This window comes from Pleurodeles waltl, chromosome 4_2 (assembly GCF_031143425.1).
Source record: "Pleurodeles waltl isolate 20211129_DDA chromosome 4_2, aPleWal1.hap1.20221129, whole genome shotgun sequence".
Taxonomy (NCBI): Eukaryota; Metazoa; Chordata; class Amphibia; order Caudata; family Salamandridae; genus Pleurodeles; species Pleurodeles waltl.
Window position 1 is genome coordinate 291,848,815 of NC_090443.1, and position 72,089 is coordinate 291,920,903.

Sequence of the window (72,089 nt, forward strand, 5' to 3'; positions counted from 1 at the left end):
TATCTTTCAAAAGCTGAAATTTACCCGTTCTTCCTGCTTTTATCAGTACAAGTACTGGTCTTGATACAGTTACTGACTGGCCAGGCGCGTCGAATAGTGGTCAAGTAACAGCTTTGGCAGTTTTTTTAGGTCGAGCATAAGCATACGACCTCTTGTATACTTTTAAATATACTTCTTCTAGCGGCTTCCAGTTATTTCATTTGTTAGTTTCATTGTCATTTAAAATTCTTGCTTGCTAGTAGTCAGTCATGCTTCTTTGTCCCTCCTTCTTCTGTGTGGGAGCAGGGAACTATTGTATAATTACGCTATGACCTGTTTATCTGGTCTGTAGAGGACATTTTTTTTACTTTGTTTCCTGCTCCTGTCCAGGGACGCTTACCCCTTTCAATTGCAGAGCATTCTTGCTCTGAGTGTAAACAAGGCTATAAATCAGGCTGTTATCTTGGTCACATTTGGGCTCTCTGTTTCCTCTCTCAGCTGCCTGTCTCCTGCCCTACTGTCTGCCAAATCACCTCAGTTCTTCCAGTCAGTACACTCTGCTTCTCCAGTACTGGGACCTCGGGTGCAGCTCCATCAGTGTACCTCAGTTCACACACTCCAAGCCCTCAGCTGTGCCAGGGGGGCTAGGAACTCCACGCACGCTGTCTGCCAAAGCACCTTATTTCCTCCAGTTAGTACACTCTGCTGCTCCAGTACTGTGACCTCTGACGCAGCTCCATCAGTGCACCTCAGTTCTACCCCGGCGAGGTCACTTCCTTTCCCATACTGGGACCCCGCTCACATACAGTCTCCTTACAGCAGCTCAATTCTAATATTCAGTCTCACTGCCAAGCCAGTACTGGACCCAAAAGAGCAAAACACAGGTCACCTCAAGTCTAACATCCAACGCCACTGTTGATAGGACTCCGCCATAATCCATCAATTTTAACATTCAGTGCATATTTCTTCTCATTACTATGGCTCACACAGACGGCCTCCAGGACTCACCTCTTCTGTGGTTCAGAGGCAATGCCACTCCCAGGCTGGGCCCCACTCGCAGCTTCACCAGGGCACCTCCAGGCTAACACTCAGCAATGCAGGCACACCAATTCTAGGTTCCACACATAGCTCCATTAACATACCTCACTTCTGACTTTGTGTGCCCGTTACTATTTTAGTACTGCAGCCCACATACAACTCTGTCTGTGCAGTTCAACCCTAACCTGCAGCACCCTCTGATTCCAACACCAGGAACTACACGGCACTCCGTTTCTCATTCCACACCCACTGCCTTTCTGTTAGTTCAGCACTGGGCTGGGACACAGCTCTGTCTATACTGCCAATCCTGATCTGAAGCACTCTAATAATGCTGTACTGGGGTTCGCATACAAGTCTTCTAATTTACCTCCTGCTGTTCTGCAGTGCCCCCTGCTGTTCCACACTCTGACTTCTGTTTGAGGACGTGGGGAGCCAATTAAATCTATTCTTAGCTGTCATCTTTATTTGGGAGGGTCCGTTTCTCCTATCTCACTCCGTTCTTTTCTTTACTCTGTTTACTCTCAATGTTTTCTTTCTCCCCCACTTTTTTCTTTCTAGCTCTTAAAATCCACACGTTAACAGTTTAGCTCTTTCTTTCAACTGTTTATTTCTACTCCTCTTCCTTTTTTTATTCCCCTCTTCCTCTTGCTACCCCCCTTTCAAAGTCGCAAAAACTTTGTTCTTCTTTCCTTGTTTCATTACTCTCTTATTTCTTTATCAGGCGTTCATTCTTTCACTATTTTTTCTCTTCCCTTCATTCTTTCTTTGTCTTTTTTATTTTATTTTTCCTTTGACTTGGTATGTGTCCTTTCTCTTTTTTTCAGATCTCTCTTCCTTCCTTTCTCTGGTGTTTTTCTTATCTTTATCTGTCAATTCACGTTTTAATATAAATCCCACTTTTTCCCATCAGTATGTGGAAGCCATAAGTTACTTGTCGAGACCCGAAGTGTCAAAGTGTTTTTTCCCATTCTCTGTCTGTGGAAAATGTGTCAGTACTTACATGCCTGGTTCTTTCGCTGCTTGTTTCTCTCACAATCCTTCTTTTTTTCTCTAATGTTCATTTTTCACACTTCTTTCATTATTTTTTCCTCTTTATCTTTAGTTCGCTAGCTTCCTTCCCTTTTTTCTTTTGTCTCACAAATTTGCTCTATTTTTAGTCTTAGTTGTGTTTTCATTTTCTCGCTCTTTCTTTCCCTTCTTTCTTTTATTTCTTTGCGACCCCTTCTTTTTCTTGCTTTTGTCTGTTGTATTGGTTTCGCTTCTCTTTTTATGGCTCATCTGCTTTCTCTCCTGAGACCCAGTTATCGATAGAGCAACAGGTGCAGTGTCAGTGGACGTATGGATCTCACTCAACTCTAATTACTGCTGTATTTTCCTACCGAAATTCCAGTCAGCCATTTTCTTTCTTACTCCAGGGCCCCTGATCCTGTTACTATGCCACTTATCCTCTCCATCGTTACTCCTGACTCCCTCTTTCCTTTCACCCTCCAGTGAGTCCCAAATTATATTTTTGTTATGGTGTTTTGAGCATTACACTCTAATGCCAAAGGTTTATTTCTAATAAAGGTTTATATGATAATTGTATATGTTGTAAGATAGAGGAAGAAGGTAAATGGAAGTGCTTTAGTTTAATGCTGATCTACTGGAATTATATGGCAGGAAAAGACAAAATTATGATGCAGGGCTGACCAATTATTGTGGCAAGAAAAGTCCAGTTATGAATTTACAATGCCAATAGCTCTAACTCAAGAAAATGCGAGACCTATTGCATTGCAAATGCTTGTTTTGTTTTAGGGGGTTGTTTTCACTTTCCTGACTGCCACACACAACACAGGCCTCTTTACAAGCTTCAGCAAACGTAAGGAAATATACCATAAAGACACCAGACCAGCGAGTGAATCATACGATCAGAGGGATATTTATTTCTGAGCACACACAAACTATTCTTCAGTTAGATAACACTGAGAGTAAATATAAGTGGAATATAACAGAGTACAATACACCAAGAAGCAGTGTCTTTGTTACAATCACCATCTCTGTAGGGGTTTTAAAGTGTCCTGAAGAGGATGGTAAACGGGGAGAGGAAGGAAAACCAGCAGAATGGCCGGCTGCCAGAGTACATGTTCTGCTGTGAAAGTCTGCCAAATGTCTGATTTCCACGGATGCTCCGCCCTTCCCTGGCTGCTCAGAGCGGTGGTGGACTCTCCATCACCTGCAAGCTCAGCCTTTTGCTGGTGCTGTTGCCAGCTGTGCTTTTCACAACTGCTTGAGAGGTGATGTAGACCTAAATTACAAGTGTGTTGGAATTGGGTGAGGGTAGATACCAATGCCAAGGGGTGTAATACTTACTGAGTATCAATGTCACGCGAGGTATTAACCGGGTGCAAAAAGTACCCCATATTCAAAGTTTCCTCTTAAAATGTAGGAATTGCATGCAGGTTTGCTGCTTTTCACACCGATTTCTCTATGTCTCAGAATTTACCAAGTATTTTTCCTTCAATAAATTATGGCAGGTTAATGTGCAGAAAGTAGAGGTCAGACTGGGCTCCAGAGGGAATAAGGTTAACTGACTAATATAGCTCCAATCCTTTTCTCAGTTCGGGGAGTCCTACTCTGGTAAAAACCTCCCATCACTGCACCCATCAAACTAGAACCATCATTTCCCTTTGCTTCGCCAACCTTCTGGCCGCCCCTCTTTCTCGGAGATCTAGTTTAGGAGCGAGAGTGTTCTCACTCCATGTCTCAAAAGTTGAATTAATCCTCTCCCCCCTCATTTAAGAGAGCTCCTGGAACGTGTTGTGCTTTTTTCATGAACCTTTAAACGTGTTTTTCTCTATTTATGCTTAATTTTCCGTCTCTCGCTTCTACGTTTTCACCACTCCAGCGAGCTGTCTTTAGCAGGGCTGTCACCTGGGGGTGGCTGAAGGGACGTTTTGCCCAGATCCCAGGATTTAGCAGGTATATAAAGCAAGCCTGACACTGCATTTATTGGCGACTACCACGCGCAGAATGCTGTAGCCGCCACGTTGTCTCTTTTCCTTGTGGCTTTTTTTTTATCACAGTCAGGTGTTTGTGCCACCTGGAAGAAACAGAAAATGTGAGGCCCCACGTGAAAGTTTTTGACCCGAACCCCACAAAAACCTCTGACAGGCCTGGTCTGTATGGAGTGGAGTAGTCATCACACTTGCCCATTGTGCTCCCAAGGAAGTTTTACCAGGCGAAGTGAGCACGTGATCTGAAGTGTATTTACAGAAGAGATTATCATCTCGGCAAAAAGGGAGCAGGTTTGTATCCGTGCGGTAAACGTCATTTTCTCTACCTTGAGAGGCATGAAGGGCTTCTAGGTGAATGGATGTCAACAACTGTGGTTGTTTGCCTTACTGCTGAAAGCAAAACTAATGACCTACAAGAATACAACCTGCAAGTTATTGACTTGCACTATATCAAGTTAAGCATAGTTAAGGGAGTGTAGATTTACTGCTCTGTTCATCTACATACCTTAATGATATTCTGCAAGTTAATATCTTGCTTTCAATATGACTGCTGGTCCATATTTAAAGGTGGATATTGTGGTATTGCACTACATCTGAGGGGCAAAATCAACGGCCACAAACCGCAGGCACAGTCTGCATCCTGATGGTGACACTTCTTCACATCACAGGGCGAGGAACCACTGCAAAGGACCAGAAGAGCATGCAGGTGCGTGTGAGGAAGGCAGCTGGAGCGATAAAACAAAAAGAGAAAGTGAGGGACAGGACAGAACTGTGAACAGAGATAAGGGATGAGGGGACAGTGGAGACGGAAGGAAGAAAAGAGAGTCATATCGAAGGAAGTTGGATAGAAAAGTTGGAGAGGGAGAAGACAGTGATGCCTTAGAAGGTAGGAGGAAGATGAAAGAGAAGACAATAGTTGGGGGAAATGACGGAGCTGAAGGAGTTTGGAGAGAAGCCAGATCACGATCAGTGGCTTTGAGATGGAAACAAACGTTTGGAATGTCTGCTTCTGATGAGCATGGGGTGGTGAGCTCTGAATCAGAAGGAGGCCCTATTCTGTGACCTGTCAAATGATAAAACATAAACTTCCATCCTGCAAACATCACTCACTGCTTGACTGCTGGTGCCATTTTTGAATTATGGACCCCAAGTGGAAGTTTTGAAGGCGCCCCAACATGGTAAAATCCTCTTCTGGCCTTCAGTGAGTCTTCTGGTGACTTACAACAGTTTTTGTCCCTTCACCCTTCGAAGAAGTCTCAGGCCTCAAAGTGGACACACTTGAAGATGCTCTTGGGCAGTCAGCAAGCGAGAAACAGGCGGGTGTATTCTTTAATCACTCTGTGGTGCCACTTTGATTGTGATGAAATATAATTTGTGGGTCCGCTGCTTGGAGGCCATACACATAACTCGTTTAGGTTATCAAAAATATGTGCAACTCAATGTCCAAATCTTGCAGAGGGTGGCAGAAAATGACAAGGTGCCATTTATGCATCCCCCCACCCTCCAATCCATAGTTATTGGAAGCCGATATCACAGGGACCCTGATGAAAACTTTCTGGACCTGGCAAACATCTGCTTGCAGCTACCTTGGAGTTCTGAGTCAGAAGAACACTCGAAATTGTGCAAGACCACAGCAACATTGTTTTTTATGATATCATGTAATCTTGCCAGTTGGTCAAAGTGACCACCAACATGCAAAATGCCATCGCTGAACCATCCACTTTAGAAGAAAGGATGGATTCAATTAATCTGTTTGTTTCTCTATAGTCAGGTTTAGCTCAATTAATGAATCAGTTTGGCTGCCACCAGAAATCAGGGTGACTGTGGCCAACATCTTTCACTGGACAGTACACTTCTCACGACCCCGCTCTTCCCCTAGCACCTTAGAACGGATGTACTTGAGATCGCTGTTGACGCTGGGTCGCCGAGCAGCTGGCGAGACCATACCATAGGCTTCTCCAGCCTCTTTGAGGCGGCGCCGCATGTGGAAGGGTTTCTGACGAAAGGCCTCACCACCATGCTGCAGGGAGAGCCGGCGATGGAGGGCTGGGCTCATCTCATGGGGCAACTTGGCCAGGCCAAGGAGTACCCGGAACATCTCATCCACATTGGTGTTCTTCTTAGCTGAAATCTCCAGGTATGCACCATTCTCATCGCCTGCCACAAGGTGCTCTGCCTCATCCAGTCGCACCTGGCGGCGGTGGCCTTCAGCCCGGTCACTCTTGTTGCCGCATATGACCATCGGGAATGCGCCTGGCTCCTTGGCCTTGTCTTTAACACATGACTTCACCTCCAGGATCTGGTTCCGCAGCCTCTTAACTTCCTCAAAGGATTCTCGGTTATCTAGACTAAAGACCAGAATGAAGACATCACCTGGGTGGTAAAGGAGAGATAAAAGAGTGCCTTAAAAACCAAACCTACAATAAAAATCAAAAATATTGACATTGGATACACTTCTCTTACAATTTCACTGGAAAATGGAACATAACCGAAATTCTACACAAAAGAAGAATACAAGAAACAATGATAGGAACACAGAGAAAATTGAACCAGAGATAAAGTTAAAAAACCTAAGGGTCTGATTTAGAGTTTGACGGAGGGGGTTACTCCATTACAAATGTGATGGATATCCCACCTGCCATATTACAATCCCATAATAGCCCATTGAGATCGTAATATGGCAGACGGGATATCGGTCACATGTGTGACGGAGTAACCCGCCTGCCAAACTCTAAATCAGGCCCAAAATATTTAACCAGAAAGACCAAAAAGCAAAAAAAAGAAGAACTGAAAATAAAAAGAGTCGCAAAAACCTGCACACTGATTTTAAGGCTATACCTAGTTAGGAATTGAATTTAAAGCTCATTGAAGAAACTAAAACCAAAACTAGAGTTCACTGTAATTAGGAATCAAAACAAACAATTACATTAGGGATTAAAACCACAATTAGTCGTTAAAACTAAAAATGAAATTAGGAACTGTAACTAGGAACTTAAACAGTAATTAGGAATTAAAACAGTCTAAAATTTTAAACTATGACTAAAACTGAAAGGAAACACAAATAGAATTGTAAATTACAAGTACATCTGAAGCATTAAATTAATAAGTGAGTAAAAATTAAAGGTTAAACTGGAATTAAGGAATAAAACTCAATTTAGTTCAAACTAAAATTGATAGTAGGTTCAAAATTGAAACCAGACTCTAGCATTAGGAATTATTGCTCACAAATAGAAGGGTTTATGAAAAGTGAAGCGGGGCCTTAAATAGAAATTCAAAAGTTATGGTGCATCCTGAAAAGCTATCTTCCCAAGAGGATGTTGCGCTGAAGGGGGGTGAACTAGTACATTGTGTGTCACCACCTATCTCCTATCCTGCTCTGACAATGAGAATGTAGGGATCCCAGTGTAAATTGGGAGATGTTGCAAAGCCTCCTGAAGAGTTAAGTACCCACAGCACATCATTTATCGTGGATTAGCTACTATTGAGTGGGTGCGAGTCTCCATCCCTGGGCGGTGTGATTTATCAACAGAATTACATGGGTCCTGTGATATGTCATTGGTACTGTGAACTGGAGAGGAATGGATTTTCAAGAGCTCCACCTCCACTATCATAAGAAGCTCATGTTGCAGTGTGAATGTGGGAGTAACCATCTACTTAGGCAATATTCGGTGGAAATACATATGTGTGCCAATCCATGTGTGCAGCACTTGATAAATGTCTCTTTCATGCCTATCCTGAACCAGTCTCTACGGCAATTTCTCCTCAGAGCAAGAAGGCGAGTGCCAGGCCTGCAATGCAGGGCCATCAAGAGATGGGGGGATAACTTTACTGAGGTGCCATACTGAGGTGGGGGGTGATTGTCAGCCACCTGCCACCAGAAGGCATTGGAAAGGGCCAGCACATGGGATATCCAGCTAGTGGCAGGTAAGCCAGAGACACCAGATGTACCCAAGATTGGGTTGTGCAGAAGTGGCCAGGGTGTCGTGTTTAGCGCCTGCATTAAAAGTGGCAGATTGGTGGTGCAGGTCATCCTGCCAGTTCACTCAGACAGATTCCAGCTGCTGGGTTTTCAGAGCGAGAGGAAGATATATTTCAACAAATGCACACCAATGGACTGCTCGATCTCCAGCTCATACTTTAAAATGCTCAGCTCCTTTATGGACTATGGATTACAAAAAGCACAACCGGAGGGACAGGGAGGAGCTGCACTACCTGGGTGACTGGCTCTTCGTGGGGCAGCCATGCTCTAAGGAGTGCAGTGAGTTGCTACAGGCTTTCCAGGCTTCTGCAGAGTTCCTTGCTATCCCTCTAGCAGGGAGAAAAACAGTAGACCAAGTCACCTAGTCATTGAGTTTTACTCTGTGGCTAGAGTTTGCTGGCTGCCACAAGACAAGAACCTCATCCATAGGATGGCAGCAGCAATGATGTTTGGGCATGAGAATGCAACCTTCAAAGAGATTTAGGGCCAGATGTAGCAAACGGTTTGCGAGTCGCAAACGGCGAAAATCGCCGTTTGCGAGTCGCAAACCTGAGTTTGCTATGCAGAAATGCATTTTGCGAGTCGGAACCGACTCGCAAAATGCATTTCAGAGTCGCAAATAGAAAGGGGTGTTCCCTTCCTATTTGCGAGTCGCAGTGGTATGCAACTCCATTTGAGTCGCAGTTACCATCCACTTGAAGTGGATGGTAACCCATTCGCAAACTGGAAGGGGTCCCCATGGGACTCCTTCCCCTTTGTGACTGGACCCCAAATTATTTTTTCAGGGCAGGTAGTGGTCCAAGGGACCACTACCTGCCCTGAAAAAATCCGAAACTAAAGTTTTTTTTTTTTTTTTTTAAGTGCAGCTCGTTTTCCTTTAAGGAAAACGGGCTACACTTGAGAAAAATAAAAACTGCTTTATTTAAAAGCAGTCACGGACATGGAGGTCTGCTGACTACAGCAGGCCTCCATACCCGTGAGTGCCCATAGTCGCTATGGGGCCGCAATTTGCGACCCACCTCATTAATATTAATGAGGTGGGTCTTTGCAATCCCATAGCGACTCGCAGACGGTGTCTGAGACACCGTTCTGCATTGCAAATTGCGAGTTGCGAGTTGCAATTTGCGTGTCGCTCGGACTCGCAAATTGCAAGTCGCAATTTGCAAAGTTGCTACATCTGGCCCTTAGTGCCTGGAAGGTCAGCTAAGCTTCACAGCCAAGATGAAACTTCAGTAGAGAGTTTTTGCACATCGATTGGCTGTGCTTTCCTACCATATTATGCTAGGGACTGGGGGAAAGCTGTCCTTAGAATGTGGGACATATTTTTGAGAGAGTTCAAATGATACTTAATTTTGGAGTAAATCCTGAGTGGACAGCTAATGCTATTCAGTACTGCACCATTTACATTTATTTACTTAGTGCTTACTACCACTTTGTGGGGCAAGGAAGTGTTTGCCTAGATGGGTAGAATGCTACACCATATAGAGAGTGCCGCTGGACGTATGTGGGAAGTGTTTTGATGTTGTGCATGATGTCCACCGAGGTGTGGTTATCATGATATGGAACGCAGCACATAGAAGCGTAGTGGATGATGAAGTATGAGAGACAGATCCACATTTTTATGGTGTTCAGTATGCTGGTAGCTTTGAAAAGCTCTGCAGGTCCCTCTATGGAATTCTTTTAGGTCGAGCAAAGCAGCACGAAAGTGCTGCTTTTAGACTTTTCATCTATTCTGTGGGCTTTAAACACACCCATCACTTTCATTCGTTCCTGGGCTTGCCTTTCAACAATCCCTTGAGGTCATTGCAAATTGCTTTACGTTTGTCCTGCCGTGAAGCTCTTTTGTTACGCTTTGCAGACTGACCCTATTACATGGATTATTGCACAATTGCCAATATACTTTTGAGAGGGTGAACTACTTTCTAGGCGAGAGCACAAGTGCTTTGACCTGTTGTTAGTATTGGGGGCTTTCATACACCTCACCCCCATCACTGTCCCTCATTTGTGGGTTTGCCTTTCAAAAATCCCTTGATGTCATTGGTGTGCTTTACGTTCGTACCGCCTTGAGGGTGCTTCATTACCGCCTTGGGGACCAACCCTGTTACATGGATAATTACACGATTTCTGATACACTTTACTTTGAGCAAACTCCTTTTTAATTTTGTCTCTGTCACACTCATGCACATGGGGACCATAGCGCTTTGAACCTCCATGCAGTGTGAACTTGATCGGCGGTCAACTCCACCCACCCACCCTCTCAAAACTAGAACATACACAAGTCAACATTCAGGCTAAAATGCGTTGCCCTTTAACTGGATTTTTCTCCTCTACATCACTGGTATCTGAAATCTGTGTAATTTCGTACTTGATTTTAAGGCTGCATACTTCCTGTGGGATGCTTTTTTCCCATAGTATCACATGATTTCTATTTTGGATGAGAATCAACCAGGAGGCAACAGGACAGCTGCACGCACCATTACGCTACAAAACACTGCTTGCGAAATACCAATATCATGCTGTTTTTTTTGCAGGTTGAGTCCCTGAAACGGACTTGTTTGTCTTCCACTTTGTCAGGCAATGCTCTCTCCATGCAATTTGTGGGAGGTCTACCACAAAATACTTAATTTTATTCTCACTGGTGGCATGTGCATTTACTGATTACAAATTATGCGGTAGAGTTGACCAATTTATTTGGCAAGAAAATTCCAGTTATGAATTTACAACACCAATAGCGCTAACCAAAGCAAATGCGTGACCCATTGCATTGCAAATGCTTTTTTCTTTTGTCTCTCCCCTCTGCTCTCCATGGCGACTATGGCACTTTGAGGGCGATCCGTGCAAACTCAACTGTGGCATAGGAGAGCTCGTCACATTGTTCACACTGTTACCTAATCAGTCATTTCAGTTTTGCTTTTGTCTCTCCCCTTCGTGCTTTCACAAAACCCTTGTAATTGGTAAATGCTTTACCTAAATAAAAACACAGAAATCATTGAAGCTTTATTCCCGGCACAGCAGGAGACCCAATACTACAATATTCACTGCACTCCGGGAAATTCACTCCCTAATGCTTTGCAAGGCATTCTTTTTACAAAACATTTGTGCTCATAACTCAGCCTGTAGTGCACCACAAAGTGCTCTTTCAGTCTAGTTCATCTCTAGGTCCCCACACTAGGTTAGTGGGGACCCCAAAATAAGAACCTAAATATTCCAGTAGGCCTACTAGCCCTTTAGTCATATATGCAGGGCCACTGAAATTATGTGGCAGAAAGAACCAAAATATGCAGCAGGGTTGACCAATTTATTTGGCAAACTAAGTCCAGTTATGCATTTACAATGCCAAGAGCTCCATCTCAAGTAAATGTGAGACCTATTGCATTGTAAATGCATGTTTATTACTATAGTCTGCTTAGTTGTTTACTGGACTGGGTTGTCCAATCTGAGATTGTGTGTATAGGTGTAGTCCTAAAATGGCATGGTTGAAGGGAGAGAGAAGTGGAGAGATCTGTAGAGATGGGCATTGTTACTATCATCCCATACCCGAGTGTCATTGTGAGATGTAAAGCAGATTCCCGAGTGTATAGATATTTGGGACTTGCATGCAGCAGTGGATTAAATTGAAGTCCTTCGACTATCCCAGTAGTGTGTGACAGATCTCTTCAGTTATTCCACACCTGTTCATTTGGTAATGTCTGCTTTTCTGGCTAAACAGTACTGATGGTGGACAGCGCTCATAGCAGATATGACTTATGTGAGTTACAAATTGCTGCATTTTATGGTTTTAGTATTGTTGTGGGCCTTAATAGTTATATAGGCAAGTACATATCTATGTAAAGCAGTGCCCAACCATAGTTAGCCCTTTTTAATGTACCTGCATATCGAAAACAATTTGCTGGTAAGGTTGTTTCTAATCTGAGGGTTGTAAATTGAGGATTGCGCTTGAGGACGCAACAGTTTTTTAAGCTATGTTGCCGGGATGTTGGGTGGTGCAGTTATTTAGGAAATAGACGTGTTTTCAGCTACCTTCAGAAGTATTTATGGATGAAGAATGAAATACAGAGGGACTGACCTGTTTTTATTGACAGAGGTTCAATGAGTTGGCACCGGAAGCAGATCAAGGCGATGAAACTATTAATGGAAGAGGGGGGCACTCGGTGGAATATCAGTGAGTTAGATGAGTCAGGCCACAGTCTACAAAAAAATAATTTAAGTGTCTGAATATTTTCATGTGGTGTCTAGTAATGGGAACTTAAATGTGGCAACTGAACTGATGGAAGTAGTTCATGCGTGCATGGGCGAGCCTATAGAACCAATAAGTTAAGGGCTCACTAGCGGAGGTGGTATATCTAGTCAAATTGGGGAGTTTTGAAGACTCAACAAAGGGACATTATTAGAAAGCAGTGATAAAAGGTTGGGCAGGTTCAAGGGACCACTTCATGATACCAGGCAGTCCACTAACTTTGGACTATAAGACTCAATTTTGGATGCATTGCCAGGCATGTACGCATTGGAGTTTGAGATGATACACTTCAGTGCAGCCTTTGCAATAGTTGGACATTCAGCGTAGAAAGGCTGAATCTAAAGAGTCTACCCTGGGGGTAGCTCTGCTGGGTGGGAGGAATGACACATTGAGGATGGCTTCATGGAAGTTAGGCTGAAAAACTCCAGGCTGCCAAAAGCCATACAACTGGGCAAGCTTACCTCAACAATGCTAAATGCTGGCCAGTCTGCCTCTTCAGCTTGTCCATGGACCAAAGGTTTACAAGGAGCCCTGTCTGTGCATGAGGTTATTTTCCCTTTAACCAGTTTCTAATTTCTGGTAGTTATGAGGACGGCCTTGGGTGGGCTAGGGCTGTAGCCACAGAAATTTGGAAACCATTCCTTCTTCTCTTTCTCTCATTGCAGTGCTAGCTGAAGTGTAACATGCATCCCTCACTGTCCTCTCTCTAGCCAAGTCTCACCCACGTCCACCAGTCTTACAGGTCACTCTGCTGCAAGGTGTCTCACTCACTGTCTCAATCTGCTGGTCCCTCTACCACCAGTGGCTCTTCACTGTGCCCTTGTTCTGTTTCTTAGTTGAGGTCGTCCATCAGGGCCACAACGGCCTCTTCCTGCAAGGCATGGCACAGCTATAGAGTCCGAGTGGCAGGGCACTCCGTTCCTCTCTTTACTCCTCAGAGGACGACTGACTCCCCACCCATGGGTGCTGCTGCAAGGATTCCTGGGGCAATTTTGGTTGTATTCTGCCCAAAAGCCAGTGGCTGGGAATTTTACCTGGTGGTAGGAGTGCCTCTTTCCACTCAGGCCAGCCTCTAACAAAACTATATGTAGGCACCTGCTGGAGGTAGCTATCAGGTTGGATTGACCATGTGACCACTGGGGCAAACGGCACTGAAGGGCCGCTGTTGCTTCTCAGTCCTTCTCACCGGCCTGGGCTTTCTTTCGGACACTAGGCAGGGGGTGGCCAACTCTGCTTGCTAGCACACGCCCCTACAGGAAATACTCTGCCTAGCTCATCCAGCTCCAGTGACGCCTAGGACAGACCTAGTGCACCTCATTTCTGGCCACTTGCAGATTGCTGCCTCATCACCTGCCCCTCTCATCAACAAGGCCACTTTTTTAAGGTCAGGGCACAACAAGGCAGCAGAGGTGTGTTAAGGCATAGGCAAAGTAGGCAACTGCGCAGGGCCCTCACCTTCCAAAGGGAGCCCCTGGAAAAGACACTTGGACTGTAAGAAGAATCTCTTGTTCTCTCTCTGAATACTTCTGGATCTGATCCTGTCTCTCTCTACCTAACCCCACCTAACTACTCAATTTTTCTGTCTAGTCTTTATCTAGGTCAGCTATCTCTTGCTCTCTCACCTCTCTTTCCCTACCTTGCTTACTCATCTTTACCTCTCTCTGCTCATACTTCCCCCTAATTTACTCTCCCCCACCCTGTCTATCTTGTCTCTCTTTCTACCTCATGTGGCCTATCCCAGATACTAACCACCCCTTGCATTGTGTCACTTCAAGGAGACCCGGATGCCCCGCTGCACACAGGTACCTCTGTACTGAGTAAACTGTGCATATAATATATTTTATTTTTGGTTCTAGTGGATGCAGAGAGGGATATGCCTGACACAGTGAGTAATATACAAACTGTAAATAAAGACTTTGTCGCCAAATAGCACGTGGGGAAAAGTGTGCTTGAAGGGACATGTAAAATAAACACGTTTTAGCAGTTTTATCTACTGTGTGCCTCCGTTGCTTAAAGGTTAATGTATAAATAAGTATTGTTTGAAATAATTTGGTATTGAATTAGCTGAAAATGGGCATAAAATATTAAGTTGGTCCGCACAAGGGCCCAAAATATGTCTTGCCCGGAGCCCTAAAAATCCTTAAGATGCTCTTGCAAGGCAGCGCCTGTCAAGAGATGTCTGGTGACTCCACCAGTGCCGGGTGGAGCACGGCCATGCTTCATTCCTGTATTTTTTGGCAAATTTTCTGTTTCTCCCCAATTTGATTTCACGATCCACCTTTGACGTGGGTGAAAGAGCGATTTGTGAACTGTAAATAAAGCAATCCCAATGACTAGGGTTCTGAAATGATGCCAGGGTAAAGCTTGAGACGAGCCTGCAGAGAAGAAGCTGGCAAAATGGCCTGACAATGTATCTGTATTTGTAGTTAAAATTTATAAAGCGCATTAGCCCAAAAAGGTATCAAAGCGCTAGGAGGAAGCATCATAAAATGGGCAGGGGAAACAACTTAGGTCCAAATTTAAGAGGGCCTAGCGCCACTGATTACCACAGTAGTGTCATTATTTTTTATGCTAACTTGGCAATAGTGTGGCAAAAACATCGTGCTATATTTACAAAGTGGCGAAATGCTTGCATTGCGACACTTTGTAAACCCTTGTACCACATTATGCCTGCGCCAGTCATATTGTGTGCAAGACGGGCTTTCCCCTGTTACGGGGACTGCAAGATGGCGCAGTGGAATCAAGAAGATTCCACTGCGCCATTTTTGCGGCATTTTTTAACGCCTGCACGGAGCAGGCTTTAAAAGGAGGTACACCATTATTAATAATAATGGGCCTTCATCTACTTTGCAGGATTAACACCAACATTTCTGGCGCTAATCCTGCAAAGTACAACAATAGTGTACAAAATGTTGATGTTTTTGTCCCTAACCTGCGCCATAGTGCACAGTATGTTTAATACGGCGCATACATAGTGGGGTTAGAGGGCGCTAAGAGGCGCAAGAAAAGTGGGGCTGCATATAATGCACCACCACTTTTCTTAAATTTGGCCCGTAATCAGCCAACAGTGAGGGAGTCCATCCCTACCAACTACTCTAATGTGAAAAGCCATGTTTTCACTTTTTTACAAAATTGTTGCTAAATACCTCTACATGTACTGAATTTTATTGCTTTCTCCTTGCATTGCCTAAAGCTCTTTCTGGGTGGTCAAGTAACAAACATGCAGGAACATGTGGTGCTGCGTTGGTGCGTTCTGAGAGAATAGAGGCTGGAAAATAAGGCCTGGTGCTTTGAAATGTTCAGAAACAGTATTTTCTGGATATCAGGGTTACAAAATCTCAATTGTCTGTGGAATCACTGAAACCTTCCTAAGCCATGGTGCCACGAACCCCAGCCCAATCACTGCTGCCCTTATGACATCTATATATAACCATTTAATGAAATGCAGAGATATATATTGGAACACTGGTTGTGAAGAACAGAACAGATAGAAAAATTGGGTACTGGCCCATCTGCCCACCCCAGACTCACCAGTGAGAATGGACAGCCGCCGAGTTGCTGGGAAGGGGTGATTGCCTGACGTGTCTAGGATATCTAGTTGGTAAACATCACCGCGGATGTGGTAGACCTTGCGGTGGAAGTCCTCGATGGTGGGTGTGTACTGCTCCTCAAAGCGGCCGTTTAGGAAGCGCCCCACAATGGCTGTCTTGCCCACACGTGAGGCACCCAGCACCACCATGCGGTAGGAGTTCTTGGCGGGAACGGCAAGTGCGCATGGTGTGCTGGGAGAAGTCTTCATCGCCGGGACCTATGTCAAAGGGCAAGAAAACGTGGCAGCCATGTGAGAAAGACGCAGAGTAACTAATACCTAGTTGTTCCTCAGAATGATTGAGTCTCTCGTTATAATTACTCATTGTCAAAAATGATGTCGCGCATAGCAATTTTTCAATTCCTCACAGCCACATTTTGTAATCACTCACAGGCATATATTAAAATCACTATGATTCATATGCTGTAAACTCTCACACATTCATATTATATGTAGTCACAGTCACATCTTATGGTCACTGACAGCCACACATTGCAAACTTACATACTCTTTCAGCCGCGAATTACAATCATTCAGTGCCATGTACTATGTTTAGGTTTACGATTTTATTGTATTTAATTTTTTACATTCTACCTGTATCTATACATACTTAGTCTTCCTTAATGTTATGGGTATTTGGCCATTTTATCCCGTCGGTGTAAGAATTAAGTTGCAATTAGTATACTTTCACATTTATTTAGATGACAACTGTACACTCATACTTTGATGTCCATAGGGTTTTAGTGTACTAAGTAGCTACGTACAACAAAACAATTGACTAACTAGAAACCTGAGCAATCTAGTACGAGCACATTACCATACAAGCAGTTATTCTGCCTTCATCAGGAAATCTTATAATGTTTTTAACTCCCTAGGCTGTCTACATGGACATCTATTGGAATGCCGGTCATGTTTAACAGCATTGAAATACACTCAATAGAAGAGCACATTTTTTTGTATATTAAAAAAAAACACAGATAAGGAAACAGGTTGTTTTCCATCTGTATACGCGTGTCAAAAAATCTGTAAAACTGTTTTGGAATTAGTGACGCTCTGTTAAGTATAATGGCATGATACTCGCAGGCGAGTGTTATTACCACTGTTAGGCGCATGGAAGTAACCCCCACAAACATGCGTCAGCCACTCCCAGCCATGTGTTATAGTCAGTCCTTGTTAAATGTTATCATCACTTTCAATTCCAGCTTAATATAGTGACCTAAAGTCATTTGTTATAATGGCTTTAAGCCACAGGATCTAATGACTCCCCATATTTTGCTGAAGTGGCACTGTGCTTCAGGTCACTAAGAGAGATTGAATCCACATTGGCTCGGCTTTAGAGCTACAGACCACTATAACTGCTCAGTGTAACAAGACAGCCCAAAGCCAACTGGCAGCATTAAGCATGGTGGACCTCATTCAATTGTTTGAAAGAACAGCTTGGGATCTCCTGCACTGCTGGCAATGGTTTAGTTTTCTATGCCGGATCTGAGTCAACAGATATGAATTGGTAACATCACCTCATAATCAAACCAGTCACTTATGGCGCCTGCAGGGGTCTGCCCATGCTCACAAATATAGGATCCAAGAAGATGGCACAAGCCACCATATCCAATTCCAAACATATGCTGATGACATTCAGATTTACAACAATGAGACAAGACCTCAGAACAAACACCCCGATGCTATATGAAGGACAAGCACTGGTGCCTAAGACCCATCTCTGGTTACTTTTCTATTTTATTGCCTCCGGGTTTGGGTACAACACCCGTTCAAACAAGAAAGATATAAACCTTTGCACCTGGTCAGACGCATACCTCTCTTTCTTTCTAAAGAATTCACCCAGTCCATACCACATCGATCTCAAATTAAATAATGCAGAGAAATGTCTTACTATTCCATCAGCCGAAGCACGGCATTGTGCTCATCTTGACCCTGGTTCTAGCCAGTCTAGGCTACTGCAACACGGCCTATGAAGGAATCGGTAAGAAGCAGAGATCCCATGGAAAATCTGACACCAGGCTGCCAGGCTAGGCTTCAATCTAATGAAACTGCATCACGTCACTTGTCAGGCTTTCTGAGCCACCAACACTCCAGTCAAACTACTGAACATAATCTATATAAAATTGAAGGGGAACAGCTCCATTGCCAGTCACCAAAAGGTAGTTATAGTTAGGACCTAGTTTCTATGGAAATAGCATTTTTTTGTTTTGCTAATAACTATGGCGCTCTTTGATGAATCTTCACGAAATTTTCCAAAAAAGCAACGGTGGTCACTTTAGCTGCTGTCTGGAAGTTTCGGGGTAATCCGTCAAGCAGGGGCCGAGAAAAAGGGGAGGTCCCAAAATGCATTTTACCCATTTATTTTTTAATAGGGATTTTGAACAGCGATAGTGCTGAAACCACTGGACAGGATTACACCAAATTTGGCAGAAGAGTAGCTCTTGGTCCAGCAAGAGGCCTTTTTGTTAATGAAAATTCAAATTTGTATAGATAGGGTCGCAAAGGATTTGCAACTCCTTCCGATCTCGTGCTGAGATGTGATTGGCTACCAACACTTCAACAAGGAAGTGTTGGTAGCCATGTTGGGTCTCGGCTTCAGCCAAGTCCCAGAAAAAAGTGTTAAAAAAACGAAAGTGGCCAGGATAGAGTCACCCTAACTCCTTAGCTCTGGTGCTAGGGTGCAGAGGAACGCCCCCCAGAGCAAAAAAAACATGTTTTTATTAATTTTGACTGCAATTTGTGGAGGATCCCCAGATCTCCTGTGCTTCGTCATTCTCAAGCCCCCGGGTGGGGCAAGACCCAGGGGCATGGTTAATTTTAATGCGGGGGCCGCTCAGTCACCCCGCAGCTCCAGGGACTGTCACCTCACCGGGGCTAAAGACATTATGGCCCTCATTACGACTTTGGCGGTCTTTTCAACAGACCGCCAAAGTCACGGGTGCCAGATGACTGCCAGTGTGACTTAATTCTGCCTGGCCGACGGCAGAAGAGAGGCGTTTTCCACCCCCAGCACCACCAACCCAAAAGGACTCCGCATTCCGTATTATGATACGTAATACGGTGCTGCGGTTTCCTGAATGGCAGTAGGGTGCAGGCCCAAGACAGGTAGGTGGACCGTCCGAAAGCGGGGGAGGAGGTGGGGTGTTGTGAGTATGTGTGTGATGTGTGCGTGTACGTGTATATGTAGTGGTATGGGTGTGCGTGAGTGCGTGTGTGTATGTATGTGTGCGCAGAGAGTGTGTGTGTCTGAATGGAAGCGGAGGGAAGGTGGGGTGTCAGGGTGCGAATGAGTAGGCATGTGTATTGTAGGGGTGTTTGTATGGGTGCATGCAAGCGAGTGGGGGTGTATGTCAGGGAGTGTGTTGATGAGTGGGGGTGTGTGTCTGTGTGCAAGTGACTGGGGGTGTCCGGATGTATGCGTGCAGTTGGAGGTGCATGTCTGCACGGGCGGAGTATGTGTCTGCAAGTGTGTGAATGGGCGGGGGTGTTTGCAGGTGAGTGGACATGTGGAAGGGGTATGTGCCAGTGTCAGGAATGGGGATTCCTGTCACCAGGTGCGTTACCGCCAGGGTTTTTGTGGTGGGGTGACTGTCATGGAAAGCCTGGCAGTTTGCCGAGTCATAATACCACTGGCAGTCTTACGGCCCGGTGGTCTGGCCACCCTGGCGGTACTGGCAGCGTTGTGGCAGTTTGACCTCAGTCTCGCAGACTCGTAATACGGGAGCCTTCATCGCCGGGTCCGTGACGGTAAGACCGCCACACTCGTAAAGAAGGCCTATGTGTTCGGGGGGCCACGTGGCCCCCCGCATCTCCGGGGACCGCAACCTCCCTGGAGATTAAATGCAATTCAATGTGGGTGGCTGTGCCGCCCCGGGGACCATCACCTCCCCATGGCTATTATCAAATTCAGTGCGGGGTGTGCGACTCACAGCAGCCCTGGGGACAACCACCTGCCAGGGACTGAAATGTTATCAATGCTGGGGGGCCATGCCCACCTCCGCAGAGCCAGGGACCACCACTTACCTGGGGTTTAAATGTAATTTAATGCTGGAGGTTTTGTGGAACCCCCACAGCCCTGTGGACCACCACCTTCCCGGGGCACTATTTATAAACAGTGCAGGGGGTCCTGCGGACCCCCTTGCCAGCCCCAGGGACCGCCACCTCCATGGGGCAGTAATTATGAACAGTGCGGGGGCTGCCTGCCCTCCCCCCACAGCCGGGGACCACCAACTCCCAGGGGCACTAAAGACAAACAATGCGGGTCGGGCGCTAGGCCACCGTGCAGCCCCGGGAACCACCACCTCTCTGGGGCTACACTCTTGATGAGTCACTGATGGCCCTGGGACAGCCACCTTCCAGGGCCGGCTCCTGCTATGTCCCAGAGTGCCAACCCCCGGGGGACATAGCTGTTTGCTTTTACTTGGTGGGAGCTGACAGCAAAAGCAAACAAAAGCAAACAAAGTCCGGTTTCTGCAAGAGAGGGCTGTCAAATAGCTTGCAGAAAGTTGAGTTTTCATCTGTCTTCCCTGCACGCAAATATGCATGCAGGGAAGACAGATGAAAACATTTCCCCTACAGGATGTGAGCCTTGAGGGTCCCCCCGCAGTCCTGTCCCTTTCTCTTTCTCTCTTTCATCCCATAGTGGGATGGGAGAGAGAGAGTGATAGTCATTACAATGGTCTTTCCATGCAATGCCTTTTACAAAAGTCACCTGTGGCCTAATGGTCAAAGTCACAGACCTTCACACTGAAAGTTTTGAGTTCTAGTCCAGGTGTGTCTGTGGTGAGTTCATTATTTTAGTGTATTTCAAACTTTAAAACTTGAAAGTTTTACTGAAAGGTGATCTCACACTTTTTAACTGACAAATACATTTTCCTTTTCATTCTAATTATATAATTCACCAAAGCCTAAAAAATTCCCTCTCTCTCTCCCTCTCCCTCTCCCTTTCTTTCTCTTTCTCTCTCTCAATTTCTCTTTTTCAATCTCTTTCTCCCACTCACACACCCATGCAGACCCTTACGCGCCCACTCACAGACCAACTCAAACACTCAGGCACCTACTCACAGACCCACTCAGACCCTCGTGCACCCACTCACAGCCCCACTCAGATCCTCACGCACCCACTCACAGATCCACTCATTCACACACCCACTCAGAGACCCATTCGGACTCTCACACACCCAGTCACAGACCCAATTAAACCTTCAAGCACCCACTCACAGACGCACACAGACACTGACACACCCACTAAAACACGGATGCATCCACTCTTACTCCAGTCACTCATGCACCTACTTACAGACCCACTGACACTCTCACACACCCACTCACAGACCCACTGAAACCCTCATGCATCCACTCACAAACCCACACACACAATGATGCACCTGCTAAGACACTGATGCACCCACTCTCACACCCAGACACTCTGACAGCCACTGTCACCCCCCAGATACACCCTCTTACACCCATTCTCACACCCAGAGAGACAGGCAGGGGCCAACTCCCACTGCGCACGGAAAATGGGCTGTGTGCTGCGTAGGGTTAGGGAGGTTGGCTGCAGGGTCTGACTGCAAGCCAGGCCCTGCAGCCAACTGCCACCACGCATGGCCAAAGGCTGTGCGCAGCGATGGTTGGATTAATGTATATTAATGAAAATTACTTTACGTTAGAAAAACCATAGAACTTCACTGAAAAAGCCAAAGTTTACAGAGGCGTTATAGTTAGGAAATAGAATAAAATAAAAACATAGAAATTCACTTAAAAAAACAAAGGTTACATGAACCTTATAGTTAGGCTTACATTTTTAACATACTAAACCACAGAAATTCACCTGTTATAGTTAGAATTATCTCAAGTAACTATAACTCGTGCCCTAAGGTAACTATAACTCGCACCCCTGCCATGCACTGCTAATTACCCCACAAATTACGGCACTCATGACAGCTTTGATAACGTCACTGATAATATCAATGTAATACTTGCAGTAAAATCTTTGATGAAAAAAACTGTGCATGGCGGGGGCACAAGTTGTAATTACCTTAGGGCACAAGTTATAGTTACTTGAGATAACTCTAACCATAACAGGTGAATTTCTATGGTTTCAAATGTTTAAAATGTGAGCCTAACTATAAAGCCCCTGTAACCTTTGTTTTTATAAATGAATATATATATCTTCAACATGCGCAGATGTGGATTTAAGAATAGTAAATCCATATGTACCTATTATGCACTTACTTTCTCAATATTTTGGTCCTCGATATTTTGGACACGATAATCTGTCCACACAATATTTTTCACTTTGGTATTCTGTCAGGCACTGCAATACTCTCAGATCCAGAGCATATGCAGAATGTGGTGCAGTGCTATATCCCTCTTACCTCTGCACCACCCAAAGGCCCAGCAGCTCTTTTCTTGTCTATCAGTCCAAATTCATCCACAATAAGCATGAGGATAAACCCATCTTACTGCTGGGAGCCTAAGTGGAATATCGTACAACCTACATAATCACTAGCAGCCATGTATTATAATCACTTACAGCAACCTATCAGAACCACTCTCAGTCATTATAATCACTCAAAATTATTAAAATCACACAGACCCATTTATCACAATTACTCAGAGGCTCATATTATAATGACTAACTTAAAGTCCACAGAATTTTCATTACTAAAAGTTGTATGCAACTCAAAGAAAACTAGATTTTATCTAGATAAATTAACATTATCAAAAAGTGGAGTGATTTATTTTCACAATTATTCTGCTTAGCATATGCTAGTTCATGTTTAATAGATACTGAAGTTCAAAAAATTTCATTATGGTGATATATGGAGGACGATTTCTGTTTTAAAGAGGCAGAAGCAATGTCTCAGAAACCTAATGCATGTTTCTCTTCCAATAATCAAAACCACTGGTATAATTTTAAAGTATATTTTACAATAAGTTATTGTCGAAAGGCAAATATCATGTTATATCATGTATATTTTCTGGCATAGTAAAACATTAAAATGAATAGTGTTAGAAATGGGGTCTTGCACTTTAGCACTGGTTGGCAGTGGTAAAGTGCCCAGAGTAACAAAAACAGTAAAATCAGAGTCCAGCACACATCAACAACCTGGGGAACAGAGGCAAAAAGTTAAGGGAGACCACGCCAAGGATGAAAACTCTAACGTGTCCCCCCCAGCTGAAAGTGGGGAGCAACTACCCAACCTCATGAGAGTTCTCATCACTAAGGTGGAAGAACCTGGACAAACCATCACCATTGGCATGCTCTGTACCAGGACGGTGTTCCACTGTAAAGTCCATCCCCTGTAGGGAAATGGACCACCTCAACAGTTTTGGATTCTCACCCCTCATCTGCATTAACCATCTGAGGGGCCTGTGGTCAGTCTGAACTCGGAAGTGAGTCCCAAACAAGTAGGGTCTTAGCTTCTTCAGTGCCCAGACCACAGCAAACGCTTCACGTTCTATGGCACTCTACCTACGTTCCCTGGGTAGTAACCTCCTGCTAATGAAGGCTACGGGTTGATCTAGGCCCTCTTCATTAAGCTGTGAGAGTACTGCTCCAATACCATGCTCTGAGGCGTCTGTTTGCACAACAAACTCCTTGGAGTAGTCAGGTGCCTTCAGCACAGGTGCTGTGCACATGGCAGCCTACAGGGCATCCAAAGCGTTTTGGCAGGCCTTTGTCCAGATCACTTTCCTGGTTTGCTTCTTAGAAGTCAACTCAGTTAAGGGGGTAACAATGGTACCATATTCCTTAACAAACCTCCTATAGTATCCTGTGAATCCTAAAAAGGCTCTCATTTCAGTCTGGGTCTTGGGAGGCTCCCAAGCCAGAATGGTATCAATCTTAGGCTGTAGGGGCGCCACCTGGCCACTCCCCACCTGGTGTCCTAAGTACACCACAGAACCCTGCCCTATTTGGCACTTGCTTGCCTTTACAGTGAGGCCTGCCTTCTGCAGGGCCTCTAACACTCTCCAGAGGTGTTGCAGCTGTTCCTCCCATGTGGAACTAAACACAGCAATTTCATCCAGGTAGGCAGCGCTGAACTCATCCAGCTCAGCCAACACCTGGTTGACCAACCTCTGAAAGGTGGCAGGGGCATTCTTCATCCCAAATGGCATCACTTTAAACTGAAAGTGCCCATCTGGGGTAGAAAATGCTGACCTCTCCTTGGCCCCCTCAGTTAAGGCAATCTGTCAGTACCCAGATGTTAAGTCAAACATCCTGAGGTACTTGGCAGTCCTTAACAGGTCAATGAGCTCATCAGCTCGGGGATGGGGTGTGCATCAGTCTTGCTGACCGCATTGAGTCCCCGGTAGTCCACACAGAACCTGAGTTCTGGAGTGGCAGCAGGTGCAGCAGCCTTTGATACCAATACCACTGGGCTGCTGGAGTGCTCAATAACCCCTAGGGCAAGCATTTTGGATACCTCATCCTTAATGCATACCCTCACCCTGTCAGTCACCCTGTAAACCTTCTGTTTAATAGGTGTACTGTCCCCAGTGTCCACCTCATGTGTGCACAAGTGTGTGACTCCTGAGATCAGGGAAAACAGTGAGGAAAACTGTCCCAACATGTGGCGACAGTCACCTTGCTGCTCCTCAGTCAGGGAGGGGGAGAGGATCACTCCCTCCACTGACCCATCTTTTTCTCCTGCAGACAGGAGGTCAGGAAGAGGCTCACTCTCCTCCTCTACCCCATCATCTGTCTCAAGGAGCATGGACAGTTCAATCCGCTCAAAGTGAGGTTTGAGGCATTTGACAAGCAGGACCCTTAATGGGTTCCTTGGAGACCGCAAGTCCACCAGGTAGGTGACTTCACTCTTGCGCTCCACCACCTCAAATGGCCCAGTCCACTTATCCTGGAGTTCCCCAGGCTCCACTGGTGCCATCACCCACACTTTTTATCCAGGTTGAAACTCGGCCAGAGTGGCATCCTGGTCATACCAGCATTTCATGTCCTCCTGACTTGCTTCCAGGTTCTCCAGAGCGAGACTCCTGAAGCAGGCAGTCTGGTTTCTCAAAGCCAGCATGTAACTGAATACAGCCTGGGGGGGTGGTTTACTAGGAGCTTTCTCCAAAGCTTCCTTGACCAGACTCAAGGGTCCCCTCACAGGTTAGCCATAAATCAGCTCAAAGGGACTAAACCCAAGTCCCTTTTGAGGCACCTCCCTGTAGGCGAACAAAAGGCATGGCAAGAGGACGTCCCACTTCCGCCTCAAGGGCTCTGACAGGCCCATGATCATGCCTTTTAAAGTGCGGTTGAATCTCTCAACCAGACCATTACTTTGGGGGTGGTAAGGGGTGGTGAACTTGTAGCTTACCCCACACCCCTTCCACAGAGACTTCATATACGTGGATATGAAGTTGGTACCCCTATCAGATACCACTTCCTTGGGGAACCCCATGCGGGTAAAAACCCCCATCAAACCACGACCCACCACAGGGGAAGTGATTGATCTCAAAGGAATGGCTTCTGGGTACCGGGTGGCATGGTTCACTAAGACCAGGATAAACCTGTTGCCCATGGCTGTCTTGGGATCCAGAGGCCCCACAATGTCAATGCCTACCCTCTCAAACGGAGTACTGGCAACAGGCAAAGGCTGAAGGGGAGCTTTACATTTCCTCCCACTCTTGCCACTTGCCTCACAAGTCTGACAAGACCTGCAATGTGCATCTGATTGCCTGCGCAATAGGGGCCAGTAAAAGTGGGTGACAAGCCTCTCAAAGGTCTTGTCCTGCCCCAAATGTCCAGCTAAAGGCACATCATGGGCCAACCCCAGTAGGAAGGCCCTGAAGCACTGGGGAACCACCAGCACACGGGCTGAGCCAGGCTCAGGAACCTTAGCCTCACTATACAGGAGGTCATCCTCCCAATATATCAGGTGTGATCCTGGCTCCTTGCCAGCCGCCTGGTCTGTAGCCTGCTGCCGCAAACCCTCCAAGGTAGGGCATGACTTCTGTTCTGCACAGAATGCTTCCCTGGTGGGCCCCCCTTCCTGCTGCCACTGCGACAGCTCAGGGACCTCCCCCAGTTCAGCCACCTGTTCCTCTGTAGTCTCCGGGGCGTAACCCTCAGGCTCCGCCTCCTCCCGGACTGTAGGAACATCTGGGGCCAGTTTCCCGTGCCCTCTGCCCTTCCTCTTCTTGGCGGTCCCCTGGGCCACTGTTTCAGGCTCCAGCGGCTTTTGATTACCCTGACGGGCTGCCATTGACTGGGTGGATACGCATACCCACCCAGGCAGAACCAACATCTCCAAGTGAGACCTGTTTTCCACCTCCTTCCAAGAGGAATCCCCCAGGTCATTGCCTAGAAAACAATCAACTGGCATGGTTGGACTCCCAGCTACCTTAAAGGAACCTGAGACCCCCCTCCCATTGAAAGGTAACCTGCGCCACTCTGCACAGGCGCTCTGAGTTGTCCACTGCAACTACTTGGTGAAGTACCCAGGGGTTTATCTGCTCTTCAGACACCAGCTGATTCCTCACTGTAGTCACGCTGGCTCCTGTGTCTCTCAGAGCCTCCACCCTCTGTCCATTAATGGTCACCCACTGCCTGTACTTCTTAGTGTTTTCAGGCACTAGGGTTCTCTGGACCATCTCACTGTCCCCTAATGAGACAAGGGTCATCTCAGCTGGTTCCCACCCACCTGAAACCAATTCCTCCCCAAGCGCTACACTGGCCAAACTCTGGGACGGCGCACCAGTGGGTGCTGGTGTACTTTTGGGGCATTTGTGGTCCCCCCTTACATGACCCACCTGGTCACATGCATAGCACTTATGTGGGGGACCACCTGCCACTGGCTTCCCTTTGGAGAACCATGGCTTCTTTTCACTGGGGGGTTGGGAATCCTTACCCTGGGAATCAGTCTGGGGCCCTTTAGAGAACTCCCCCTGTTTATCCTTACCCCCCCTTTCTTCTGAGAGAGACTGTGCCCACCCTTGGCCTGGCTCCCCCATACCTCCTTTGGACCCTGGTGCTCTCCCAGCGGTCCTCTTCCTGCGCAAGCTTCCTGGGGTCAGTCAGCTTGCTGTCAATCAGGTGCTGGCGCAGCTCTAGAAAACATAAACTGTACAAGTACTCCCAAGTAATCAGATTGTAAAGCCCCTCATACGTAGTTACCTTACTACCCTTCACCCAACCATCCAGTGACCTGCAATAAGAATCAACACATTCCAACCATGTTTGGGATTCCTTCTTCTTGTAGGATCTAAACTTATCCTTGTACTGCTCAGGGATAAGACCATACCTTGTAAGCAAGGCATCCTTCATGCTAGAGTAGGTGAGATTCTGAGCATCCCCTAAGGCTGTCAGTGTACCCCTCCCCTCTACTTCAAAGTGCTTCCACAGACCTGTCCTCCAATGAGCTTCGGGGACCAGATTCATATGGAGAGCAGACTAGTACCCCTTAAACCACAAGTATATGTCATCCTCCCTTTTATAATCCTTCCCAAGATCTTTAGGAATGTGCACCCTCCTTTCAGGCTGCATTGTGATGTGGCTGCCACCATCCCAACTAGACTGGCTCCTCTAATCCAGCTCTCTCAAACTACGCTCATGAGCCAACAAAATCTTTTTCTCTTCTAGTGCCATCCTCGTTTTCTCCAACTCCCTCTGGTGCTCCCTCTCTGCCTGTCTGTCCTGCAATTCTTCAGGGGTCAGACCCTTAGATGAGACACTGCTTCCTGCCCTGGAGACCCTCTCCTTGGACATAACAAGCCCAGCCGCAATACCATTGTGTATGGATTGCACTTCCTCCTCCTCATCTTCCTAATCCTCTGTGTGCCCTCCAGTGCACTTGGCTGTCACCCAGGCCCTCAGCGCCTTTTGCAGCTCCTCCTTCTTGGATGAGCTCTTAATGGGGCAGTTAAAGCTTTTACAGAACTCTTTTAACTGGGCCTTGGTATAGCTATCCAATTTCTACAGGTCAAAAGTAGCTCCAACTAATGCATCTCCAGATTGAGACATGATGAAAAGTAAAACAAAAAGTGCAAAGTTCCAAAAAGCAGAAAAGTTCCCAAATGAAGTTCAGAAGTCAATCAAAGATTACCACAAAAATAGGTGTAGGGAAAAATCCAAGCAAAAGACAAAAATCAAAGATCACCAAACAAGTAGTACGTGGTCACGTAGTGATCTGCACTCAAAATAGTAGTGTACACTTAATCACTGTATGTCAAGTACAAATACAAGCCAAATCCCAACCGTTGATCACCAATGTTAGAAATGGGGTCTTTGGTTGACAGTCAGGTTACCCCCTGTTCAAGCAAGGACCCTCACTCTAGTCAGGGTAAAAGAGAATCTCCCTCATCTAACCCATGCTTACCATGCCAGAAACAGGCTGGCGGTAGGGGTGTCATAATCCCCAGGGCAGCGCAGTGCTGCCCTGGCGGATTATCACCGCCGGGGCTAAAACGGCGGGAAACCGCCAGCCCCGGCGGTGCGACCGCGGCGCTTCCGCTGCGGTCGTATTAGGGCTGGAAGCACCGCCACCCTGTTGGCGGTGCTTCCGTCCTTTTAGCCCTGCCGGTCTCGGACCGCCAGGGTCAAAATGACCCCCACAGTAACTTAATGAAAACACTACAAAATGACACAACACCAGTTTAGAAAAATAGGAAATATTTATCTAAACAAAACAAGACCAAAACGACAAAAATCCATAATACACAAGTCACGTTATCAATTAAAAATCAAAAAGAGTCTTTAAGTAGTTTTAAACACACACTAACGCTGTCAGCGTGAAAAAGTACCTTGGCGCGTCAAAAATAACCTTGCACAGGCGAGTGCGTTTCAAAAAGGGCTTGTGAGGCGTTGATTCCACTCACGAGCAGTACTGTGCGTCGTTTCTCCTTTCGCCGGGTCGGGCGTGTCGTTTTTTCTCTCCACAGGAGAGCGATGCATCGATCCGGTCAGCACTCTCGGGTCCGGGCAGGCCTTGTTTGTTTTCCACGCCCAGCAGTACTTGAGTCGGAAATCCAGCCGCATGAAGATCCGAAAACCCTGCAGAGCGGGTGGTGATCTCCCAACCTCTGTCAGCGATGCTGCGCATTGTTTCTCCTGCTCCGTGTGTCGATTCTTCAGTCACGTTTCCTGCGAGCGTCAATGCTCAGCTGCGGAGCCAGCGGCGCGTCGTTTCTTCAGCCGCAGATCAGATTTGCGTTGATCTTTTCCCCACCCAGCGCTATGTGCGTGGATTTCCTTGTCTTCAGGCTGCCAGCTTCTCCTTTCAGGGTCCCAGGAACGAGATGGGCACCACAGGGCAGAGTAGGAGTCTCTCCAGAGACTCCAGGTGCTGGCAAAGAGAAGTCTTTGCTGTCCCTGAGACTTCAAACAACAGGAGGCAAGCTCTAAATCAAGCCCTTGGAGATTTCTTCTCAACATGGAAGGCACACAAAGTCCAGTCTTTGCCCTCTTACTCTGGCAGAAGCAGCAACTGAAGGATAGCTCCACAAAGCACAGTCACAGGCAGGGCAGCTCTTCTTTATCGGCTCTTCAGCTCTTCTCCAGGCAGAGGTTCCTCTTGCTTCCAGAAGTGTTTCTAAAGTCTGTGGTTTTGGGTGCCCTTCTTATACCCAATTTCTCCTTTGAAGTAGGCCTACTTCAAAGTAAAGTCTCTTTTGAATGTGAAATCCTGCCTTGCCCAGGCCAGGCCCCAGACACTCACTGGGGGGTTGGAGACTGCATTGTGTGAGGGCAGGCACAGCCCTTTCAGGTGTGAGTGACCACTCCTCCCCTCCCTCCTAGAACAGATGGCTCGTCAGGATATGCAGGCTACACCCCAGCTCCCTTTGTGTAACTGTCTAAGTTGAGGTGCAACCAGCCCAACTGTCAAACTGATCCAGATAGGGAATCCACAAACAGGCAGAGTCACAGAAATGGTATAAGCAAGAAAATGCTCACTTTCTAAAAGTGGCATTTTCAAACACACAATCTCAAAATCAACTTTACTAAAATATGTATTTTTAAATTGTGAGCCCAGAGACCCCAAACTCCACATGCCCATCTGCTCCCAAAGGGAATCTACACTTTAATCAGATTTAAAGGTAGCCCCCATGTTAACCTATGAGAGGGACAGGCCTTTCAACAGTGAAAAATGAAGTTAGCAATATTTCACTGTCAGGACATATAAAACACAATACTATGGGGGTTATTCCAACTTTGGAGGAAGTGGTAATCCGTCCCAAAAGTGACGGTAAAGTGACGGATATACCACCAGCCGTATTACCAGTCCATTATATCCTATGGAACTCGTAATACGGATGGTGGTAAATCCGTCACATTTGGGACGGATTACCACCTCCTCCAAAGTTGGAATAACCCCCTATATGTCCTACCTTAACCATACACTGCACCCTGCTCTTGGGGCTACCTAGGGCCTACCTTGGGGGTGTCTGATATGTAAGAAAAGGGAAGGTTTAGTCTTGGCAAGTGGGTACACTTGCCAAGTCGAATTTACAGTTAAAACTGCACACACAGACACTGCAATGGCAGGTCTGAGACATGATTACAAAGCTACTTATGTGGGTGGCACAATCAGTGCTGCAGGTCCACTAGTAGCATTTGATTTATAGGCCCTGGGCACCTCTAGTGCTTTGTACTACGGACTTACTAATAAATCAAATATGCCAATCATGGATAAGCCAATTACATACACTTTTGTAAAGGAGCACTTGCACTTTAGCATTGGTTAGCAGTGGTAAAGTGCCCAGCGTAACAAAAACAGTAAAATCAGAGTCCAGCACACATCAACAACCTGGGGAACAGAGGCAAAAAGTTAAGGGAGACCACGCCAAGGATGAAAAGTCTAACAAATAGAAAGGCCGAATATTTGGAAATGTTGGAACAAGAAAGGTATCTATTAGATACAGCAACTGTTTGAGGATGTTGCATTCCTATTGTTTACTAAATTCCAAGACTCAAACAATTTACCTAAATCATCTAGGTTTAAATTGGTTATAATTAATTAATGTCAGAGCAGTATTACTAGTATTGCAATGGTGTCTCATGATTCAGTACCATTTGAAGCTTCAAAGATGTACTCCATCCATAACTCTATTAAAGATACTAAGTCTAAATGTGAATTGGAGTGCAAATCGGATTCAGAGGTTATGTGGTCAACCGACTTGTAGAATGCTATTTGGAAGAAAAATCATAGGTGACCAGTAAGCATTACTAAAACTATTTTTTTTTATTAAACATTAGTTTCTCAATCCTTATACTATATACAAGATTGATAAATCTGTCTTCAATTTATGATGGCCATGTAAACATATTAGCACATTCTTTAACTTACTGTTTTTTAAAGTGAATAGGTAAAATTGGTTTGGATATTGATATAGAATAGAATGGTATTATCTTCAAACAAAGTGTAGGATAGCAGTTACTTTCATTGCTACTTCAAGACAACATTTGTTATGAATTATTTCTTCCTTTTTGTCTTATTTTTCTGTTTTAGAAAGCCATTGTCATTTTGAATATTATTGTTAAATTGTAAGACATATTTTGCATTTTAATATTTTAATCTCAAGTTAGCGCTAGTTTTTTATATTACACTGTTATCTTACTGGTTTTTAGTGACAACTTGTATTGATCGTTTCATTAGTAAACTAAATAAAAAATGTTTAAACAGACAATCGCTCACAGTCTTTACAATGGCTTGCTATCATATATTAGCATCACTCACAGTCATTAAGCTTACACCCCCTTATTGTTTTCATTCACTCGGCACAAGTCATAAACAGAACTACGAGTCGCAACCACTCACTAATAGCTAAGTCATATAATCACTCCTGATAGTCATGATTTATAATCATGGAAGGCACTTTTTAGAGTAATTCACTGCCCAACTGAATGGGATTCACTGGCAATGTCCCTTCATGGATCTCCTCCTACCTGTTTGTTCAAATGGCACTTACACGAACCAAAAGGACAACTATTACGTGTAGTCCCTCAGGGTACACTGTCTCCTGTCATCTTCATCCTCATGGAGCCTATTGCGGCTCTATTCACAAATACCAACATTTAGATTCACCAATATACTGCTGATACACAACTCTACCTGAAAGTATCCTCTGCTTCTGACATCCAATGCATTAAAACACTGCTTGCACCTCACAAGCAAGAAATAGTACAAACCTGGTTCATTGACCTGAATATTGATGGCGTCAAACTTTAAATTTAACTGAGTGGCAAGTCACTTGAATCCACCTTGGACACCAACCTCAACCTCAAGGAACACATTACTAAATTTAAAAAATCGCCTGGAGCCAGTTCTCTTTTCTAACATAAATGAAACCATTTCTTCCAGAAAGTGAGTTCTGAAATGTTGTCCAAGTCATCATACATCCCATCTTTTTGGTGGTAATGTTCTGCTCCATGGTCTTCCAGACTGCACACTGGTACCCCTTAAGGGCATCCTACACACCACAACATGTCTCATACAAGTTCAGAAGAAAAAAGATCACATCACACCCATACTCAAGGAAATCTATTTGCTTCCCCTGCTGCCCGGAACAATCTTCAAAACCAGCTACATCAATTACAAAGACATCATGACGAGCACCACTGCGTATCTTGCAGACAAGCTCAGCATCTCTAGTGGCCCATAGCACACCTTAAGTCAGGTCAACATCAGAATGTCTAAGATGTGAAAAAAGGGACAAAACACAAGGCAGTTTGCCATCTATGCACCCATAAGCTAGAACTATATCTCCATATTCATAAGGACTGTCCCAGCACTGCTCCAATTTATGAAACAGTTGAAGACACACCTCTTTAAAAAACACTACATACAATGTAGTAGCAATCCTATAACCGACTACCTCTCCTATCATTCAGTGCCTCTATGTTTGACTTTAACATTCTACAGCACTCTGCAGCCTTTTTAGTTAGATTTCCACTATGCAATTACCACATCCATACATATCTATATGTATACTGCTGCTCACTGGCACATATTTGAATCCATTATCACAAAAGCCTATTTTCTCCACACATCCAGAAACATGTTATCACCCACAGCCACACGTTGTAATCACTCACAATTATGTATTAAAATCGCTTATGTGTTAGAATTAACTGCTGTCACCTATTAGGATCACTTAAAACATGTATTTAAACTGGTTCCTGCAATATATTGTATTCGCACACAGCCACACACAATCAATCAGCCCCGTAATTTTATCCACGGCCAAATGTTATAACAACGTACTTCATGTGGTATAATGACTCAAACCACATATTAGGATCCCCAACAGCCTAATATTATTCTCATTCGTAGTCACGTTTTATAATGACTCACAGTAAATCTATTATGTGCTCAGAACCACATTGTTTTATCACTGACAACCCAGCCTCATATGCACTCACAGACACACATACTGATTACTGAAAGCCACAGCCTCTGATCACTCCTATCCAAGAATCATTTTCAGCCGAAGTGAAGAAAAATAATCACTCACAACCATGTGGCATTCTGCCTGCTAGTCGGTGTTATCTTCACTCACAGCCACACAATATGAACAGCCAAAGCCTAATGAAGGTGAAATAGCTGCAGATATGGACATGTGCTAGTACTACATTGCTATTGGTTCAGGTTGTTCAGTTAGTAGTAAAACAAGTTTATTAGTTAATTAAAACCATAAAACTTTTCCTTCCACGTAAACATTTAACAGAACAATTTTAGTGCAAAAAGACAATTACAGTTCTTTGGCTTAGGGTGAAATGGTAAGTAAAATTTCCTTCCACATAAAAATTTTAAGAAAAAAACATACTAGTGCTATAAGGCATTAATAATAGGGCAACAGAACAAACTTATTCAAGGTAAGAAAAATACAACGCAAAATAAAATCTTGTGTTTAAAATGAAATGGTATATAAAGTTTCCTTCCACAAAGAAATATAAAGAAAACAGTGACAGCCCAATGAGGTATTGGTAAAAATGGGACAAAGTTGGAAGAGGCCTTCTATCAATTTTATTTACCCCTACTTAAGTCTGGTTGTTGGTACCAGACTTTATTATGACACAAGCTAAACAACCCAATGGACTACCTAGGAGCCTTCCCTTCTTTAAGATGTTCAAAGTGGGTTATAGGGATTTCGCTATCGTTTCCGCCCTCCCTCTGAGTTGGTTATTTCGAGAGGCTGTGGTTTTTAGAGTGAAAATTTCCAAAAATTGAACCAGCCTAATGTTCAATATTGTATTTCGAGGGTTAAAGGCTGCAATTAATGCTTGTCTGCATGATCTAATTGTTAAACCGTTAAATTCTTTTTTTAGTAGGAGTCTCCTTTCGGCCGCCAGGGCTGGGCAAATGCAGACCACATGCATCAAGTTTTCATCTGCTAGATGACAGAGACGGCACTCCCGGGAGCCTACTTGCCGCTCCTTCTTCCATTTTGGCATGAGGTCTAAAGTAGGGACTTCACCCAGCCTAAGTCTGAGAAAGGATTGCTTGATTTTCCGTGAGTAAGAGCCAGCCATCAGTGGTGATTCTTTAAATGTTTTGTAGGAGTTAAGGATCAACCAACTATGCTCCCTTTTGGCCAATGAGATCTTATCTTCTAACAAGCTCTGTAATTTACTTGCTTTATTCACTGCTTTATTGAAAACGGAGATGGGTAGAGACCGGTTCCATACCTCATCTAAGCTCAAAAGATTCTTACTTTTTTCTAGATACCTTATGTAGTTGGGGTTCCCTCTTTCTAGGATAATTTCCTGCCAGACTAGATTGTCTAAAGACCCTTTTGAAGCGCGGCTCAGTTTGTAGCAGCATTTAATGTATGCTGCCGGTCGGGCTAACGACTGTTTGACCAGCATAAATTCCAGTCTGACCTGGGCTGGCGATGCACGTCCGGGCAGCCGAAAAACGCGCTTATATGTTTTTATCAGAAGCTTATCCAGAAGACCTACTTCCATCCCCCTCATTATTTCGGTCCCATAGGTGATAGTTGGAAGTAGCTTTGCTCTCATTACTGCTGTTAATGGGTTCAGAGCATGACCACAGATTGAATTTGCTAGCTTGCAAAAGGCGTAAGTAAGGGCCTGCGTCTTGTTTTTTATAGCCTCTTTTTGTGGCATGTAATTACCTCTAGCATCCACCACCAATCCTAGGTATCTGTATGATGTTACTTCCTCTGGGGTTTTCCCATTCATATGCCATTTACCTTGGGTGGTTGGCCTGCGGTTTAAGGTAATCATTTTAGATTTTTTATGATTAATTTCTAAATCATTAGAACCTGAGTATTCTTCTAATGCCTTTAACAATTTCTGCATGCCTATTCTGGTATTACTGATCAGTAGTAGGTCATCTGCATATAGTAGGTTGGATACTTGTTGACCGCCCAGTGATGGAGAGTGGGATGAGTGACCATTTAACTTGGCGGGGAGCTCTGCTATGTACAGGTTGAAGAGTGTTGGAGCCAATACACAGCCTTGCTTCACCCCCACTGTTGTTTTGACTGCCCTGGATAGGTGAGAGCCTTCCCCCAATTTAACCTTTACCCAAGTATCAGAGTATATCATTTTGATGGCATTTAAAATAGAGCGTGGCAGCCCCCACTGTAGTAATTTGGCCCACATTTTGCCGCGGGAGACACAGTCAAAAGCAGCTCTAAAGTCAACAAAACATAAATAAGTTGGAGTCCCCTTTGCTTTTGCTCTGTTTATGATCAAGCCTAGCCCCATAAGATTTGTTAATGTTCCTTGGTGCTTGGTGAACCCGGTTTGATTAAAGGGTAGAATATTGTTCTCTGTAATCCAGGCTTCTAGATGTTTTAGCACACAGCAGGAAAAGTACTTGAGGTCAACGTCTAAAAGAGCGATTAGTCTGTAGTTGCTTGGGGAGAGCGCGCTCCCACCCTTATATATGGGGTGGATTATTGAGCCTTTCCAGGATGCCGGGACAATGCCTGTTGTGATCACGTCATTAAACATTGCTGCCAGGAAATTGGCCCATCTTTCTGTGTCTTGTTTAAATAGTGCTTGCGGTAAGCCATTGGGGCTAGGGGCACAGTCCATTCGTGACTTTTCAATGATTTTTAATAGTTCTGGTGCCGTACATTTCAAAGGTTCAGGGATGTTGGGATCCCCACCAATCATATGTGACTGCATTTGGGGGCCTTCTTCGATGGTCAATTCTTTTAGATGTGACTTTAAATGGGATACCCATACTTCCTCTGTTATGTTTGTGTTATTGCCTGCTTTTGCACCATTGTCTATTGTATTGATGATTTTCCAGAATCTTTTGGAGTCAGATGTTTTGGTCGCAAAATGTAGTTTGGCCCACAGGGCCTCCTGTTGGCCTTTTTTAAAGGTCCATAGATTCCTTTTATACAATTTCCTTTGCTCTCTAAGAGCGGTCAATATTGATCCATTATCTGGGCATTTACTCAGTGACCTTAATAATTTACCTACTGCTGCTTTCCTTTTGCGCACTGGCAGCGGTAAAAGTGAACTTTGGCGGTGATTCAATTGTGCTCCCTTTCTCGTGTTACTTAAGGAATCTTTTTTTATGAGGTTGAGGGCAAAGTTCTCCCTGACTGTTGTCAACTTTGCCCCACTTGTGATAGTTGATTCTAGCTTCCGTAGGGCCTCTTCTGCCTGCCTTTCAATGGTGTCAGAGGACCATTGTTCAGTTGTTTTATATTATGTGGCTTCTTGACATACTAAAACTCCACAGACATCCAAGGATGAGTGTACTTTTGCCATTTAAATAAATGTTTAAGTATACTAATTACGAATTTATTCTTACATGGTAAAAAATATGGAAAAATGTGGATAAAATTAGAGATAAATAAATATGGATTAGGGTGGAAAAGTGAAAAAAAAAACTTCCAATTTATATGCCATTATCACTTCCAGGCTTTTATTGTAATCACTCATAACCAAGTGTTATAATCAGGCTGCCATATACTATAGTTGCTCACAGCTACTTAATTTTAATCACTGAAAGTCTTGTACTCTGATTACTCACAGCCACACATCATAATCCCCCTCAATCACCCATCATAGTCACTCAGTCTCATATTCTAATAACTCATGTGCACGTATTAGAATCATTTACATCTCAGATTAGACTCACTGACAGTCACGCCTTATACTATTCTCACAACCAGACACATTTTATAACCACCCAAAACCAAACTTCATAATCACTCTTACCAGATAGTTATAATCCATATTTCCACCCACACCAACACAAATTAATGGTATGCACTGCCACATTAAATATTCTCTCACCAATATCTCTCAGTCACTCCATGACACTTTTTATATTCACTCTCAGTCGGGTCTTATAATGATGGCTGCTAGCCATGTTTTATAATCACTCATTTCCACTTATTAATAAGAAACAGAATTATAGATGGGTTATGGTGTTTTATAGGCATGTTTCCCACCAAGGGTTTCTGAGGGACATCAAATAGACAACTCAAGTGAAGCTCAATTTGTCTATGATGTCACTCACAACCCTGTTGAAAAACATCCCTAGAACTCACTTTTTACCCACCTATAATTTTATGTTCTGTACTACTAATCCCCATTTTGCCAGCTGGCATGTAGGGCAGCAACCAAGGACCTCCACTTCAGTTTATCTTGACCGAATTTTAGTACGGTGCACCAGCTGTGGTTACGGGTCTTCATTTCCGTTTCCACAGGTTGCCTCCAGGTGTTTTTTTTTGTCTGCCTCTCTTGCGTTTGCCTTCTGGGATCTGATAGAGAGCTTTTTTGTGATGGAGTCTTATTTTCTTGTGATGGTGTATCGTATCCATTTCCACCTTCTTACTCCGAGGATGTGTAGGTTATAAAGCCTCATCCCAGATGTTACTTAAGCCAGCTTTCCTGTTTCATACATAGTCTGTACTTTTCTGAATCTGATTCTGGTCTTGCACTTCACACTCAGTAATCCATCATCTTGTCAGTTGTTTCCTTGGGGATTTGCTAGTGTCAATCATGCATGTCTCACTCAGAGACTCTGAAAGTCCCTTGTGCCAAGAGGATTTAGCAGTTGTTGCTGTTGTTTCCATAGCCATTTTTTATGGGACAAGGTTGTTAAGACTTATGCTCACCCTTCAACCTGGAGGACCAGTGGATTTCACTTTGCCGGGTCTCTATTTTTGACCTGCTCGGCATGGGTGATCCTGCCAGGACACTAGACTCCCAAGTCAGTGAGAGATGCAAATCCCTCGACCACTTCAAGGTGACGATTCCCCGATCTATAATTCTATGTTATGCGATGGCCACCAAAATCATCCACCCCTGATTTTAACATCTATGCAGAGGTAGAGGAGTAATGGGGGAGCTATGCATTACATGGCCTCTTCTCCTTGTCCCAGATTTAAAAACACCATCATGGCCTTCTTCCACCCACCCCTACCATTCTCTGTTCCTTCCTTTCCTCTCAGACAGCCCAGCAAGAGCAGCCTGGAATTACTTTATTATGTATCAAAAGTGGTTAGAAAATTCAGTTATACACCATTTCTATGTGACTGCAGTGAATTACTGGATTTAGAATCCGGTCATTCACACTAATGGTTCGCTATGAGAGCCATACGTAACATATAGAATTATAGATGGGTAACAGTGAATTACGGGGATGTTTTTCACCGAGGGTTATGAGTGACAGCAAATAGATAAAGGGAAGCTCAAAGTTGTCTATGGTGTCACTCAGTGCACCAAGGTGACAAACATGCCCGTAATTCACTTTTTACTGATCTATAATTTTATATTATATATGTCCCCCCAAAAATCATCTGCCCCTCTTTCAACTGCTACGCTGGGGGAGAAGAGAAATGAGGAATGGCATATAACATGGTCTCTCCTCCCTATCCCAAATGTAAAAAATAAATACCTTACCTGCCATCATTAAGTAGCCCCCACCACCTTCCCTTCCTTCTCCCCCCCTCCTGCAGCTGCATTTCTGCTTTCAGACAAAGCAGACCAGCCACTCTGCATTTACAGGCTATCCGGCAGGCCTGTCCGTCGGGCCTGGAAAGCCTTTCTGACGTAGCAACCGTGGGTAATGAGTTCTGGTGTCAATTGTTTCTACGTCACAGCAGTGAGATATGACATTTAGAAAGATAAATAAGTGCTAGTGGCTCTCTACCAGAGCCATACATAACATATAGAATTATAGATGGGTAACAGTGAATTATGGGGATGTTTTGCACTGAGGTGTTCTGAGTGACATCAAACAGATAAGGAGAGTGAAGCTCAAGTTATTTGCAATGTCACTCTGAGTTTCAAGGTGAAAAACATCCATGTAATCCACTTTTGACTTGTCTATAATTTGTGGTTATGTATGGCCCTCAAAATCATTTGCCCCTGCCTTCAACTTCTATGCAGGGCAGATTAGTTATAGGGCAGCCGTACCTAAGAAAGGCCTTTCCTCCTTTACCCAAATGTGAAAAATAAATACCTCACTTGTCATCCTTAACCAGCCCCCACCACCTTCACTGCTTTACTTCCTTCCCCTGCAGCTGTGCTTTCTGCTTTCTTTCAGAGCAGACAAGGAGTGCTGTGCTGACAGGCTCTCAGGCATTCATGACGTAGTAAGGGTGGGTAACAAATTTCGTTTTCAACTGTTGCCACATCACAGCAGTGAGATACCAGATTTAAAATCTGATGGAAACAATCAAGGCTCTTAATGAGAACCATTTATAACATATAGGCTTATAGATGGGTAATAGTGAATTACAGGGATGTTTTCACCGAGGGGTTTTGATTGACATCAAACAAAAAAGAGAGTGAAGCGCTTGTTGCTTATTATGTCACTCAGAACCAAAAGGTGAAAAACTTCCATGTAATTCACTTTTTGCTCATATATAATTGTATCTTATTTATGGCCCCCAAAATCATCTGACCCTACTTTCAACTGCTATGTAGGGGCAGAGGTGTTATGTGTGAGCCATACATAACATGGCCTCTCTTCCTGTTCAAAATGCAAAAAATAATAATAATAATAATAATCATACCTGGCCTTCTGCCAACCCTACCGCTCTCAGTGCCCTCCCCTCCAGAAACTGTGCTTTGTGGATTCCAGGGCCACTCTGAAAGGCTTTCAGACACCCAAGCCTGGAATAACTTTATGACGAAACAACAGTGGGTAACGGGTTTTGATAACAACTGTTGTGACGTCATTGCAGTGAGCTACTGAATATTAATCCAGTTATTCACGCTGGTGGCTCTGTACCACAGCCATACATACCAAACACGCTACTGATTATCCCTCACTGTGAAAAATTTATGAACGAGGGTTCAACACCCAACGCCAAGCTATAGTGACTGCAATGACACAAATAGCAAGCAATCATTCTGCAAGGCAACAAACATCAGTACACCTCAGAGGCGCCTACACCGCACATCTCACAACCACCACAGTGCCAGAGGCCATACAGAAGGAATGTGGCTAAAGTGCGATCTGTGTCAGGCTACACGAAAGGAGTAGAGAAATTGGCAACCATATCTACTCAGCTTGGAAATCCATGTCAAATGCCCTCCGTTAGAACATAGCACATTCATTTGGCCTAGAGCAAAATCATTCCATGTGGGAAGACGGAGATCAACCAACCTGAAGCGCTACGACGTCATGTCAATGGCAAAGGTGTACTATATCATGAAGAAATAGCAATGTAGTATATATGTAACATAACTGGCACTATAATTTCATACAATCACATGTGACAATCGTTCACAGTCACATGTTATTATCACTCGAGACAAGATCGCACGTCATAATCACCTGCAACAACCTATAATTGTTCAAGCTGCCTAGTACACCTACTGCTACACATTATAATAATTCACGGACAGATTTAATAATTACTCAGAACATTTCACTCATAGCAGTGTTCTATATTAGCTCACTACCTTGCTTTATAATCACTCGTGCTCATGGTATGTTGATCACTCGCAGCCATGTTTACCATCACTCAAAGGTAGCTCTTCGATAACACCCTCCCAACCAGATGCTTACCTTCCTTGGAAGGTGGGCACTTTCCACTGCCCCTTCCTGGACTCTCATGTGGGACCCCTCATTGATTTCACTGGTGGATCCTGGAGTCCAGAACCCAGTTAGGGCCCCCCTCAGTCCCAGGGCCTGAGCTCTCTCCTTGATTTGTAGAGTTTGTCTCATTATTATATAGGGGTTTCTTCTGTTTTCCAAGTTGTTTGGGCTGGTCACTCTAGACAGTAATGCCCTTTGCCAGGGTGTGATAATTGCTTTGTTGCCTTGAAGTCGTCTTGAAGTTGTTGATGCAAGAAATGGAAATGATGATAGAAATGTTGCACTTTACGAGTGGCTAATTTAATATCACTTAAAAGTGTCAAAACAAAGTGTTGGAAGGGCAGGGGGTGTTGAATCCTCCCTCCTTCGGGTTGCTCAGGGGATGTCCAAGGGGGTTCTTGCTCCATAAGCCTACAGGTGTTCTTCAAGGTGTTGCCTCTCCTCCCGGGATACAAGGGTTCCTCAGGCAGTCCAAATGGTCTTATCTTCAGAGATAGATGTGCCCTCCTTCTTTCAGGAATACAGGGTTGCTGAGGGTATCCAGAGGATCCAGAGGAAGAGGGTGTTCACAGCAGGGAAGGGATCCTATCTACCTCAGGGATAATTCGAGTTCTTGGAATGTCCAATGAAGGACCTCTCCTCCTTCAAGTTACCATGGAGTTTCCAGTGGGATACTCTTTCAGGGTAAAGGGGTTCTTGGGATGTCCGCGAGAGGGATCCCATCTTCTTTAAAGATACATGGGCCCAGGAGGATACCCTGGTGTGGGTCTCTCCTCTGAGAATGCTGAGAGTATTGCGGATGCTCAGGAGGTGGTCAGTTTTCAGCTTTTGAATTACATATAGGTTGCCGAGAATGTTCAGGGTCCTCCCCTCTCCTCCAAGGGCACAGGTATTCTAAGGGTGTTCAAAGGCAGAGCAGAGGTCCTCCCTCCTTTTGGGATACTGGAAACTGGGACTCTCTCAGGGAATATCCAAGAAGGTCTCCTCTCCTTCAAAGATATAGGGGATCCAGACTGACTCACCTCTCCTTCAAGAATACAGTGTCCTCAAGGTGCCGCGTAGGTCTCCTCTCTAGAGGTACAGGGGCCTGCTCACCTTTACAAATAATGAGTCCCTGAGGATGCCCAGGGTGGCCTCTCCTTCAAAGATACAGAAGATCCGTTGCATATTAATCGAGTAAGTAGGACTGCAAACTTTTGTTCAAGGTTAATAATGTTTCTATGGATGTCAAGGAAGGGTCATTCTCCTTCAGGTGCTCAAGGGGTTGCCAGATGGGGCTACAGCTTCAATATGATAGGGCCCCTGGAGATTACAGGGATACCTACTACTAACATGGTTCTTGACATAGTCAAGGGGATGGGTCCCTCCTCGAACAAGGATACATGAGTGTGGAGAATCTATGGGGGTCTCTCTTTCAGGCCTACAAGGGTCCTCAGTGAATCCACTGTGCCCTCCCTTCTTCAGGATTCAGTGTCCCTTGGTTGCCCAGGGGGTCTTCTATTGTCACGAAATGCATGGATTACGCTTCTTCAGGGAGTCATGGGTAGTCCGCAGGGTCACCCTCCTTCAGAGGTAGAGGAGGTCCTGAGAAGAAGAATAAGATTCATGAGGGTGTCAAAGGGCCACCTACCTCCAACTTCAGTGACACAGGGGGGCTGGCGGTGTCAGAATGGGTCCACCACTTTCAAGGATACAGCTGTCCTTCAGGCTTTCCAGCGGTGTTAACTCCATTCGGAGGCACAGGTGTCCCTCTTGTTTCAAAGCTAGAGTCCGGAGGGTGTCCAGGGAGGTGTTCCTCGGTGAAGAATACAGGGGCTCCTCAGACTGCCCAGAAGGTCTACTCTTCAGTTGGAGAGACGGGGGTCCTCCAGGGGGTCTTGCGGATGTTCGTTCATTTTCTCCTCTTCCTGGATCGAGGGTGTTCAGGGTTGTGAAGAGGATCGTCACAGTGTTAAAGGGGCTTTCGTTCCTTCAGAGGTTAAGAGGGGCGCCGAGTCTTTGGTCCTCCCTGCAGTCGAAGGCAGAGGATAATCCAGGAACTGTAAGTAGAGATCAGAGCGCAAGCAATCTCCTCAGCAGTGCCTCCGCCCCTGGCCCACCCCTCCCACTCCCCTCTACTTCGCTCCACCATCAGAGTCAGTCTCTCCCTTCCCCACTCACTCTCGCCCCCTCAGCCTTCCCGTGAGAGAATCAGACGCTCTCGTTCCCTGTGAGGGTGTCACATGTAGTCTCTCTATTCAAGGTACGAAACGACAGCTCCCTTTAAGAGTGCAGCGCGCCCATGCTTCCTGTGAAAGGGGAGATGCTTGCGCTCCTGTGTGAGATTCTCAAACTTCACGTGTGGTACTCTCGTGCTTCGGGTGTTCTGGCAAAGTGCGCACTGAGGCGCGACCCAGGTCTCTGCTACGCCCGTAGCGTATGGGGCCCCAGTTCGGTCTAAAGTCTCTGGATATCTGTGAGATATGAAAACCTCGGGGCCCCTCATCACATCCTGCGGGAGAGGGAGCATCATTTTGTGCTACGCCACAGAATGCGCGAGCGCCCTGTGTGTGAGCAAAAGTGCGACGCTAGTAATATCCCTGTGCCCTGGGGCACTAGAGCACCTTAGGCTGGAAACGATCCAGTAACCAGTGCCAACTGTGGTCAGTGGCATAGCCGGGGTGTCATGGGTCCCAGTGCTAAGAAGGAAACGTCCTAACGCCCCCCGCCCCTACTGCTGCTGAAATACAGCAATAATAATCAAGGTTCAATTGGTCCCTCAGTCCTCCGAGACCCGGTGCCACTGCACCTGCTGCACCAATGCCCGCACGCTCCATTACAGAAGCCACGCACCTAAAACGAACTCTCTACAACCGAGTCTACGCGATTACAGACATAGAAAAGTGATTTGCGTGCTGAATTACCTTTGATACAGAGTTGCAGGAAAAAGGGGGCAGAGGGGGGGAGGTGGCGCCGACTTCTGCCAAGCACTGCAAAGTAAAATTCCCACATCTTAACACTACATAGAAGTGCATGCGCTACGAAGTTTTGAAATCATGCCTATAATTCAGTGTCTTCTTAATGCCTGCTAGTATTTACTTAATCTAGCGTGGACCCGTAATGATAACGGTAAAATAAACCTGAAGCAATTTCCAACAAAAAAACATGTCTGTCTTGCAGGTTTTGAAGTTTCAGGGCGTTCCTTACTAATTTTTCCAGGGAGAGTCACACACCACAATAAGGCTAAAAGTGCTTCTGCCCAGCCAGCCCCTTATCCCCAGGCCGAAAGACAGCGGCCCCACCCATAACTCCCAGTCAATCACCGGGAAACGGACTCTCAGGGCATGCCCTGGGGCCAAATTAAATCAAATTACTCAACGCCGTACATAATAGACGGAAGCGTTAGAAGCCCCGCCCCTACTCCAAATCCAGGTATCACCGCACCCCTCCTTAACAACGGTAAACTAAATATGTGCAGGTGTGACTCTCCATCACCGCCCCTCCCCTCCCCTCCAGCTGACAGATATGAGACAACAATATAGACATCAATATTTCAGCACCTTTTGTATTCCCCTCTCTACTGCACCTTAAGCCCTGCCACCCACCTACCGAGCAGCTGGAGAGCCGAGGGCCCCCTTTCCCTGAACAGTCATCCTTTCTTTCCTAATCCAATTCACCTGTCAGGGCGGGGGCGGGCAGGGAGTTATTACATTGTCAGCCTCAGAAGTGATGCGCAGCGCACATCTGAGAGGTAATCACGAATCCTGTGAGGCGGAGGGGTGGGAGGCGCGATCGAAGGCCCGGGACCCCAGGACATACGTGTGACGTGCTCGTATGTATACACACAATCCTGAGGTAAGATATGCTTCACACGCCATCTCTCACCCCACCATGCACTGCTCATGACCCCACAGATGGCATTACTGATGACATCAAAGATGACCTCACCAGGACATCTGAAAGGACATCATTGATAACATCAGTGCCCTCATTTACACCCTTATATCACACAATGACTCTACAATTATATCAATACATACAGGTCAAACATATTTTGTAAGCAGTGTTGAAGAGCTTTTATATTTTACATAGAAAATTAATTGCTGGCATAAACACTAGATGGCATATTTTAATAACGTACATTGATTCGACTTTGACCAACACCCAGGCCTCAGACTAAATGATTAGTTTACTCAATAGCCTTTAAGAATAACTGGCACTGTTTCAAAGTCTCTGTACACAGACTGGCATAACCTCAAACCACGCGAGCTACTTTGCCCCCTCGACTTCAAATCAGGCGAGGCCACCTAATTCTAATGGGGCCGATAACCCTCCGAAATCAGCATAAAACCTTTTTTAGACCGTCATTTATCAAACACTACCGAGCAGAGTGGCATTAAACCACAAAAAGTATCATTTCCGAGTAAAGTTGTATTTTTATGCTAAACTAATCAGTGGATAAAATGGTAAATACACCGTCCCCAAAAATGTTTATCTGAGACAAAAAAAGATCTGCGCAGAACGTGATCTTCTAAAACGTAACTGGATGAACCGAGAACATGGCTAATTTTGCGAGGATCCGCTAGACTGCGGCAAAGTTCACAGCAAGACAACAAATGCCTTTTACTTACCAGCTGAACAATGCAATAAGTTAATGAATGTGCTGAGTACCAGGTTATTAAGGTTGCTCGAGGGAAGGATTGAGAGCATTCTGCCTAACGATACCAATCTAGTAATTCAAAGAACACACAAACGAGGGATGACAGGCCTTTCCTATTGGCCCACAACCTAAGCATAGAGACCAAGATATAATGCTCGCGACTAGGCTGCTAACAATAACGGCCAAAATAATTCACCAACAGCATTCAGGGGTCGAGCCACGATACTTAATCTGAAGGTCTTAGATTATTGTCTACACGAATCCCATACACTGAAAGGCTCTCATGTTGTCTGGGCGTTGGAGGTAAAAAAAAATAAGAGTTTGTTATCATTCTTAACTGTGGGGAGGGTCTACGATTTAAGGCGAAGAGTTTGTTTCAAGCAAGCATTGGCAAAGCCAATTGGTCTCGCCTATGGCTTTGCCAATGTGTTTTTGCCATGTTGTTCACCAGTGTGGCTGCTGTTCAGCATGGCTAAAAGTTAGTGGCGTTGAGGAGAGTGGCATGGGGTGTCGTAGAGTGAAATGGCGAAGAGTGTTGTAGAGTGGAGTGGCAGAGAGTGTCATGTATTGGAGTGGCATAGTGTGTAATCGCATGGAGTGGTATACACTGGAGTGGCATAGAGTAGAGTGGACTGGTGTAGAGTGCACTATAGTGGCGTAGAGGGCAGTGACATTGAGTGCTGTTGCTTTGAATTCAGCTGCACACAATGCAGTGTTGTAGAATGCAGAGGCATAGATTAGAGTGGTGCATAGTAGAGTGTAGTGGCACAGAGGGCAGTGGTGCAGAGTAAAGTGGTGCAGAGCGGATTGGCAAAGAGTGGAGTGGTGCAGAGTGAAGCGGCCAGAGTAGAGTGGCACAGAGTAGGGTGGTGTAGAGTGTAGTGGTGTAGAGTGCAGTGGTGTAGGGTAGAGTGGCATAATATGGGTCACTTCTGGAGGTTCAGGGGGCCACTAGATCTGCAGGATGATCACATGGGCCCTAGACAAATCAAAGCAGTTTGGCAAGGCCTTACTAGGGGACATGACCCATGTATAGCACCAAGTGAGTGAGGAAAGAAATGGTCCTTCTATTTGGCCTTAACTGGTAATACACATCTCCCTCGGGCCTCCGTGTCGAGACATTTAGAGCACTAGTTGGGGTGACTACTCCTGAGCCCCATGAAGTAGGTTTTGGAGGCGGTCTTCATTGAGGTGCTAGATGGTAGGTGCTAAGTACCTCATTTGCTTATGGATGTACCAAATGCATAAAAAAAAATCCCTAATCCTTCAGGACCCCTATCCAGACCAACTACCGCTACATGCCATGGCAGGCAGACGACTGAAGCGTGATCCATCAGTAAAAGAGCTGCGTATGCAACTTTGGGAAGGGGATGACAAGGGGGTGAAAAAGACAACACGCCACTGTCCTCTCAGCTGCCTCATGCCACCACAGGTGAGCCACAGAGGCACCAGGAGAAGGTTGATAATGTCTCACAGGAATATATACACAATTTGGAGCTTTAAATTAGGAATTTTAATTTTCATTAAGAAAGCCGAAGAGTTATGTATCCTCTCTCAGAGTCAGAGTCCATGATTTGGAGAAGATAGTAGAAGATTGCTCTGAGAAGAAGCACTATATGTGGGGAATTATTAAAAAAAAAAACAAGACCAGAACACTAAGCTTCAACTCTGACTTCAGTGATGCGTCCCGGGATCTTGCCTGCTCTGTTGGAGATTGGCCAGAGGACCATCAGCTCTGACTGGACAGAACACATGAAGTTGACCTGTGCACGCTGGGGGTCGGGCATGCCACCGAACATCCTCACTGCGGTGTTATTTCTTGAGGAGGAGATCACAGTGAAGCCAGAAGCAAGAGCAACCTCATGTTCAAAGGCTCTGCTAGAACCTCAAAACCCCTACCCTCAGAAGGCTCAGGGTCTTTAGATCACTGACTGATATACTTTTGGCACAGAACATATCCTACCAGAGGGGTCATCCCTGTTGCATAATGTCTGAGTATCAAGGACAAAGGGAAGTGCTTAGATCTTTGTCTGAGGCTCAACATTTTTTGAACATCACTGTGGGTTCAGAGGCATCAGCAGCAGCAGTTCTTCAGGTAGGAGAACATCGCCACAAAGTTCAGCATGGCGCAGGGTGAGGGCCAGTCATTAGAAAAGAAGACCATTCCTAGAAACAGCAAAGGTACTCTGGCACTTGAGAGCAATATATGCTAGTAGCAAAGACAGATGAGGCTCACAGGGCTCATGCAAACACCCACAGAAAGAGGTCTAAAGTTGAAGCCCACTCCCCACAGAGGAGGTCTTGTGGGCTGATTCTGCCCACCTCTTGGTAAACGAAGGGACACAGACACAAGAGGTCAGAGTGAGACACCTTATTGATTACCGGTTTCATGGTTGCCCAGGTATGGTTGTTTGCTACAGGTGTTCAAGCTAGCCTGAGTTAGCCTTTTCAGTGCTTCTTAAGGGATGCTTCGTTTTGTTTTATTGAAGTTCACTATGGTATTTGGGATAGAGAGAAGTTTCATTAGTATGCATCATACTTGTTCCTACTCATCACCAATGGACTCAAGCCCCACATCCACTACACATGGCTCAGACTTGTGTAATGTTCGAATGAGTTCATACAGGGACACTCTGAAGGTAGTTAGTGTTTACATTAAGAGTCTGGATAGCCTAGTGCAATTCTGAATTTTCTACATGACTCTGAAGGCGATATCTATTTACTCCAAGAAGCACACATGCTGAAAAACAGACTGGTGTGTTGCGTCTGTGGGGGAGTCCTCAGGGAGCATGAATAAAAACACGGACGCAGGGATCATGGGTGTATACTGTCCTTAGGCGCCAAGCCACCGACCACATTTATTAACTTGCCCCTTACGTCAGGGAGATAGTGGTATACCACTATCCCCTCATTACCAGGGGAAGGAAACTTACATGTGTGGGGTTCCAGCCCTATTAATGGACCAGCCCACGCCATAACACTGGTGTAGACTCATTCTAAGTGGTTTTCAACACAATACATCCCAACCAAAAGCACCAAGACTGGGGGCTAGTGATCGGGGGCTAGTGATGTTGATTTCAGTGCATGATGTTTGATCAATTGTCCTGGCCCTTAAATTTAAAACATGGATGTTGGTGGGCTATGAAGCACCCTGCGCTTCAGTGAGGATCAGTGGAGGAACTCTCAATCATTCTCCATACATTCGAGAACTACGCAAGGGTGCCCTGGGTTTTAAATAATGCTGAAACCACTGGCTGAGCAAATTAGTAGAAAGGATGACATCCAGACCACATTGATAGGGAGGAGCAATTTAAAAATGACTAAGGCCCTCATTATGAACATGGCGGTCCGGACCGCCTTGCCGGCGGTGGCGAGGGGGTACTCCTTCTCCGGGTCTGCGCTATGTGCACCGTCACATTCACTCCCGCTAGATAGTGGCTGTTGGAGCCACTGGTCGGATGGGTATCGAGAGAAATAATCTGCATTGGTAATAAGGGAGCCAGGGGAGTGTTGTATCTGGAAGGAAAAAGATTGTAGGGATAAGAACCATTGGAGGACCCGTGCATTCGTGTCTTTATGTTGTGCCAGCCAGGTCAAAGGAGCATGACCCATGAGTAAAGGAAAGGGGCGGCCCGGCAAATAATACCTGAGTGATTCAATAGCCCATTTTATTGCAAGACATTCCTTTTCTATAGTGGGATAATGTTTTTCCCGAGGCAAAAGGTTTCTGCTAATATATACAATTGGATGATCTAGGCCATCCTCGTCCCTATGAGACAAAACAGCTCCTATCCCTTGGTCGGAAGCATCGGTTTGAACCTGGAAGGTTTTGTGGAAATCAGCACAACGTAACACAGGTTCCGTTGTTAGTAGGGATTTTAATTGGAGAAAATGTTCTTTTTCTAATTCGCTGAGGTGGGATATGTGATTAGATCTATTCTTTTCGAGTACGGCAGTAAGAGGAGCCACAATATCGGAGAAATGTTGAATAAACCATCTATGTTAGCCTAACATCCCTAGGAAAGCTCAGACTTTTTGTTTTCCGTGGAAAAGGAATTTGGGTAATAGTGTATTTCTTTTCCATTTGTGGTTTCATGGTTCCATGTCCGATCACATAACCTAAATAGTTAATGGTCTCCTGTCCTAGTTTGCATTTTTCTGGATTTGCTGTGAGTCCTGCCTGTCTGAGAGCTTGTAATATGTTTGGTAAATGAGAAGTATGTTCTTCCCACGTTTCACTGTAAATGACGATGTCATCTAAATATGTATCCGTGTACTCTTGAAAGGGCCTTAACACCAAATCAATTAATCTTTGAAAAGTAGCTGGTGCTCCATGTATGCCAAAAGGAAGGACCATGAACTGATATAAACCTGACGGTGTTGCAAAGGCCGTTTTTTCTTTATCACCATCTTCAAGGGGAATCTGCCAATAACCCTTTGTTATGTCTAAAGTAGTCATATATTTTGCCTTTTCCAACCGTTCTAGAAGGTCATCTATTCTAGGCATGGGGTAGGTATCGAAATGGAAGAGGGCATTTACTTGCCTGAAATCAATACAAAACCTGATAGAACCATCCGGTTTCAGGACTAAAACAATGGGTGAACACCAGGGACTAGATGAGGGTTCAATAACCCCTGCTTTTAGCATCTCTGCCAATTCCTTCTCAACCATCTGTTTTCTTGATTCCGGTATTCGATAAGGTCTTTGTCGGGACACGCGATTGCCTACAGTACGAATGTGATGTTTTATTAGATGGGCCCTCCCTGGGGCTTTAGAAAAAACGTCAGGGTTAGTATGTACTATATTTTCTAACTCAGAATATTGAAGAGGTGTGAGATGGATACCCAACTGGGGCATATTAATGCCATTGCCCTTTTCCAGACTAGTGGGATATATTAGTATTTCAGTCTCAGAACAGGTGGAAATGTATAAGTTACTGATCTGTTCTTCTGGGTCATGCCATACTTTCAACAGATTTATGTGGTATATCTGTCACTGATTTGCTGTTTTTGTGAATCATGGCACCCCCCCAGATGCAAAAGCATAGGTCAGTGTTGGAAATGGCCTTTCTGCAGGGTCACCCCCAAACTTTTTCCTTCCTTCTTCTCTTTTTGTCCTATTGCCAACTCACGAGGTCTGCTTTGAGTATCGTAATTGGTTTTCTGTCTCTCCTGAACTTCTTTCAGATTTTTATGTACCTCTTCCCAAATGTTATGTAAGTTTTCTGTAAGTTCACTAGTATAAGTCAATACATCTTTGATTTCTTCTTCCATTTCTTCTCATTGTTCTGCTAACATCTCTAATAAGGTACGCAGTTGTCTCCCAAAGAGGAGTTCAAAGGGACTATGTCCTGTGGATGACTGTATGTGAGTTCTTAGGGCATATAAAACCAGAGGTATTTTTTTTCCAAATTTTTTCCTGAGTCATTAATGATCTTATGTAAGAGATTTTTGATGGATTTGTTATATCGTTCAACTAGACCATCGGTTTGAGGATGATAGACCTATGTTCATATTTGTTGAACCCGAGCGTCTGACATACCTTTGACATTCATCAGGATATAAAATGAGTCCCCTGGTCCATGAGGGGATCTTTTGGGAATCCAACTCGGGAGAAAAACTCCATCAAGGCCTGAGCTATGGTTTTAGTAAGCATGCTTGCTAGTGGAATAGCCTCCGGATACCGGGTTGCATAATCCACAAGTACTAAAAGGTATTGGTGTCCTCTAGTGGATGGTATCAATGGTCCCACCAGATCCATGCCCACCCGGGTAAAAGGAACCTCTATGATGGGACACGGGCGGAGAGGAACATTAGGGTCTGTGGACGGATTGATCAATTGGCATTTGGGACAACAATGACAAAGTTTCCTGATATCCCCATATATCCCCGGCCAATAAAATCTCTTGGTTACAGATTCCTCAGTTTTTTCCCTTCCTAAATGCCCTTCCCAGTATCGCCATGTGCTAAATTAAGTACTTGTTCTCTATATTCTTGGGAAACTACCAAATAAGGGCCTCTGTTGGTGGAAGAAGGACACACTTGATATAGAAGATCATTAATGATTTGAAACGTGGGACCTACTGATGAGTCGTCAGGGGACAGGGCTATATGCCGTGCATTTCTCAATGCGGGATCCACCCTCTGCGATTGCCATAACTGTCCGGCAATGGACAGGACTTCTTTCGGGAGCAGTGGTTGAGGTGTATGTGTTTGAGTAGTGTCTCTGAGAAACATTTTTTTCTGTTTTTGTTTTTGGGATCTAGAGAGTTTCATCTTGGGTGTCTGCTTCTCTATGTCTGAAGATACGAATGGGGCTTCACTCCACCAGGAGTCGATTTGGTTAGCGTGATTTAGTTACTCTAAGAGTTCCGGAAACGCTTCATAATCATTTCCCAAAATGAGGTCTTCCCCTAGGTCGAGGATCACTCCTACCGAGAGTGATTCTTCCAGTCCTCTCCAATTTATTTGTATCCCAGCAACGGGATAGATTTTTCTATCTCCATGCACACAAGTAATCAGTACTTGTGTATTTACTATCCATTGGTTTGTTTGGACGTATACTTGTTTAATTACACTCTGACTGCAGCCGGATCAATGTCATTCTTTCCTTTTGGTTTACCAACAGTGGGGTTGTATAGCGAGTCATTGTCTGACCTAACCATAAGACCCTTCCCTTAGTCATACCAATTTCCATTGGTTTGTCCTGATCCTTTTTAAGAGGGCAGTATCTCGCAATATGTCTCCATTCTGCACAACGGAAACATTGGGGCCCCATCGGGAATTCTTTTGATGGGTTACGAGGAGAACCAGGTTTCTCTGTACTGGGACCCAGTAATGATCTTGATGGGAATGGTTTTGATGGATTCGCTCGTGTCATTGATGGTAAGGGCTTTGCATTGGAACCTCTAAATTCGGGTACCCAGTGATATGCGCACGCCAGTTCGATGGCATTATCATTATTGAGACCTGGATGCTGATGAATCCAGTTCCTTGTAGATGAAGGTAGGGCGTCTAGGTACTGTTCCAGTACTATTGTGTCAAACATTTCCTCCAGTGAGGAATTGGTGGGATTCAACCATTTACTGGCTTCATGATGGACCCTATAATACAGGGTCCTGGGGCTTTCCTGACGAACCCATTTCGTATGTCGGAAATGTATACAATAGCTTTCTTGGTGTAGTCCCACTCATTCTAGGATCGTTTTCTTTATCTCCATATAGGGAATTACACCCCCTGGATTCACTGCCTGGTAGGCGGCCTGCAGAGCTCCAGTGAGAAGGGGTGCAATATATTGGCCCCATCTATCCATAGACCAATTGGCAGAGCTAGCTACCCGCTCAAAGTTTGTAAAAAATGCGTACGGATCCTCATTCTCTTGATATTTTTGTAGGACGCTACTAGGTACATTAGGATGTACCCTGGTCGTGGCCATAATCTCAATAAATTTCCCAATGGCTGTTTCATGCACTAACTGGTTATTAGCGATGATGGTTGCCTGGCTTTTCAAGGCAGTTTGTAGTGCTTCACGCTGTTCCTTTGCCTCTTTTAGTTGTTTCTCCCAGACAAGCTGCAAATGTCTCTGCCCTTCAGCTAACTGAGCTGTCAGGGTCGGTTTCTCCTCCATTGTCTGTACCTGTCCTTGAGACAGTAGTTGAATATCCCACTTCTGACACCACTGTGACAGGGTCAGAATAATGGAGGCTTGTAGGCGTTGTAGTGTTTTATGTTTTTTATTTCTTTAACTTCATGGTATGTGTTAAAGTCTTTCTATACATGTGTCTCTTTGCTTTCTCTCTCTTTTCTGGTATGTCTTCCACGTCTTGCTCCTGTTTCATCTTTCTTTTCTGGTGGTTTTCAGGTGGAATGTCAGGAGTCCCCCAGGAGGTGCATAGGAGGAAAGAAGAGAAGAGAAGGCTTTTAAAAGGTAAGAATTGTTTATTTTCCTTTTCTCTTCCTGTCTTCTCTGACTTTTGTTTTCTTTCTATTGTCTTATTTTTCTTTCTTGGTGTTGTCTTTCTTTTTCTATTCTGTCCTTTTCTTGGTCGTTTGCTGTCACTTCTCTTTCTACTCCTGGCTTTCTCTTTCCTGTCCTTCTTACTTTCTTTCTTTCTGTATTTCTTTTTCAAGGCTTGTATACTCTCCTGTCTCTCTTGGTAATCTCTGGTCTGTCTATCTCTTTCCTTTTCTTTTGTACCTCGTCTATTAGTAGTGGCACTGGTTGCTTTTGGGTTTTCTCAGTTTCCCTCTCTCATTTTCTTTCTTGTACATTTATGTAACTGAAACTCTCTTTTCCTAATATATTTGGTGCCCCGTGCAAGAAAACAAGAATACACAAACAGCAAAAAAAAAAAAAAAAAAAAAAGAAACTATTACCGAAACCTATTGTTGTGCTCTCCTGTGCCGGTTTTGGTCCCCACTCCCCTTTCGGTTTTATTGCCACCACCTAGTTCCCGTCTTCTCCCCTCTCCTCATGACCCATTTCAGTGGTAGGCTGTACCTGACTGGGGCACGTTCTTCCCAGAACGTGGCCAGCCTGTCCGCTTCTACTTTCCTGCTAGTCGTCCTCTGCTCTCACTGCTCCGGTGACGCTCGTCTCGTCTCCTCCACTGTGTCCTCTTCCTCTGGCGCGCCGCATCGACACTCCTCCCTCAGTTTCGTTTTCTGTCCTCGTCTCCACTTCTCCTGGGGAAAACAACTCTCCCCGTACCTTCTCCCACCTGGGTTTTAAAACCCTTTGATGTTCCGGGTCAGTCGCGTGAATCCACGCTTCAGCAGGTCCCACCTCCTCCGGGTCAGCGTCACTGCTCCTGGCAGTGCCCCAGGGGTACTCCTTCTCCGGGTCTGCGCTACGTGCACCGTCTCACAGATATATTTGTCCTTAGTCATTAATTTGCTGGATTTGCTGCCCACCCTTCATGTGCACTGAAAGGGAAGGTTGGGCGTCCCGGTGAAGGGGGATTGAAGTGAGGCACTCATGGCACCATAGGAGATGGCTATCTTCTCCTGACTCCACAAGATGCAAGTCAATATTCTGCACATGACATATTTGAGGTTCAAGGTTTCCTTGATGCCAATGCCCACATGGGTTTAAATACTAGTATTAGTGTGACAGAGTCCAAATGCTCACAGAGAGGATGCAGCATAACAATGCTGTTCCTTTAAACGATGTCGGGCATTCCAAAAGGAATGTTGCACCTATTGGAGGCTGCTGACATTTGAAAGTGGTGGGAGGTAAGATTTGGGTATGACTTTTATGTAGCGAGTTGCTTTAATGTGCAACTTGTACAGTGAGATAACTCCAGGCCCTTTATAGTGCTTGCCTAGTGTCATGCACTACATGCAGCATCAACTTTGGAAGAAAATGCTCTAACCAGGCATCAAGGAGGCACCTACAACTCCTGGCGGCTGCAGTCAATCATACAGAAGTATGTGCAGACAGATCTCCAAGTGGGATGAAAAAAGTAGGGGCTCTCTAAAAGGGAACATGTAAAATACCTTTCTGTGATTCCCATAGTGTGCCACCTGGCCTGTATTTTGTTTTTTCTCTGAGATGTATCTGCATCCAGAAATATAACACAACTGACATACACCTATAGCCTGTCAGTACTATTTGCTTTGACAATGGTCGTTAGTTGTTTAAGATAAATGAGTAACAACAATGATTAGTTATAAATAATTAACATTGGAAATGTTTCAATTCTGAAATTGTGAGACTGTGAATTAAATATTATTGAGGCTTATGGAAGGTGTATGGCCTTCAGTTGTGTGTGCTTTACGTACGTTAGATATGTATGCCCTTTTTCTCTACACATCTCATCCATTTGCACATTTTCAACATCCTCTCTTTCCTCTTCAGCACCCTCTTTTCCCTCTTCCCTGAATGCACTCCCATGCATCTCCCTTATTTTACCACCCCAAACATACACTGCACTCATTCACATTTAAGCAGTTTATTTCATTTTGCTTTTGCCTTCTAAATATTTTGACCACTATGCACCCCTTCACATACATTTACACTGAATTTAATTTGTAACTGGAATACATTACCATTGTTCTGGGTGCTCTGCAGATAGACCAGCCCACTGTCAGGCACTTTGCTGTGCCTTCAGCCTCAGCACCGGTGCTCTCAATCCAAGCCCCTCATGAACACCTGGCATGAGTCAAAGTATGCACTATGCAAGAGTAACACAATGCACAGAAACACAGCATGATGAAACAGCTAACACTCTTGGAGAATGCAACATTAAGTAAAACGTGAAAAAAAGGAACTAAATGGCTGACACGCATTACACTAATTTTAGAATTAATTGTTCGCATATCAATCAATGTTTGTGGCATTAACATTAAGGACATGAAGATACGGCCAGTTTTAACGCAAAACAGCAGATAACTGCCTTTACTGTAAGCAAGTATTTCTCCCCTTGCACTTGACTCTGATATTTGGATCCATTTCACAAGGGAGCAAGAACCCTGCTCGTATTTTAGATAGTCGCGGCTCACAGGGATTCCAGGGGGCGGGATGGCACGCGGAGGTGGGCGGGCTGTCACAGGAGGTATTAAGAATAATAAAAAAAAATTAAACGTACCTCTGCTTCCGCGCCGAGCTGCTCCTCTCCACACCTTCATCCAGATGCTGCAGGCACAGGCTCCCACCCTGTCCTGCGGCCAATCCTGACGTTGCTCAAAGCAGCGCTGCATTTGGCTGGGAGTACCCAGCCAGGGTGCTCTCAGGCAGATTGGGAGCCTCTGCAGGCTTGAGAGAGTCTACTGCGCATGTATGTTTGGCTGGCCAAAAATACATGCGCAGTGAGGGGGAGTGCTGTGCACTCCCCCCTCAGTGCACGTCACCCCAGTGGCCCCGCCCCTTTCAAGGAAAAGGATAATAAACCAAGTTTATTATCCTTTTCCTTGAAAGGTTTTGCAACTGCCGCTGCTGGTGTGGGGCAACACACCTCCACCCTTATGGAGGAGCTGCCCCTACTTTTGGAACAGTTTCATGAGGAAGAAATATAGCGGCTCCCACTTCTAAAGGAGCCAGAGATCTGCAGACAAGGCCTCGGATTTCACAAGGGAAAGGTTAGTGTGACCCGGGGTCTCAGTACAATAAACATAACACAAGATTAGCATTATAACACTTACATTTACTGAAGACAAGGCACTAAATCAAACTTACTTTCATCCACTCCTACTATGTGACGAATAGGGAAAGGGTGGGATCTATGCCTGTTAATGAAAGGTGGCTGCACTGCAGCCTAGATTTAAAGACAATGGGGGTCCTTACAAGATTGGCGGTAAAAGACGCTTACCACCGTGCAGAAGACCGCCAACACACCGCTGCGGAGTACCGCCACCGCCTTTATGACCCACAGCTCGGAATCTGCCAAAATCCAGACACCCACATAAGTCCGCCACACCAAAGGTCAGTTATAAACTGGTGACAACAAAACCAACACCGTGACGTCAACAGGAATACGCCCACACTATCACGACCCACGAATCCACGCGGCGGTCCTTCAACCGTGGTATTCCATTAGCGGTACACACCGCCGCGCTCAAAATACACACACTCTTACAAAACACTACCACATTGGACAATTCCAAATACACACACCTGATACACATACACACACCACTCCCCCACACTCAATACAATATAAAACACACACCCACATCACCCACAAACCCTTACGACAAAAATTGAGAAAGAAACACAGAGAGAGACACCACGAGAAAGAACAATAGCATCCACAGGCACTCAACACCATCACTCACTCTACATCCAAGCACCTCACACAACACACCTCTAAACATCATCCCACACAGCACAACAGACACCACCCCACACATCACCCACACCACCCCATGGCACCGCAATGACACCCCACCCAAGAACTAGGGATGACATCAGGAAGAGGTGGAACGACCTACGGGGAAGGTGCGTTCCGTGGTCTCAAGACACCACATTGCGGTTCAGAGGACTGGCGGCGGACCCCCGCCTCCTCCCCCAGAACTCACAACATGTGAGGAGCAGGTCTTGGCTATACTGCATCCTGAGGGCATCGCAGGAGTAGCTGGAGGAATGGACTCTGGTAAGTCAAATCTTTCACTACTTCATCCCCCACCCACCTGCATGCTATCACATACCCCCACCCTCGCCCTCACCACCATCACTCCAACTCCTCACATATGTCCCAATATCACAAACCACACATCCCAAACCCAAGCCCTGCATGTAACACCAAAGCATGGACACCCATCACCAAAGCATGTCCACTGCACATACCCATACACCCCCCTAAACCATTATCACACAAGGTCCCACACAAGAATGCAAGCACTGGGGTACAGGGTCACCCACCCATTGCACACCATGGCACACACAGATGCAATAATCATGCTTTTACACCCCTGCAGGACCCCTACCCAACGTCACCGGACAGGAGGGTCCACACCACCCACAGAAGAGGCCCACAGTGATGACAGCAGCTCTGTCCAACTGGATCTAGATGACCAGCCCAGCTCATCTGGGACCTCGGGACAATTGGTTCCCCTCACACTGGCACAGGCCACTACAGAGCTTCCCCCCTCTAAAAACACCAGCACAGCACCCACCCAGTGGGCCCATACCTCTGTCCTCAGGACACGTCAAGCAGCAGTGTGTCTACCACTACAGGGAACCCAGGCTAACCCACCACCCCAACAACACCAGGGACCTGGGGGCAGTGGTAGTGGGCACACGGTTCAGGGGACAGAGGCTCAGGGAAACAGGGGAACTGGGAGGGCTGCTGTGCGACAGGGGGAGGACAGGCCCAGGGAACCCACTCTCCACGAGGCCCTCTACAACATCATGGGAGCATACCACCATTCCCAGGAGACGATGGTAACGGTACTGGGCAAGTTTCAGGAGACCCAGCGGCTGCAGGAGGAACAGTATTTGGGGTTCAGGGAGGAACTCAAATCCATCAATACCACCCTGGGCACCATTGTAGGGGTGCTGAAGGAACTTGTCAACACCAGGAGGGACACTGTGGCACAACAAGGGGCCCCTGACACTAGCCTGGACGATGAACTGCCCACCACCTCCGGCGGCGCTAGTGGACAGGAGGCACCGCCACAGGACCACAACACCAGCACCCCACCCACTGCAGATGGAGAACCACCCCGCAAACGGTCCCTGAGATCCAGGACAAAGACAGAGAACAATGCCAAGACCCCCGCCAAGAAATGAGACCACCCTGATTGTCATCCTTCTGTCTCACTTTGTCACCCTGTCCAACCATCAACTGCCCCAGCTCCACTTCCTATGCCCCTTTGGACAATGCACCTGTGAGACTAATAGCCATGGACATTCCTCCACCATCACCCCTGACCATTTTACAACCCCCTCCACTATTTAGCACTTAAATAAACACCCTTAAATCACAAAACAATCTGTGCTTTCGAAAATGTGTATTAGTAATAACAGTGGCAAAATGCTATATCCAATGTACTGTCAACATACCTATGTCACACAGCTCTAGTCCATGCAGAAACAAAGCAGAGGTCACACAGTGGGACCCACATCTGTGAAATCGAAAGTGAAAGTGACAACTCAGTTTCCATACACTGGGTAAAAATGACAGACAGATGAGAGGTAGAAGAATTAAATCAGATGTAGAAGGCAGTGTTTTCTTCTTACCTGTGTCTCACTGGAAGTATTGCTGGATCACCGTGTTCCTGTTGTCTATGTCCTCTTCTTCCTCTTCCTCGTCTTCACTGTCCACAGGCTCCACAGCTGCCACAACACCTCCATCTGAACCATCCTCCTGCAGAAAAGGCACCTCTCGTCGCAAAGCCAAGTTGTGAAGTATACAGCAGGCCACCATGATCTGGCACACCATCTTTGGTGAGTAGAATAGGGATCCACCTGTCATATGGAGGCACCGGAACCTGGCCTTCAGGAGGCCGAAGGTCCTCTCTATAATCATCCTAGTTCACCCATGTGCCTCATTGTAGCGTTCCTCTGTCCTTGTCCTGGGATTCCTCACTGGGGTCAGTAGCCATGAGAGGTTGGGTAACCAGTCACCTGCAAATGGCGAGGGACAACTGACACACTAACTCTTAGGCACATCCCCAGACCCAGACACCTAGTCACACTGTGTTGGGTCCATGTCCTCACCTAATAGCCACACACGGTGCCTCTGGAGTTGCCCCATCACATAAGGGATGCTGCTATTCCTCAAAATGTAAGCGTCATGCACTGAGCCAGGAAATTTGGCATTCACATGGGAGATGTACTGGTCTGCCAAACACACCATCTGCACATTCATAGAATGGTAACTCTTCCGGTTTCTGTACACCTGTTCACTCCTGCATGGGGGAACCAAGGCCTCATGTGTCCCATAAATAGCACCTATGATGTTGGGGATATGTCCCAGGGCATAGAAGTCACCTTTCACTGTAGGCAAATCCTTCACCTGAGGGAAAACTCTGGACAACACGTTGGAAAACATAGGCTGGGACATCCCTGATACTATGGCCACTGCTGTTTGAAAAGACCCACTTGCTAGGAAATGGAGTACTGACAGCACCTGCATTAGATGGGGGGTTCCTGTGGGATGGCGGATAGCTGACATCAGGTCTGGCGCCAACTGGGCACACAGTTCCTGGATTGTGTTACGATCAAGCCTGTAGGTGATAATTACATGTCGCTCTTCCATTGTCGACAGGTCCACCAGTGGGCTGTACACCGGAGGATGCCGCCATCTCCTCACCTGCCCCAGCGGACGTGCTCTATGGAGGAGAACAGCGAGCAGAGAGTCAACCAACACTGAGGCAAGTAAACACAACTTAATCGGAAAATGTTTTCAAATCGACATATGGCTGTATTAGTGTATTAGCAAGGCCTAGATATGTGTGACGCAGTCAAAAATAATGCCATGTGGCCCCCTGAAATGGCATCTGCCTGACCTGTAACGTGGGACAAGGGGATATGAGGTAACTGCGCTGGCGTTGTACACTGTCGCAGTAGGCGGTTGAAGACTGCGGCGCAATCCTGCATTGGTTAACATTGGACCCTATGGGTCCGAGGAGCCAATGACGATGTACGCCGGTGGTGACGGTACGCTTCGCCGCGGACGTCACCGCCATTTTCTCTCTGTTCAATCACTTGATACCTGATCTTCGACAAAAGAGGACCTACACTGCAAGTGCTGCTGTGACCTCAGTCTGGAAGAGACAATTGCTTGTGTCTGGGGAAGGGCCCCTGCCTTCAGCCCAGAGGAGTTGGAGAAACTAGTGGATGGGGTCCTCCCCCAGTACTCGCTACTCTACGGTCCTCCAGACAAACAGGTGAATACACTGTGAGCATGCTGTATGGGCAATTATTGTGTGGAGTGGTGTGGATGAAAGATGGGAGGGGAGAATGAGGCGTGCATGAAACAATGGTGAGTGCATGTGCGTTATGGCAAGGGTAGGGATGCGGGCCAATGACTGTGATGGTGCGGACGGTTATATCTTCTCCTTTTCCCCTATACTATTCCTGTAGGTCAGCGCCCACCAGAAGAAGGATATTTGGCGTGCCATCGCCAAGGAAGTCTGGACCCTGATATTCCGGATCCTGGTGGTGGCGTACCCGGACTTGGATTTGATCTTGAGGGCATCACAGCAGCCACAAGGGCGTGAGTACACTCTCATTCAGCTGATTCAGTGCGCATTGTAGGTGTCTAGGTGGGGGAGGTGGTCTGTGGGTTCCCCTAGGCCAGGGCGAGTTTAGTAGGCAAGATCCCTTCTTAAGGCAGGCCCTGTGGCACCCCACCCCACCTGTGTACAGGGCAAAATACATCCACGTGTGCAGCAATCGGGCATAGCCTTGTAACCCAGGTCCCTGGGATTGATTTGGGAACTCCAAGTGCACTGCGTAGTGCAGGGGGCTTCTGTGTCTATAGTGTCCACCAACGTTAGCGGTATTGCATGCACTCAACATCTTTCTTCTGTCTTCCCCCCCCTTTTTGAGGCCTCCCTGTGCTTGTTTGCATTAGCAGCATCAGGCGGAGGAGCAGTGGCACCGGAGCAGGAGGGAGATGCATCCCACATGGCCCTGGAGGGCGAGACAACGGAGTCAGAAGCCACCAGTGGTACGGAGGGCGAGGGGAGCTCTACGGCAGGGACAGGAGCTGAGACCAGCGACACGGACTCCTCCTCTGATGGTAGCTCCCTTGCGGTGGCGGGCCCCTCTGTGCCCCCTGCATCTACAGGTACAGCCGCCACCCCCCCTACCAGCACCGCCCTCCCAGCAGCCCCTCAGAGTTTGCCCCGTGGCCGCTCACCCAGGAGGGTGGGCATCTCTTTCGCCCCAGGCACCTCAGCTCCTGCCCCTGTCACCCCTGCTGCCCCCAGTGAGGAGTCCATTGACCTCCTCAGGTCCCTCACTGTTGGGCAGTCTACCATTTTGAATGCCATCCAGGGTGTAGAGAGGCAGTTGCAACAGACCAATGCATACTTGGAGGGCATTCATTCTGGTCAGGAAGCCCATCAGCGAGCTTTTCAGACTCTGGCATCAGCACTGATGGCAGCCATTGTCCCTGTCTCTAGCCTCCCCCCTCCAACTTCCTCCACCCAGACCCAAACCCCTGTACCTCAGCCTATCCCAAGCACACCATCAGACCAGCATGCATACACCTCAACACACAAGGGAAGCTCAGGCACACATCACTCACGCAAGCATCATACACATGCAGACATACCAACAGCCACAGCCACTGCCTCCACTGTGTCCCCTCCTCCACGTCTCCCTCCTCCCTCCCTGTCTCGTCTCCACTCACACCTGTATGCACTACATCATCAGCCACTACCTCCATCACCAGCACACCCACCACCACACCCTGCTCACGTGCAGTCACCACCCCCACTACCATTCATACATCCCCTGTGTCCTCTACCAGTGTGTCTGTGAGCCCACCTCCCAAGGTACAAAAATGCAGCCACACACCCACCCAACAGCCATCCACCTCACGACAGCCTCCAGCCCATGCACCTTCACCAAAAGTCACCAAACGTACAACCACTACATCTTCCTCCACTCCCAAACCCCCTCCATCTACCTGTCCCAGTGTGTCCCAAAAACTTTTCCTGTCCAACCATGACCTCTTCCCCTCACCTCCCCCACCCCTTCAGTCTCCTAGGGCCCGCCTCTCCAAGTCCCAACCCAGCGCCTCAGCCACAACATCTCCGGGAACAGTGGTGCCAGTAGTAACCGGCTTCTGGAGTGCGCCAGGCAGCAGGGCAGCCAGTGTGCCAAGGAGCCAGAGCACGGACAGTCCCCCACCTCAAAAGCACAAAAAGTTGGCCAGTGCCCGGCGGGAGAGAGGAAAAAAATCTTCCACAAAAGCCGCTCCTAGGGGTACAGTTGGGAGTGTGGATCCAGCTGCGCCACCATCCAAGGTGGGGAAGGGGCACAGTAAAACAGGCAAGTCTGGGAAAACCTGCACGGCGGACAAGACCGCAACAAGCACCGCTGCCAAGGACACCACTGCCACCAGCACCGCTGCCAAGGACACCGCCGCCACAACACCGCTGCCAAGGACACGCCGCCACAAGCACCGCTGCCAAGGACACCGCCGCCACCAGCACCGCTGAACAGGACACCGCCGCCACCGGCACCACAGGCCAGTGAGCGCCAAAGATTCTGACGCTAATGAGGCCGCCACGAGCAGGATGAAGCACTCTGGGCACCAAGCCCCCTCCAGAACCAGTGGAGAAAGGCATCCACTACCTCTGTCCTTGGCAGGATGAAGCATTCTGGGCACAAAGCCCCCTCCAGAACCAGTGGAGATTAACATCCACTACCTCAGTCCTTGGCAGGATGAAGCACTCTGGGCACAAAGCCCCCTCCAGAACCAGTGGAGAGATACATCCAATACCTCTGTCCTTGGCAGGATGAAGCACTCTGGGGACAAAGCCCCCTCCAGAACCAGTGGAGAAAGGCATCCACTACCTCTGTCCTTGGCAAGATGAAGCACTCTGGGCACAATGCCTCCTCCAGAACCAGTTGAGATTAACATCCACTATCTCAGTCCTTGGCAGGATGAAGCACTCTGGGCACAAAGCCCCCTCCAGAACCAGTGGAGAGATACATCCACTACCTCAGTCCTTGGCAGGATGAAGCACTCTGGGCACAAAGCCCCCTCCAGAACCAGTGGAGATTAACATCCACTAACCCAGTCCTTGGCAGGATGAAGCACTCTGGGCACAAAGCCCCCTCCAGAACCAGTGGAGAGATACATCCGCTACCTGAGTCCTTTGCAGGATGAAGCACTCTGGGCGCCAAGCCCCCTCCAGAACCAGTGGAGACTGTTATCCACTAGAGAGACTGTGGCTTTGCACTCCCCAGGATAAAGCAGTGGGCAACCCACCCACTGTAGAGACTTGAGAGACTGTGGCTTTGCACTCCCCAGGATAAAGCAGTGGGCAACCCACCCACTGGAGAGACTTGAGAGACTGTGGCTTTGTACTCCCCAGGATAAAGCAGTCGGCATGGAGCCCCCTCTTGGATGTGGCGTCGTGCACTCATCCGGCTGAGGTGCCCTCCCTTCCCTTCCCTCTGAGGTGCCTGTTTTATTTCTATCTGATGCCCCAGCAGTGTTCTCTCCGTCTTGTTCGGGTATTGAGTGTGGGCCCCGCCCACGCGTTTTGGGCCCAGTGGTCCACAGGCTATGATGGTGGAATACCTTGGACTTGTATTCTTGGTGTATTTATTTGTTTATAGTGTAAATATCTATATACATATGTATATATTTTTGATTAATGTATTTGAATATATTACAATCGTTTGACTCATTTCCTTTTGTCCTTGCATTCTTCTAGGAGGGGGTTCGGGGTTTTAAATGTAATGTATCAAAATGTACTTGTGTGTGTGTTGTAGTGGGTGAGGGTGGGGGTGGGAGTGTTGCATGTTGCGTGTGTGTGTCACTGTTTTTTCCCTTCTCCCTCCCCTGTGTCGTAGGTGCAGTACTCACTGTGTTCTTCGCCACCTTCTTCTTTGTTGTTCTTGGTAGAGGAGCAGGAAGATAAAGGCTGGTAGAATCTGGAGCTCGGGTTGCATGGCGTCCTGAATCCTCGTGGGGTGTGTAGAGGTGAGCTTTTTCCCTTCCAAGTCCTGTTTCCGCCGTGTTTTTGTTTGCGGTGAATCTGCCCCGGAAAAGGTGGCGGATTGGACTGTTGTAACAATGTGGGCGGTACATTGTGTTCCGCCTGTCTGTTGGCGGTTACCGCCGCGGTGTTTGTTTGTACCGCCTTGGCGGTCGGAGTGTTAAAGTGGCTGTCTATGTTGGCGGTTTCCGCCACGGTCGTGATTCCATTTTTTTTACTGCTGGCCTGTTGGCGGTTTTACCGCCGCTTTAACACCGACCGCCAGGGTTGTAATGACCACCCATGTATTGCATTCGCTTGATTCAAAAAAGAGAGGAGACGTAGTGTCTTCCTTTATTGTATAAAACAAATTAATGATGTGTCTTGTAGAAAAGTAATGAATTTCCTTATTGTCAATCCATTCCCATCTTTCCCCTCCCTTCTATGTGCACAAGCTCTTGCACTGTGTTTCTCACCAACATTCTAATTCAGTAAACTCGCCAGGAGCTGGTGCTCCATAAGTCTATTATGAGATTCCCAGCGTATAGGCTATTGTCCCATTAACCAATCTGACATTCCCATTACAATCACTTAGGGGTAGAGAAGTTGCCTAGGCCTTAAGTGTGGATAAACAACTGATTGTGGCATTACCAGCGAAAACCAGGGTACTGGAGATGGGGGAATGGAAACCCACCTTAGGGGCCTTTTGAGCATGAAAAAGATAGCCCTGGGAATAGTCTGCTTAGGTGGCACCTTCAATTCTGACTGAGTCCTATTCTTAACGTACCTTGTTAAACAGGTCTAGGGAACTCGCTTGTACCACATATTTGAAGGTTGTCAGGATAATCCCATTAGAACGTTCGCAGATGTTCCATATCGATGACCATATAGCAGGTGTGAAGTGTTCCATCGAGGCTTATGATCCATGCAGTGGAACTGATGAGAGTGTATGGCCACACAACAATGAATATGGATGAGGAGACAGATTTTGGGACAGCTGAGCCTGTTTTTGAGGTTACTCTCTACTTGTTGGTATATTTTTCCTATGTGTTTTGACACTATTCTTTTTCTCATGTACCATGAGTATTTTAAAGGCTTATCAGATCTTGTGGCGAAGACAGATGTAATGGTGTGTTGATAAGTAAATAAGAAAGATTTAGTCCAAAAAAGGAAGATAATCTAAACCAGGAACAAAAGGGTTAGATTTGTGAAGTAAGGTCTTATCACTATTAGAAGAGTTTTTTCTTGTTGTAATGTGAAGTATATGCCCCTGACTTGTTGTCGTGGGCAGTGTACATGCAAGGTTCTAGTTCTAGAATCTGATCTCCAGCCCAATGACAATTGGAGATTGGATACCGGTGCTGATGGATGTTCATTGGTGGGCTCCACATATGGATAAGAATAAATAAAGACGTTTTAAGCGAAGAAGTTCCACTGTGTCTCTATTATCCACTGTGCAACCTTTATTAGATGGTGTTACAGTGTCTAGGTAGCCAGGGCTCTCTAGTGGTAGCTGTGGTGAGCAGCCAAGACTTATCTAGGATGAGTGTGAAGCACTTGCAGTACCACAGCAGTCACACAGTAACTCATCACACATAAAAGGAACCACACAGTGGTGCAAAAATAAAGGTACTTTATTACAGTAACACCAAATTAGATTACTATAGGCAAACCCCCTTCTGGAGGTACGTACACACAAAATATACACCGGTAGGTATTAGGAAAGAGCTCAAAACAGCAAGGGCCCTATAAGGGAAGAGGGCGCAAACCATATACTAAAAAAGTGGAATGTGAGAATGGGTCCCCCACCAGAGGATGTGGAGTAGTTAGCTAAGGGCTGGGACAACAAGAGGTAAGTATCTAAAAGACATTCAGCGACCAGGAGAGTGGAGGTAAGTTACCCAGTCATCCCATAGGCTAACATGGGCACTCGTAAATGTAATATTGCAAGAACAGGACCAGGCCGGTGGAACCCAATGGTGGATTCTGGATGAAGAAGACTTGCAAAAGAAGGGGACAGAGTGCAGTCCACGAGTATCCAAGTGGGGACGGTGGAAATGCCCACCCTTCTGTGGGTGAAGATCCGGGTCAACTGTGGTGGATGAAGTCCAGCTGCGGAGTCTAGGAGCTGCAGAGGAGTCCCTGAAGTCACCATGGAACTGTCCCAAGCCGGTCGCCGATATTGCAGTCTTGTGGGTGGTGAGTGACAGGGGAGTGCTCACTCACCTTTCTTTTGTGCAGTTTCGCGCCAGATCAGGGACTGTGGGTTCCTGGACTGGTGCAAACCAGATTATGCAAGGAGGGCTCCAAATGTGCCCTTTAAAGCAAACCAGTGGGGTGGGAAGGCTACCCCTCACCAGCCTTGTAACACCTATTTCCAAGGGAGATGAGGTTGCACCCATCTTCCACAGGAAATCCTTTGTTCTACCTTCCCCTGCTTGAGCTGGTCAAGCAGCAAGAGGGAAGAATCCTGTCTGAGGGGCTGCAGCAGCGTGGGCTGCTCACAGACCATGGAAGACTGTCAGGAGCAATGCTGGGGGGTCCTCTAAGGAGCACCCAGAGTACATGGAATCATGCCAGCAATACTGGCATCAGTATTGGGGTATAATTCCAACATGTTTGATATCAAACATGCCTGGGTTTGGAGTTACCATTATGTAGCTGGACACAGGTTGTGGCCTATGGCCAGTACATACCTAAAATGGCTTCCCCACACTTACGAAGTCCAGGGAATTGAAACTGGAGATCGCAGGGGCACCTCTGCTCCTGCAGGGGTGCCCACACATACAGGGACCTGCACCCTGCCCTCAGGGCTGGAAGGGCTTACCACAGGGCTGACGTACAGTAACCTGGTGTAGTGACCAGAAGTGAAAGGGTGCATGCACCTTTTCATGCAGACTGCAAATGGTAAGCCTGCAGACGCGGTTTGCACAGGCTCCCATGGGTGACATAATACAAGCTGTGGCCCATGGGGGACCCCTGGTGTACCAATGCCCTGGGTACCTAAGTACCATATACTAGGGACTTGCAGGGGTACACCAGTATGCCAATAGTGGGGTATAAGAGTACCAAGGCAACCAAATTTACAGGAGAGAGCATAGTCACTGGGGTCCTGGTTTGCAGGATCTCAGTGAAAACAGTCCAAGCACACTCTCATGCATAAAGAGGGGGTAACCATGCCAGAAAGAGGGACTTTTCTACAAATATAGTCAATTAAATGAAACTCAATATGTTTGTACACCTCCCATTCTGAACTCGCATATTTAAAGCTACCATCATATGTGATAATGAAGAAAGTGGGGGATTGCTAAAATAAAAGATTTGACTAAGGTCACCTAATTTAGTAAAAGCGAGGAAGCCAGGTTTAATTCCAGGTTTTCTGTTTCCACTTTGTACAATGAGGCACTAAATGGGTAATTATTTGTCTATCGTTTTTACCTCAAACATTTGCTTTGTTTGTAACTTTCTGTGAATAATTTTCTTAATGCTTATCAAGCACTGGAAAAGCAGGCATGCCATGCCAGGTGTGCTACACCAACTTGTGTGTCCCAGTTTGTATTGAAAAGAACCAGCTAAATATGTCAGACTGTTAGCATTAATGTTAATTTTGTCACTACCATTATCTTAGAATGCCTGAGGAATTTAAATTGATGTAGAACAGCATTGGCATGGCCAGTATGTCTAGGGCCTTTGTGCAAGGAAGCAAATGGGCACCTTGGCAATTGATTGAATGGTGAAATACAGCAATAATCAGCTTTCAAGAGGCCCGGTGTCACTGCTCCTGCTGCACCAATGGAAGCGATGCATTTTCATACACTAAATGTAGCATTTTCTCTTTGGATGTACCAGTTCACTGTTTTCATGTACCAGCCATGAGTTGATGCTAGTACCAGGGGTCTAGTTACCATTTGTGCAGCAGGTGCAGTGGCACCAGAGCATATTTAACCGTGTTGTTATAGCAAAATTATGTGGAATTGCGCAAGAAGCACAACCAGGTATTTAGCACTATTTCCGTAGCGCAAAAATTTATCCTCATGACCAAAATGGACCTCAAGATGTATTTTGTGCTAAGAAAAAAACGCTAAATGCTCTAGAACACGAAGAGCTCGCTAAATGTGCTGAGCTAGGATTTTTCTCCCAATTTATCGTCAGCATAAGCTATTTTTTTCTTAGTGTAAAATAAACCCCGTGTCCAAAATGAAGAATAGCGGTAAATACAAAAGAACATGAACAGGAGCTGGAGCAGCCACAATTAGTTGTTCCTGTGGTAATTGTTCCCCTAAATTGCTATTAATTATGTGAGCAGGCGGAATTATCAGTAATTCCGCATCACAATGTGGAATTACTGAAATTTTTTCGATCACTCTGACGTGATTACAATTTTCCCCTGGCCTAGTAAATTGCTGTATTTTACTATCCCAGCAGCAGCCACAGAAATAATTTTCCTTGTTTGCACCAGGGCCCGTGGCATAGCTTCTATGATACTGGCTATTAAACTTTGCATTTTGGGGGCATATTATGATAACAGAGCACTTTTCCTGTTTGCGCCACAGCGCATTTTCAAACTGGCATGCCATACTCAAACAGGGAAAGTGCACTCAAGAGGTCTACCTTCAAGAGGCTCACTGATAGTGGGTCATCTTTTTGTGGTGCACTTTCAGTGCGCCTTCCGACAGCTTTTTTGCTTTTGGGCTCATGTCCATAATACGACGTCGGTGCAGAGGCAAAGAGATTCCCTATTTTGCATGGGGCAATGCTCCCATGCAAATGAGGGAACGCCCTTTTGAGCTAGAGATGGTGCTACGTGTGCACCAGCACTACCCTTATTACAGAAGGGGCCGCACAAGCGTCTGGAGTCCATTCTTTAATACCAAAATGCCCCGGGGGAGCACAAAGTGGGGGCACATACCCATTTCTCCTGGTGCACCTTTTGTAATACGGATCCTGGACTTTCCAAATATATGCATAGACCCAGTGCTTAATTTGTAAATAAAAAGGTGCCGGTGCTCAAAGCTCTCCTCTGAAACACGCGGTTGCTGCAATTAAATGTGTGAACACGGAATACTGAGGCAGAGTAACCTTGAAGACATCTTGGGCTTCTTTAATCTAGTTACAGACACACCCTGTCCCTCCAGCTCACTCTTGCAGCTTTCTGCTTTCTAACTTCGTGACGTTTTTTCACTTTTCTCTTCCTCCGTCTTTCACATATGTGTATTTTGCTACAAGAGCTCGCAGCGAATGCTTGAGGCAGAAGAATAAGCCCCGGCCCGCACAAATAAGTGCCGGTGCTCAGCACCGGAAACAACAAGCACAAATTAAGCACTGCATAGACCCGAGCTACGTGTCACTCCTAGCATTGCTGGTGGATTGTAATTTTTGGCAAACAAGTGGATTTGCCCAGGACATTGCAGGGATAACATTATCATTATTACAAGTCACTGCAACACCACTGCCTGGGCAGGAGTGAACTCCTTGCCTATCTCTTCTTGGTTTATGCAGGCTTCCCTTTTATCTAAAATACATTTTGCTGCATGGCTTCTATCACTCCATTACCAGCCCATTTTAAACAAAATACACTGAGATTCATGGGTGGTTTATGTATTATTTCATAGTGCATTACCTGAGAGGATTGGTTTTTCCAAATGTGTGTATTTGTAGTTGTTTGTATGAATGACTCTTGCTCAGTGGATATATTGAACTGAATCACATCCATATGTCTTTTGAGCAGAAATTATGGGACGTGATTGAGAGCTCTGTAGTTGAAGCATAATGCAGTGTCATTTTCTCACAGTGCCTGGCAGTGGGTCGGCAAGGCATTCAAAATATATGCACCTCCAATCTTTGGCTTCTCTACAGATTACAGGGAGTGATGGTCACATATATGTGAAATATAACTGTGGGGATATGAGTAGAGGAATTGCATAACTTTCAAAGAAAGACATTGCCAAAGGGAAACAAATTGCAGTGCTTACAAGAGGGCAGGTGGTGTGAGTGGGATGGATGTTGAAGTAGAGGAGATGAAAGGATGCATGTGTTGGAGAGAGTGAAAAAACTGTTCTGAATAGGAAAGAGATGACGTGTGAGATATGCATATGGATGATTTCAGAAATATGTTGGGAGAAAAAGGATGTAAGTGTGTAATAAAGTGACGAGACTGCAAAGAAAATTGGTGTGAAAGGCAGACGTTTTTACAACAACATCATTGTTACTCATTTGTTGATACAGGTAAAAAGCATTAGCAAAGCGAATAAGTCTGGCTTGTCTTAGGCATAGGTCCATTTTTGTGTTGTCTGCAAACAGAATAATCCAAAGGCATCCAAATACTGATTAGGTGTGCCGCTGTGTGGAGCACAGGATTCTGCTTCACATATTTTAGTTATAACACCTGGAAAGGATTCTTAGTTACATTTCTTTGGCCATCCGCTTTTTAGAGTTTCTTCGCCAATGTCAGTCCACTTAAAGCACTATTGATAGGTGCCATACTGTTAGGACGCACTCTGAAGTGCCACTGCAGGGACTAATTCCTGCATGTTGTCTGTGTCCCCCTAAGGCCCACGATCAAAGTGTGTGCATCTTTTCTCAATTTCACCACACATTCATGTAAGATCAGGGAGACAGATTCATACACTCTCTCTAGATACTGATGTGGAAAAGTACATTTGTGATACACCACATACTCTGTTATTATGGTTTGGTTTCAGGAAACTGGTGAGATTTCAGTCTTCAGGTTTTTAGATGTTTCACTTTGAAGAATGGCTCTAGGGGTTACAATCTGATGCAGCGTCTTCAATGTACATCACAGTTGTGTATCCGGTTTTAAGGGTTATGACAGTCTACTACTCATTTCTTATGGAATCAAAGTATGTTACCCTCATTTTTCAGTGCTAATATCTATTGTACTACAAGTCAAATGAAATGCAAGTGTTTGAGAAATAAGCTATTTTAAATTAGTAAGAGTCTTTATCATATTTTTGCAGCCCATTTCCTAGCCCGCCCAGCTCTTCTGCTGTAGCAATATTATAGGAAGTTGGCTCTGTATATACCATCTCAAAGTGAGAGATGGTTTGCACAGAGGCCAAGGGTTCCCCTTAAGGTTGATAGTGGCAAAATTAGATAATTCTAATGCTCTATTTTGTGTTTGTGTCAACGAGCAGTAGGCTTATTAGAGAGTAGTGTTAAGTATTTGTTGTACACACACAGGCAATAAAAGAGGAACACACACTCAAAGATTTAACTCTAGGCCAATAGTTGTTCTATAGAAAAATATATTTTCTTTATTTTAGAACCACAAGATTCAAGATTTGAAGTAAATACATAAAATGCAAGGTACTCCACATAGGTAAGTAAGGAACTTTGAATTAAAGCAGTAGTACACACAATATAGGTTATAATTGTAATAAGCTATTTTAAAAGTGGACACAGTGCAAAAATCAACAGTTCCCGGGGGAGGTAAGTTTGGTTAGGTTTTGTAGATAAATAAAGCACTTACACAGTCAGTCTCCTGGGCATAGGCAGCCCAACGTT

The 72,089-nt window shown here is 45.9% G+C and overlaps 1 protein-coding gene across 3 annotated transcripts; it reads right to left on the bottom strand.

Annotated features, from left to right (window-relative positions):
- Nucleotides 1–2,909: 2,909 nt before the first annotated feature.
- On the bottom strand, nt 2,910–44,505 carry RASD2 (RASD family member 2). Of its 3 annotated transcripts, none has more exons than XM_069231205.1 (3): nt 40,787–42,960; nt 15,758–16,034; nt 2,910–6,383 (listed from the first exon to the last, which is right to left on the bottom strand). In XM_069231205.1, exons 1-3 carry the CDS (start codon nt 40,943–40,945, stop codon nt 5,848–5,850), a joined length of 972 nt encoding a protein of 323 aa, XP_069087306.1. In that variant the 5' UTR covers nt 40,946–42,960; the 3' UTR covers nt 2,910–5,847. The 3 variants fall into 3 exon arrangements, with proteins under 3 accessions (XP_069087306.1, XP_069087307.1, XP_069087305.1); XM_069231206.1 differs by lacking the exon at nt 40,787–42,960 and adding an exon at nt 44,405–44,505 and having other exon boundaries at nt 2,914–6,383; XM_069231204.1 differs by lacking the exon at nt 40,787–42,960 and adding an exon at nt 43,720–44,076 and having other exon boundaries at nt 2,914–6,383.
- Nucleotides 44,506–72,089: the final 27,584 nt, after the last annotated feature.

What these genes read in the sequence shown, in the direction of transcription:
- RASD2 (XM_069231205.1), bottom strand. Translation starts at nt 40,945, where the DNA reads ATGAGACAAACTCTACAAATCAAGGAGAGAGCTCAGGCCCTGGGACTG. An exon ending in GTGCCCACCTTCCAAGGAAG is followed by an intron (nt 16,035 to 40,786) that starts GTAAGCATCTGG and finishes CCTTTGACATAG; the next exon opens with GTCCCGGCGATGAAGACTTC. An exon ending in GCGGCTGTCCATTCTCACTG is followed by an intron (nt 6,384 to 15,757) that starts GTGAGTCTGGGG and finishes TTTACCACCCAG; the next exon opens with GTGATGTCTTCATTCTGGTC.